This window comes from Lissotriton vulgaris, chromosome 5 (genome assembly GCF_964263255.1).
Source record: "Lissotriton vulgaris chromosome 5, aLisVul1.2, whole genome shotgun sequence".
NCBI classification, from domain to species: Eukaryota; Metazoa; Chordata; class Amphibia; order Caudata; family Salamandridae; genus Lissotriton; species Lissotriton vulgaris.
The window spans coordinates 1,042,860,967-1,042,933,055 of NC_141693.1; positions in this window are offsets into that span (position 1 = coordinate 1,042,860,967).

The window sequence follows — 72,089 nt, forward strand, 5'->3', positions numbered from 1 at the left end:
TATAGAGTGGAGTGGATTGCATAGAGTGGAATAAAGTGTTACAGAATGACCTAGTGTGGAGTATCATTGAGTGGAATGCTGTAGAGTGGAATGTCATAGATTGGAGTGTCATAGAGTGGTGTGTCGTGGAGTGGCGTTGAGTTGAGTGTCATAGAGTGGAGTGGGGTGCTGTAGAGCGTAGTGGCATAGAGTGTCGTGTTAATGAGTGGCAATAGACTAGAGTGGAGTAGTGTGTCATAGAGTGGAGTGCTGTAAAGTGGAGTAAAGTGGTGTGGAGTGGCATAGAAGAAGTTGCATAGAGTGCAATAGAGTGTCATAGAGTGGAGTGGCATAGAGAAAAGGGGCTTAAAGTGGAGGGGTGTAGACCGGAATGGCATAGAGTGGAGTAGCGTAGAGTGGAGGGGCATAGACTGGAGGGGCATAGAGTGGAATAGAGTGATGTAAAGTGGACTGGCAAAGACAGGAGTAGAGTATTTTAAAGTGGAGCAGAGTGGCGTACAGTGTAGAGTGGAGTAGAGTAGTGTAGAGTGCAGTGTCATAGAATAGAGAGTCGTAGAGTGGAGGGTCATAGAGTTGAGGGCCATAGAGTGGAGGGTTCTAGAGTGTCATGAGGTGGGGTGGATTAGAGTGGCGTGGATTAGAGTAGGTTGGCGTAGAGTAGAGTAGAATAGTATACAGTGGAGTAGAATGGTGTAAAGTGGAGTAGAGTGGAGTAGTGTGGAGTGTCGTAGAGTGGAGTGTCATAAAGCGGAGTCTTGTAGGGTAGAGTGTCATAGGGTCGATGTGTCGTAGAGTTTTGCAGAGTGCAGTGTCATAAAGTGGTGTGAAGTGGAGTGTTGAAAAGTGGAGCTGCATGGACTGGTATAGAATGGAATGGAAGTGAAGTGGAGTGACATACCAGAGAGTGAAGCACCGTGGCATAGAGGTGAGTAGAGTAGAGTGACATAGAGAGGAGAAGAGTAGATTGGCTTACAGTGGTGTGGAATGTCACATAGTGGTATAGAGTGGATTGGCGTAGAGTGTCATAAAGTGATGTGTCACAAGGGTGATTACGATGGTGGCCGGACTTCAGTCCATCTGCCATTGTCTCGGGGAGTGGGACCGCCCGCCTACAAGGCGGTGGTCCCACAGAGGGAATTACAATGTGACGGCCACCACGGCTGTTGCACCTGCCATATTTAACATTTCGGCGGGTGCTGCTAGCTGCAGCACTCACTGCAATGTTAAAAATGCACTTTTAACATTTCCCTGCACTATGTGGTAAGCACCATGCTGCAGGGAAATGCCAGTGCTCTTGCCCCAGGCCCAGGGATGAAGGGGTGCCCACTATGGGCCCTAAAATCTGTTTCCACCTGTCGTTTCATGGTGGAGTACAGTGTCATAGAGTGGAGTGTCATATAGTGGAGTAGTGTGTATTAGAGTGGTGTGTCATAGATTGGAGTGATATAGAGTGGAATAGAGTTGAGTGGATGAAGTGGCATAGAATGGAGTGGCATAGAGTGAAGTGACATAGAGTGGGGTGGCATAGAGTGAAGTGACTTGGAGTGGCATGGCATAGAGTAGAGTGTAGTGGAGTAGAGCGGCCTACAGTGAAGTTGAACGCCGTAGAGTAGAGTACAGTAGAGTGGCATAGAGTGAAGTGGCGTACAGTTGAGGGGCATACAATGCTATAGAATGGAATTAGATTGGAGTACTGTAGAGTGGAGTATGCATGGTATGGTAGTGCACTGCCATTGCAGACAACACATTTTCAATGGAAATGACCAACACATTTTCACAGACATTCAGTTTTACTGATAAAACTATACTGCCCACAAACGATAATGTATATGGAATATTGACTGTGTCTATAAACTAGGAGTGGGCGGAATGTTTCATTGAGCCCGCAGAATTGGCTGAATTTGGTTACTCTTGTAATACAGAGTTCTGGACAAATTCGGCCAATTGCCGTGTGGTGGACGATTTTGTTCCATGAGGCTCCAGAAATGCAAGCTGGCTAGTGCGAGCAAGATTTTGACATCCCCAAGCATGGTGGTCTCAGTCAGAGGGCTGCTTCTCAAGCAAATTTGCTGCAGCTCTTGCGCTGCTATGGTGCTGTTTGTGCTGATTTTTCAGCACTGCTTGAGCTACTTGCTCTAAATTACAGCGTGAGCAGCTTAGCCTGCATATTTTATGCCTATTGCCGGAACTCAGGAGAATCTCTCATAGTTTTTATGTAAATCTGCAGAAAGCCCCAGAGTCTGATTCTGAGAGTTCTGACCACCAATAATATAGATCTTTTATTGTTCAACGTCTTCCCAAAAACTGGTTTAGGTTGGAGTGGGAATAATAAACGTCATCCCTTTAGTGTTCAACAACTTCCCCACCATGGTTTAGATTGGAGTGGGAATAGTAAATGTTGCCTCTTTAGTGTCTAACACCTTCTACAAATTGGTATTGATTGGAGTGGAATGGGAATAGTAAATGTAACTCCTTTGGTTTACTACACCTAGCCCAAAATGGTTGAGATTGGAGTTGGAATAGTATATATTGTCCCTTTAGTATCCAACATTTCCCCCAAACTGGTTTATATTGGTGTGAGAATAATAAATGTCACCCCTTTTGTGTCTAACATCTTCCCCAAATTGGTTTTCATTGGAATGGGAATAGTAAATATTGCCTCTTTAGTATCTAAACCGTCCCCAAAATGGTTTAAATTGGAGTGGAAATAGTAAATGTCACCCCTTTAGTGTAAACCCGGGTGGGTATCTACACTCCTCCAGTGGAGTTTACGTAGTTTTGCATACTCTGCATTCCGTTGCGAATGCGGAGTTTAGGCAAAACTACGACTCTGTGGCGGAGCCTAGTTAGCCGGCCCCTTCGTCCTCCCAAAGTAATTATAAAGTAAGTAAAAATGCACTTACCTGCCTTGGCTGCCTCCTCCTTGCTGTCCTGCTTCTTTGAAACCCCCCTACGTTGTATGTCTTGTGAGTGCAAATGCAGGTAAGTACCTTTTTTCTAACTTTATAATTACTTTGGGAGGGTGGATGGAGTGGAGCGGAGCGAAGTTCCACTGAGTTTTTGTCCAACTCTGTGGAACTCCGCATAGAGGCACTACGACTGCTCCGTCCAGGGTTAATTTAGTGTCCAACACCTTCCCAAAGATGTTTTGAATTGGAGTGGGAATAGTAAATGTTATCCCTTTAGTGTCCAACACTTTCTCCAAAAGGGTTTAAGTTATCATATTTAATGTAACCACTTTAGTTTTAAATTGCTTTGTTAAAATGCATTTCTATGTAGAAGGAGAAGGTCATATTATTTCATTTGTTTTGTTAATGTTTAGTTAGATAATTGCCATAGTAGTTGGTGTAGTAGAAGTAGTAATGGGAATAGTAAATGTCACTCCTTTAGTGTACAATAGCTTCCTAAGATGTTTAGGTTGGAGTGGGACCAATAAATGTTACCCCTTTAGTGTCAAACACTTTTTCCAAAATTGTTTACATTAGAATAGTTATTTTAACCACTTTAGTTAGTTGCTTTGTTAAAATTTATTTCTATGTGGGAGGAGTGTATCGTTGATGTTTAGATAGATAATTAACATAGTAGTTGTTTTATATTTGCAATAAATAAAATTATTGTTTACATATTTTCAAAGAATAAAGATGTGTAACACATTTTGTCAATTTTAGTTTATTTTTTCAAAATGTAAATAATGGCTATATGTACATATTTGTACATATTTGTAATATATATTTATATATATAGTGATATATAGTTTCTTATATATAGTTATTAGAAACATGTATCTATTGATACATCATTTTTTTAAATATATATATATATACTAGCAGCCCGCCCCAGCGTTGCCTGGGGCAGAAGGTGGCTGAGGGCAGCAATTCCGGATTACGGCAGCGTTGCCCGGGGCAGAAGGGGGCAACATTTCAGGCTTGGGTGCACTCCCGCCCGGCCCCTGCCAGCCCCGACATTGCCCAGACCGCCTCCCGCCCGCCTCCCGCCTCCCGCCTCCCGCCTGCCTCCCGCCTCGCCTTTGCCTTTGCATTACCCCGCCCGCCCCGACATTGCCCAGACTGCCTCCCGCCTCCCGAGCCGCCTCCCGCCTCCCGCCTCCTGCCTCGCCTTTGCCTTTGCCTTACCTGAGCCGCCACTCTTCCCCGCGCTCTGGACTTCACCGCCACTCCTCGCTGCTCGTCACCGCTCCTCCCCGCCTGTCGTCTTCATGCACGTCGCAGACATCGCTTGGTCGCGGCCAGGACTACAGCGTGGCTGGCGCTACTTTTAGGGGACTACTTTGTTTTTAAAGTTTAATTTACGTTTTATTTTTATTTTATGCAGCCTATGTCCATCTACACACCCTAAGGATTACAACAATGTATTGGGTGTGTGGATTGGCGCTGTGGTTCCCGAGTTTACCTTGCCAAAAGGTTTCTGTTCTCTCTTTATAATAGTAATATAGATATAGATAGCGAGAGAGAGAGAGAGAGAGAGAGAGAAAGAGAGAGAGAGATTCTTAACATACTTTTTGCATAACCATTTATAGAATATATTATATAATTGTATATTTTTACACTATTTATACATTTTGTAACAACATTTTCTAACACGGTTTTACATGTTTAATACATTTTTACAAATTTGAAAACATTTCTTATACATTTTACACTAATTTTCCCATTCAATTCAATGGGGAAATAGTCTGTTTTTAGTTTTATTTCTTGGCCATTTTTTTTTTCGCTACATTCTATTTTGTAGTTTATTTGTGTCAATTTTAGTCTATTTTCCGGTATCCTGGTTGCAGAAAGTTGCTGCTTTTTGTTCTTTTCGAATCACAGTAAGGAAATCAGTATTCCTAATGTATGAAACTCATTGAGTTTCATTTAGGGACTCCTTGTGGGTCGCAAATTGACCTATGTCATAAATATTAATGAGGGAGGTTCAAGTGTGTGACCCAATAGGAATCGCAGCCATCACAGGAATGGTGGCCTGTGTAGGTCAGCAGACCACCATGTTTGTGATTGCTGTTTGAGAAAGCAATATTTTTTTAATAGAGCAATCCGTTCTATAAAAAATATATCCCGTTTTCCTTAAAGGAAAATGGGATACATTTAAAAAGAATAAAAAAATGAAACCTTGAAATCCATCGAGCCATTGCCTGCTCTTAAAAAATATTTTTATTTGCATTGGGAATGGGTTACCGCCAGTTTTAAACCAGACTGATTTGGTATTTGGGGGGGACATACTAAACACTTCTATTTCTGTTACATTTGGATGGTGATTATGTTCTATTACATTAATTCTAACAACATCTTATGTAGTGGCATGCAGTAGAGTAATATTTAGTACATTCGCAAGTCACAAGTTCCATCAATGTACTTTTGTGGTTGTAGGTGTAGCCCATGTGACTTCATAATTATTTTCTTTTCTGTGATGTCGTTTATCTTCATGTTTCTTTCATTATGTCTGAAAATAGTGTAATTGTATAAATAATTACAATTATGACATTTTTATACATTTGTTATTTACATATAAAATTATGCAACTACTTTTCTTCTTTACAACATCTAGGTTCTTCTTAGATGTTTCACACTTTATTGCAGCTTTTCCGTTGGAGGTTTTGTAATGTGGATCAGCTGCTTACTTTATTGTTGGTAGAAAAAGAGCATTAGCTTCATTTGTAATGTTTATTTGTTGGTGGTTTGTGGAGGTTGAGGTCAAGGTCATTAGGTTTTATTTTTTTCGCTTTTAGTGTGAGTTTCTGCTTTATAATAATTTACATATACTTACTTTATTAATATCTTTTTCTGGTTTGTGATCAATGTTGTTTTTTGGGAGATTAACACTTTCTTGATGTTGAAGTTTCTTTGAGTAAGTGCAAGAAGTTGTAGAGGCTGTTTCTAATTATTTGTTATTTTACAATTTTAGTTTTAATTAAAAGTAATTTTAAATTTAAAAATAAATTTGACTTAATTTGCAAGGTAGTTGTTCAGATATACATATTTCTGTTTTCAGATATGGTTCAGAGAATGCTGCACAGCTTGTTCTTCTTGCAGCTTTTGTCATTTCTGGAGCAATAACCGGAGTCAACCTTGTAACCCTAAATGCCAGGGGAGTATAAACAGATCAAACAATGAGATCACTCAGGAGAAGATAAATAAAAATTAAAGGAAGAGGTAAACTATAAATACAATAGTTAAATGAATTGATGCACATGGCAAATAAGTTAATCACAATAAAAATAAGTTACAATGGTGCAGGGCAACAAAAGGGGTACAATGCAATGATGAATTGGTAAAATTCAGGTGCAATAAAGGATAACATGAAATCAAGAATAATAGCCTGCACTTAAAGAACAATAAATGGAGAGAAATATCAAAGAACTGAAAAACACAAGTCACCAATAATGAGCATGAAAGAAGGCGGTGTGTGAGAACATGTATCACACCCACAAAAAGGCTTACCTAAATACTTTGGCTAAAGAACACGAAGCAAATGGAAAATAGATATGTCATGGTAAAGTAGACCTATAAAGATTTTGAAAAAAACAGAGTCGAAATTAAAAAATAGCAGGGCAAAAGATCACTAAAGACCAAACAACCAACCAGGCCTGGAGGAAAAATATTTAAGTACCTGGGAACAAAGACAAATACATTTCCATATAAGGGCAACTATATATGGGAGGAATAATGCATCTAAGTAAATACCATAGGAAAAATTAATTAGGACTCCATGAGAACAATGTAGCTAAACAAAACAGCTAAACCCAGAAGAAGGGAAGAAAAGAGAAAAGAAAAAGAAAAAAGAGATTTAGGGGAGAAGGGAGAGAAAAGGGCGAACAGGTAAAAGGGAAGGCAAGGCAAATTGAGAGATGAACAAGGAAAGGAAAGGTAAAAAATCATAAGAATACAGAGGGAGGGTGAAAAGGCAGAAAATAAAGGAAACTTACTAGGCACAGCTAGAGAGGCACACAGGCCGTCTGAAGTGAAGGTACTGACACAAGAAGTCCCAATACCAGCTTTGGAAGGGGGAATAAAAACCCTGCAAAACATGAGTATCAGCGGACACGGCATGTCCTAAGATTGACAAATGCTTACTTAATAAAGGTAGCTCTGGGAAACACTTCAAAAGTGGCAATTAGTAGAGATGCAACCAGTGCACTGACTGGGAAACCTGTGGTGAGACTGGTGCATCCACACAATCCAGGGCATGAGAGAGTCGTACAAAAATAGGTGCTCGTTTGATGTCACACAAAACCAAGGAAGATAGGAAATGAAGTCCAGTATACGCACGCCAATTGGGACCTAGGGCCCCATTAGGATGGCGGGCAGACTTTAGTCCGCCCACCACCCTAGCGTTGCTGGGACTGACAGCCAGCAGTGCGGCAGTCCCGGACCGCCAATTAAGATGAAATTGCCACCATCACGGTCGCATTTCGCATCTTTGACATTGCGGCGGGTGCGATGGGTGCTGCTGTAAGCATCACCCGCCGCAATGCTAAAGAGGCATGTTGTGCATTGCCATGCACAATGTGGCAGACACCGTGAGATACTACTACACAAAACGGAATCCTGAAGACTATTATCAATGTACTCTAAGAACAATGTACATCTAAACAGAGAGATAAATATTCTCTCTCCAACACCACAGGTGTGTAAGATGCCTGCTACCTTGTGGATGGCAATGAGGGGGGTACCATAGGTACCCCCCAAGTGCAGCCCCTCACCTCCATGGGGGCCCGCAACGGGTCCCCAAAGCAATTCCTGCCAGCCTTTCCGCCAGGCATCATACTATGGATGGTGGTGCCTTCTAGGCACCGCCACTATATTATGCCCGAGCTCTGCCCGGCCGGCAATCGGAATGATTGCCGACCAGCGGAAAAACAGAAGGCGCACTTTGCGTCTGCTGCGGTACCCCAGCCATAATAATATAGCAGGGGTAAATCTAGGTGGGATGGCTGGCCGATCACCACTAACGAGCCGGCGGTGGCAATCTTCCAGCCATTCTAAAGAGCCCCTCAGTGAGGGATGACAATTACCCCAAGAACAACCATTAGATCAACATCTAACCTCACAAATAGAAATCCATTTAAAAGTAGGAAGGAATTAAATGAGTAGCACCTCCCCCGTCATATCACGATGGTCAATGACGTCAATGATCATTACTCCACGACTATATCTAACATTCTTGATGATCTTGCTCCGCTAAAACTAAAAAGAAGCCAATTCAAAGACAGAAACCCGTGGTTCAACGGATCCCTAAACAATGAGAGGAGATCCCTACAGTAGGCAGAAAGAATTATTTGGGGCAGCACCCCTCAGCCGCACATTTAAAAATTCTCCGACAGTCTAGAAACACCTAGAACAGGAACATTCTCAACTGAAAAAAGAACAAGAACAGACCTCTCAAACTTTTCTAAATGGCCAAACACCAATCAAACAAACTGGCTAAAACCTCTGAATATACCCTTAAATCCCTAATATCAGGTGAGGAATTATCCTCCTTTTTCTCCAACAAAGTCACTGCCCTAGGAAATAAACTTAGATTTGCCACCAGCTCCCAACTCCTTCTGGATCTGCCTCAGCTCTTCGCGCTGCGCCCCCAGACGTCACCCAAAAACCAAACGCACTGGACCAATTTCAAAGTTTATGACGAACATTCTGTCTCGAAAATTGTTTCCTCCCTAAACCTGAACAACCACTTAATGACCCACTACCCACTAACTGCTTAGCCACCACTCAATCTATCATTCCTAGTTGGACTGCAATAAGCAACGCCTCCCTTCTACAGGGGTTGATACCTGACTCTCTGAAAGCCGGCCAAGTCCTCGCCATCTTAAAAAAACCTACGCTGAATCCTGCTTCTCCTGACAACTTTAGACCTATATCTAATATGCCACTTATAACTAAAGTTCTAAAGAAATGTGTGCAACATCAGTTGAGCCAACACGTCAACAACTTCCACCTGCTAGACGACTTCCAATCCGGATTCAGGCCTGGACATGGTACTTCTCTGCATCGTGGATGATGCCCTCCAAGCTCTTGATCAAGGCAAAACCTGCCTCTTAATCCTTCTAGATCTATGCTCTGCTTTCATTTAGGTCAACCAGGAAAAACTCCTTGAAAGCCTCAAGCTCAGGATGGGTCAGGATGGCACTGTCCTGGAATGGTTTAGGTACTTCCTCCAGAACCGATCACAGAGATTTCTAAACAATGGTAACCTGTCTGCTCCTTCTCCGATCACGGTTGGAGTCCTTCAATGAACAACCTTGTCCCCTACCCTCTTCATTCTTTACCTTGAACCGCTAGCTGAAGTACTACACAATGCAAATATCTCCTATCACATGTATGCCGACGACACCCAGATCAACATCATAATCTCTCTCTGAAAAGATTCTTTCCCTGAATGAGGCCTTGAAGTTGACTGTCCATTGGCTCATCGCCAACCAGCTCAAACTCAATGCAAAAAAATTAAATTTCTCCTAATCTCCCCACCCAAAACCAACCCTGACATTCAGGAATGGATTAGGGGATCACAGCTTTGAACTGCTCACTGACCATAGTGGACTCCACCAAATCCCTGGGAATAACCCTTGACTGCAGCTTGAATATGAGTGGCCACGTCAACTCAATGGCCAAATCAGCCAGATTTCACCTGAGCTACCTAAGAAAACTGAAACCCTTCCTTGACAGTCCAGACCTAAAAATGACAGTCCAGGCACTAGCCATCTCCAGACTGGAATATGCATGTTCTACCCTCTTCGGGTTTACCCAAGATTTCCCTGGCCCCATTTAAAGCTTGCTTCAACACGGCTGCCAGGCTACTAACACGTTCAAGGAAATTCGAACACATCTCAGCACATCTGAAAGCTCTGAACTGGCTTCATTTTGAGGCCAGAATCCAACTTAAACTGGCCTGTATCACTCACAAGGCGCAATACTCAAAATCCCCTGCATTTGTTGCCCAGAAACTCGTTGTATCTGGAGGAACCAGAAACTCCGAAACTCCAGGCCTGCCAGAGACCTCTTGCTCCAACCAGCATGCTTGCGAGAAAAAAAAACGTACAATCGGCCCTTCTCTGGGGCTTCACCAAGAATATGGAACTCACTCCCACCCACCATTAGAAGAAATCCATCTCAGGCATGCTTTAAAAAGGAGGCCTAAACCTTCGTACTGGGCAAATTCCTCTCCTAATCTCTTGCATTACAATCACCTCAGTATGGATCTTCTTCAGTTTACTGCCACAACTTGGACTATCCGGATGCTATCCACCAGCACCTCAGGACATCCCTCCCAAGGATTTGGGACCTCTATTTTCTTGTTAAATGTTTTGACATGTTTGTATCCCATATGTTGTCCACCCCCCCTTCTAAGTCTCTTGTTTTCAACCAGTTAATCCTGTAAAGCGTTCTGATACCCTAACAGGTCAAGTTTGCGCTCTATAAAACACAAATAAATAAACAGATTAAAAAAATTACATTTAGTCCAAAGGAATAATGGAGAATACCACTAAACAACACAAAAGAGAGAGTAGTGCCTCTATAGACAGTGAATAACTCAGAATCACTAAAGGAAGTGTAGGCACCAAATAGTATGTGCACATCCAACCACCAACATGGGGTACAGGCCAAGGAAAACAACATGCAATAGAAAGGAAATAATATTGGAAAACTTTAAATGGGCATGAAATGATGATGAAGAAAATCAACAAAGCAGTAATATAACCTCTTCACTGTAGCCCGAATTCCGCCGCTGTGCTGGACATTCCGATCGCTGGCGTGGTCGTGACGGCTCCCGGCCGTCATGAGCACACGCCCACCGTGACTCATGACGGCCGGGAGCCATTATGAGGATGGAAGAGGATAATCAACGTAAAGAAGCAGTCATAATTGCACAGGAAAATAACATTTACCTGTACTCAATACGAGACCTAGAAATATAGTGTTGACACCATGTGCCTTGAGCCTGTAAATTGGAACAGTCTGTATTGTTTCATCATTAATGTTAAGACATGTGGCAGCAGAGTCCAGTAGGTCTGTCCATTTGCACTCCAATGTCACAAGAGTCCGGAGAACATTGGTGACGTTGGTGGCCTTCAGTACTTGTTCGATTACTTGCCATTTGTTTTATGCAGAACAACCCATTTTTTGATAATGTTCAGCCAAATGAGTAGTGGTGATCCCACAATGTATTCTGCTCTTGTGTTGGAAAATCCTGCACTGAGTTCCTTGGGTAGTCATCCCAATGTAGATTTTGCCACATGGGCACCAGGTAGCATAGATGACATTTTGGGAATTACAGTTTTTGGGCAGATGGGAGAAAATTGTACATTCATATGTTGAAAAAACTTTGTGTTAATTGCGTCATCACAAACACTGCATGTACCCCATTTAAAATGCAAAAAACCTAGGCGCCAACACCCATAGTTGAGAAATATGGATATGTTCAACTGGGATGATATTGCCATGGCTGTTCTCCTTCACTAAATAGTCTCCGATAGTTTTCCCTCCTCTGAATTAAACAGTGGGGTTACTAGACCATCATCTAGAGACCATAGAATTCACCAATTTGAAAGAACAAGTTTCCTAATGTGATTATTGGACAAAGTGAACTAAAAAAGTCAGTCTTTGTTGGGAAGGATATCTTTCACTAGGAAAACCTTCAAAACTTTGAAAGAACAAGTTTCCTTATGTGGTTATTGGATGGAGTGAATTGAGTAAGAAAAGCCAGTCTTTGTTGGGAAGGAGATCTTTCATTAGGAAAACCTTCAAAAGTAGCATCAAGGAGAGGTGCAACCAGTGTACAGGATGTGAAACCCATGGTGCGACTGGTACGTCAACACAATTCAGGGCATGAGAGAGAAGTACAAAAATACATGCTCACCTGATGTCACACATAACCAAGGAAGATGGGAAATGAAATCCAATATACTCGAGCCAATTGGAACCTACTGAGGGATGACAATTACCCCAAATTCAACTATCAGAACAACATCTAAACTCACAAATAGTAATCCATTTAAAAGCGGAAAGGAATTAAATGACTAGAAAACTAAATCAAATGTACTCAAAAGGAAAGATAGAAAATACCACTAGCAAACACAAGGAGATGATGGACGGAGCGCTGAAACTTTTTAGACACTCACCCCCAGTCACAGATCTGGGTTGAATCCATCATCATTCTTTAGCTCACTTCGCCACCTCAGTTCAGACCCAACTATATGCAAGTCAGTCTTGACCCTGTGCCTCATGGGAACAGACCAGCCAGAACTGCCAAGCCAGGTCTTTTCTGAACAGGAAACAAGAATCCTGGGACCAGTTTCTGGGTAACACCCTTCATCAGCCAGGCTAGCTTGAATCCAGGGGCAAAGTGAGAAAGGGACCATCGTCTGGGCATACCCTGCCAACTTAGGGCGAACAAAGCAAACACAAGGAGATGATGGACGAAGCGCTGAAACTTTTAGGTCACAGATCTGGGTTAAATCCATCATCATTCTTTAGCTCACTTCACCACCTCAGTTCAGACCCATGTCTATGCAAATCAGTCGACCCTGTGCCTCATGGGAGCAGCCCAGCCCGAACTGCCAAGCCAGGTATTCCCTGAACTGGAAACAGGCATCCTGGGACTGGTTTCTGGGTAACACCCTTCATCAGCCAGGCTAGCTTGAATCCAGTGGCAAAGTGAGCAGGGGCCCCACGTCTGGGCACACCCTGCCATACCACTATCCCTTAAGAAAAGAGAGAGTAGTACACCTAAAGACAGTGCACAACCCAGAGTGACTAAAGGAGGTGTAGGCACCCAATAGTATGTGCAAAAGCAACCAGCAACATGGTGTACAGTCCAGAGGAAAGCAAAATGCAATTGAAAGGAAATAATATTGTAAAACATTTAATGGGCATGAAATGTTGATGAAAACAATCAATAAAGCAGAAATATAATAAAGGTAAAGAAGTAGTCATGATTGTACACAAAAGAACATAAATCTATAAACAATGAGAGACCTAGAAATATTGCGTTTGCAAATCCTTTAGGTGGGGCAACCTGGTAAGAGGTCGGAAGTCGATGTCCTTATATACAGACACCATGTGCTTAGAGCCTGTAAGTGGAAACAGTCTGATTTGAGAATCTGTTCTGATGATGGCCCTTGTCAATATAATATTAAAGTGTTGAAATGGCAATTTATGTATTCTTACATGGACTACCCCATTTGATTAAATACATTTTTTTCACACAAGAATATTTTCAGTTGCTCGATAGAGCTCTACTTTTATTGTTCTTTAAGTGTGGCCTATTATTCTTGATCTTATGCTATACCTTTTTGCACCTGAATTTCACCAATTCATCACTGTGTTCTTACACTTTTATTGTACTGCACCATTGTAACTTATTGTGATTTTCTTATTTGAACATTTTTCTTCAAACATTTGCCAATGCGCATCTATTAATTTAATTATTGTATTTACTACATTTTAGCTTACCTGTCCCTTTCCTTTCTCTTTTTGGTGTCCTGAGTAAACCCATTCTTTGATATTTGTTGCTTTTAGAGTATTAAGTTGATGACATTCGTGTGCCTTTTATATTGTTGATGTAATTGTTTGTGTGATTTTATTGATATGTATTTTCACAGTTTCACTTTCTTGGTTAGTTTTGTTTTAGTTTGAATACATTTTTTTATCAGTTATGCCCTTCTATGGTAAACACTAATTTATGTTTTATTTAAAGTGTTTAAGATGTAGTTAGATATGATTTTATTATTATATATATATTTATATATATATATATATATATATATATATATATATATATATATATATATATATATATATATAGAGAGAGAGAGAGAGAGAGAGAGATAGATAGATAGATAGATAGATAGATAGATAGATAGATAGATAGATAGATAGATAGATAGATAGATAGATAGATAGATAGATAGATAGATAGATAGATATAGGAAAAGCGTTTTTGTTTCCCCAATAACTTTGGCATTGTTTGACGAATCTTCGCGAAATTTTCAAAACTAGTGGGGCCCTCCAGTCAGCTCCTGCCTTGAAACTTTTGGGTGATTTGTCAAGCGGGCCTTGAAAAAATGGGGGGCCCAGAACGCGTTTTCCCCATGTAATATTTCATTGGAAACTTTAGACAAAGCTACAGCCTGAACTGCTGAACGAAATGAGACTACATTTGGCAAACAGGTAGGTCTTTATCCAGAAAGTGACCTTTTTTTAAGTTGTGTAAATTTGTTTAATAGTTCCTGAGAAATTAGAAAAAGAATGGGTTCGATATCTGTCCTCCATAGGAAATTTTAGGCAAACCTACAGCCCGAACTGCTGAACGGAATTACACCAAATTTGGCTAAAAGGTAGCCCTTGGTTCAGAAAGCGAACTTTTTTGAAATTGTGTAAATCATTTCAGTAGTTCCTGAAAAATTAGAAAAAGAAAGTTTTGATATCTATGGCCGCGGTGGGTTTGCGAACCCTCCCGAGCACAAGCTTCATTCTGATTGGCTGACAACACTCCAAACCAGATAGTATTGGCAGCCATCCTGTGTCTCGGTAGAACCGAGTGACAATAAAACACAAAAAAGAGGTTAAAAAACAATAAAAGGGGGCAGGGCAGAAACACCCTGACCCCCAAGGCCTGCTCAGGGGGGCCCACAAGTAACCCCATAGGCAAAAAAAGCATTCATTTTTTTTTATAATTTAGGTGAAACTCTCGATGGGGTCGCGAATCCCGCTGAAATATTTTTTTCAAAAACAAAGTGCGAGCTCCCGCGCTTCGTTTTAAAAAAGCCCACGGGTGGGCCTGGTCCCGGGGGCACTTGCAAATAATTAGCGAGGGCCTGCATGGGCCCCCGCAGCCCTGGGGACTGGCACCTCCCCAGGGCTGTGAATAAAGGCATGGGTGGGTCTAATCCCCCCATGCTGCCCCGGGACTGCCACACAACTGCAGAAACAACTGCGGGTGGGCATGCAGCCACCACCTACCCGGGGTTCTATTTTTTTTTAAACCTGTTTGGGGAGTAGCTCGAGGTCCACCACATGCCCCAAACAACCACCTCCCCGGGGCACTAAATATGGAAACGCAGGGGTCCGTTAACACCACCTCCCCACTGGTAGGGAGGGGGGCTGCGCAGCCCCCCTCCTGGAGCCCTTGATGGACCTGGGGACCGCCAACCCCAGGGCCAGCTCCTGCAGTGTCCCAGGGTGCCCACCCCTGGGACACTGCTGTTTGCTACGGCAGGGTGGGAGCCATGCGGCTCCCGCCGAGCCATAGCAAGCAATGGTTTGGATTTTGGAAACCTGCTCTTGCTTCCAAAATCCAAAATAGATTGCTTTTGAGCAAGGGGAGCTGCATGTTAGAAGCTCCCCTTGTGGAAAAGCAATGCCGGTTCCCGCAGAAAGATGTAAAAAGGGGCGTGGCCTTGGACCACCTCTCTGCAATGCAGTCCTGTGGCACTTACTGGAGGTACCTGGTTGGCTAGTTGGCCCCCAGGTACCCTCTGGATTCAATGGGACTTAATCCCCCAACTTAAAACACGCCACTGAGCGCGTTTGCACAATTGTCACATCAGGCCCCGCCCCCTGCATTCACCACTGTGCACCCCGTGGTGCGTTTTAAGTTGGGGGATTAAGTCCCCATGAATCTTGAGGGTCCCTGGGGTCCAACTAGCCCACCAGGTATCTCCAGTAAGTGCCACAGAGCTGCGTTGCAGAGATGTGTAAAAAGGGGCACGGTCTCAGACCTCCTCTCTGCAACGCATCTCTGTGGCTCTTACTGGAGGTACCTGGGAAGCTATTGGCCCCCAGGGACACTCAGGTTCAATGGGACTTAATCCCCCAACTTAAAATGCACCACATGGCGCGTTTGCACCCTTGTCACATCAGGCGCCACCCCCTCCCTTCACCACTGTGAAAACGGGCCCTCAGGCTCATTGTAAGTTGGGAGATTAAGTCCCCTTGAATCCTGAGGGTCCCTTGGGTCCAATTAACCCACCAGGTACCTCCAGTAAGTGCCTCAGGGCTGTGTTGCAGAGAGGTGTAAAAAGGGGCATGGCCTTGGACCACCTCTCTGCAAAGCAGGTCTGTGCCACTTAATGGAGGTACCTGATGGGCTTGTTGGCCCCCAGGGACCCTCAGGAGTCAAGGGGACTTAATCTCCCAACTTACAACATCCTGGGGGCACATTTGCACAGTAGTGCAGGGAGGGGGCGAGCCTGATATAAGAAGTAAGCAATCCTGCTTTGTGGAACTTACTGGTGGTAATAAAAGGGATAGTTGGCCCCCAAGGTTAACGTTGGGGGGTAACTACTCCCCTTGTTACCTCCAGTAAATTCCACACAGTGGGATTGCTAAGAGGTGTTTCGGAGGCCACGCTCACCTTTCTCCACCACTCCGGAAACGCGACTGGTATGTTATAGTTAGAAATTAGCATTTAAAAACCTTTGAAATTCACTGAAAAAACCATAGGTTTCAGGGACGTTATAGTTAGAAATTAGCATTTGAAAAAAACATTTAAATTCACTGAAAAGAAACATAGGTTTCAGGCACGTTATAGTTAGAAATCAGCATTTAAAAAACCTTAGAAATTCACTGAAAAACCCATAGGTTTCAGGGATGATATAGTTAGTTGGACATTTCGCTCATACAAAACCAGAGATATTCCGCCATTATAGTTAGTTCAGCTAACTATAACTCGCACCCCTGCAATGCACGGCTGATGACGTCACATTTTACATCATTCATGACATGGTCAGTGACATAACTGATGACATCTCAAATGACATCACTGATGACATCACTGCTGACATCATCCACGTGAAAATCTGATGCACCTCCTCACACTCTAATATAACCTTTGGTAAACTCACTGTAAAACACAGACTACCATTTTCGAAACCATACCAGTTACTACATGCACACTCACTGATTCCTGTATCTACACACACATCTACTCATTCACCCTTACATTTACTCATGCATGCAGTTGCACGCATTTCGTTGCATTTGGCGATGCAGCGCGCACAACGAAATTAATTTTATTTATTTATATGTTTACTTACCTGTAATCTGCCGTAATCCATAGTTTACTACCCCCCACCTGCCCCTCACCACGTCAGCACCCGGCAGCACTCCCACCCCGGGCCGCTAGTGTTAATATGAAACTTCTAGTGTACCAGATTAACAGGTAGTTTGTTACTTTCAAGGGTTTTTCCTCTGTGTTCCATGGTTCAGTTCAGTTTCCCATGTTCATGAATAGCTTTTGTTAAAGGCTTTAAGTTATGTTTAAAACATCTGCGGAAGACAGTATCACTGGAAAGCAGGGGGCTTACTTGCAAAATGGGATAGTGCTAACAAATAAGGCCATTGACGTGACTTACTCTGATTTGCCATAGCTGCCCAGCCTTTTTTTGATTTTGCTAATCATTTGAGACTTAGGGCCCGATTACGTGAGCACTCCCACGAAGGAACGCCAAACTCGTACTCACACAGCCCACCAGATCAGATTATAACTGTAATACTTGACGGTCAGATGTGCTGCGACAGTCCCACAGCAGTGCCTTTCTGAGGATCAAAAGAGAGCATTAAAAAGGCACCCCTGTGGGACCACCACAGTACATTCCTGCACGGGAAGGAATTCACGATCTTGTGCATTCCTTCCTGTGCAGGATCTGGGGATGCAAAAATACAGAAGTGCACAACACATCCCCACTGCATGCAGCCCAATGCACAGAGGCACAATGGCCCTTTGTTGCCTTACTGCCACCCTTTTCATGGTGATCACACCGCCATGAAAAGGATGGCGGTGAGGCAACTTGTAATATGCTCCGCAGTGTCTGGCGGTCAACAGACCACCACCGTGACTACGGCAGGTCGTAATCAGGGCCTTGGACTAGTTTCTGATTTTGACTATTGGGTATTAACTTTCCATTTGACCCTATGTGGCATTATTCTTCATCACATGATGTTTTAGATTTTTGTAATAAAACCCTTTACCACTTCCCTGTTCTAGAACTCAATTATTGAGTGGTTCCATTTGCTTATTTTTGTTACTCTGCTAACCTGATGGTGGGTGGGGTCTTTATGTAAGCAAGATCAACTGGACTGGAACCTCATAAGGTAAATTGTGGTTTACAAAAATCCTTGGAGTGTCATGATTATTGTGGTGCCTTTCTAAATATTGGGGTGTAAGGTTCCACTTCGACAAATTGGTAGCAGATGATGGTTGTGTAAGCCATCTCCTCTTTATAAGGAGTCCCCAAAAGATTTCCTGCTCCTTAACATCCATTTTGAGAGAACAGAGGATTTTTACTGAGCTGTCACGAGGGGTCTGGCGTCTGGAGATTTTCCCAGAGAAGCTGATTTACAGTGTTTTCCTGAGCGATTCTAGTGTAAGTATGAATAAGACAAACTGATTGATGTATGATGTGTATTTGGGAAGTATGTTGACGTGTGAGCTTGCTACATGGATTGTTGTGCACTTTGTGAGATGTTTGGATATGTAATGTTAATGTGTCATTCATATTTGTAAATTTATTTGTTGAATATTGGTTGGTTTGGTTATCGGATTTATTGAAATCCAAGATCTCAAGATATTGTGATTTTACTTATCTGCCTAAGGTAGTGTGTAGTGCGAGGATCCGCATGCACTCAGTTGGGGTTTCTGAACGAATGAGGTTTTCTTTTTTCCCAGGGGTTGTTTGTTTAATTTAGGTTGGTGTGTCTTTGATCCTAAGTGCTTCAGAGTAAGAGCAATAACCAGGGTGGATTGCCATTGTACGGAGTCTATCTAATATGAATTGTGGTTTTAGATCAGAATTGCAAAGTGTGGTCTTTGTCCTATTTCCTTTGGCTATTGGTTGTGAGGTTTGACTTGTTTTACTGTAGCCCATTGACTTTCTTCCTATTTAGGGTATGCAGACAGGAGTTTAATAAGTTTTAAGTTGTTTTAAAAGGTTCTGCAAGTTTTCCATGTCCACAGAGAAGTCGCACTGTAATTGGTTAATCAGCCAGGGAGCCATGCTTGTATTGGTGAGACATCACCGCAAAGCTGCGCTGTCATTGGCTGGTTGTTGATAGAGCTGTGATGTGTTGGTTGACCTTTGACAAAGCTGCACTGGGATTGTTGTAGTTTGTTAATTGTGATTTTGAGTTTGTTTTAAGTGGAAATAATGGAGAATGCTTTGGAGAAGCCTAACGTCTCTATTGTACCTGCCTTGGAGGGTAACAGAATACCAGACGAGGGAAAGCCTGAATGTGAAATGATGACATACATCGGGTACTATACGTTTACCTGGATCTATAAGTGGCCTGATAATACTGACTCTAGTAAAGATTTACAATTTCCTTTAGAAGGTAACCTTGATATTAAAAAGCTGGATTCCTTTAGACAGACTATGGCTTCCAGGAGCAGATGCCCAGACAGTTTGAGGCACTAAATACATGTGATTGAATGGTGACAGAAAAGGATATAATGAAAATGGCGAAACAGGTGAATGGATCTTTTAAACAGTGGCTGATAAATAAGTGGGATCGATGATAAAAATTCTGGAGAGAGGAGGTGATTAATGGTGTGAGATTTTATCCCACTATAGTTGAATAGACATGACCAAAGCAAGATATAAAAGAAAAAGAATGATTATTCTGATGAGGAGGATTAATTATTTACTGAACTCTTGAATTCCAGACCGCCTCCGTATATTGCTAGAGCAGCAGGGACAGATTGTTCTGGTTTGGGATCAGGGACTGATATGGAAGCAGGAGAAGATGATATTATTGTGCAAGCTCCTACAGCTGTGGTACCAAGTGCACCAACTGAAGCATCAATGGTAGAGATGCCTATTAATGACAGTAATGCCTTATAATGATATATAGTGTAGGGTACCAACAGAATACATTGAGTCTGAACAATGAATCAGTGGGGAACCATTATTAATGAGGGTGCCTGATGGAGGAGGAGTATTGCCCACTTGGAGGAGTCCTAGATGTAGACCAAAGTGGTCCATATGTTGACAGTGAAGTCAGTGGCCTTTCCATTTCATTTTCAATTGATACTCGGGCTATTCATTGTACAGTTTATTCTGTTGAAGTCCCAAACCTATCCCTCTCAGGAAAAGAAGTCCAAATTGTAGGAATCAGCAATAAACAAATTCTTAATCAGGTTACAGCAGATGTCTTAGTTAAAATTGGTCAATTGGAGAATATATACCAATTAATTTTGTTTTGTCAAGTCCTGTGAATATACTAGTAGCACCTTGTAGTCCACACCGGAGGGCATTGCAATTGAGACACAGGATGAGTCATCAGTGTTTAAAATAAAATCACAGGAGACTAGAGTTAATTTATTCCTGACTTTCAGAAAAGACAACCTACCTCTAGATTTAAGACATATTGTCAAAGAGAAGGTATTGGATTATTCTGGAAAAGAGATTGCTCTTTAAAAAGTGCTGAGTTTGATCAAATAAAAGAAAAATCAGATGCAATTTTCTCTAGAACTAAACAGTATAAAGCTACAAAAGAAGCAGGACAGGGAATGACATTGCCATGAAGATGTAGTCACAATATTATCCTGTCCTGTATAAATCCCACTGAGGGCGGCAATATCCTGACATGCTTCACCGCACACTGTACGCACAAAGGATTCCTCACCTCCTCCTAGACTTTCCTGTGGCAGAACAGAAGGACCCATGCCACCATTATATGCACCAGGAGACTTTGCGGGAGAAGGGTGCCGTTTCTAGCGCCTACATACCATGGTGGCCATCTTGGACTTCTGGGCTACTTAAGTGTATCTCCAGCAAGCATCAGTGCTTGCTATTATGTTTCCATCCTGCCAGTCGTAGCATTCCAGCTCTTGGAAGGTGTGTCGTTTCGGTGGTGTAGCCTGTATCCCTGATACTGTTCGTTCCTCATGGCTCAAGCAAGGGGATTGCAACACGCATAGTCCCTGATTCCTGTGTCTCTGTGAACTGTAGAGACTTCACGTGTGTGCTACATGTGGTTCCAAAGGCCACAATGGATCAAATTGCCATCGTTCAGTGTGGACGGCGCATGTCACTTGGACTACATGGAAGAGGCACGGACCATCTACAACCCCTAGCTAAGTGTACTGGCTGTTTGAATGCCGTGTGATTTTCCTGTTTGTATTAAGGGACATTGTTTGTGCTAACACACCATCATCTCCATGGTTTCTGCATTCTTGGTATTTCCTGTTGCCTCATGAATTGCTGAGGCTGGAGAAACTAAGGCAACATGTCAGAGACTGCAATGTGAGAAATATCATTGCTGTTTAATGCTATAACAAGCGAGAGATGATTATTAACTCATGTGTTATTGCACTTTGTATAACAAGTCTCTACTGTGCATGTGAGTGATTCCTTACACATGAGTGACTGTATGCTTACATAGAGTGAATGACCAGTGGAACACTTAGATAATATGTCCTTTCTCTCTCTGTTCACTGCAGGTCTTACATGTGTGGTGATGGCTCATAGCAGATGCTGTCCCTCTGGCAGAACCGTGATGAAAAAGCAAGGGACTTTCCACCATTTGCAGAGGGCTACCAGTCTGTTGTTCATTATTTTATCCACTCCCCCATTACTGTATGTGCGTGATTGGGGAGCTGTGCTATCTGTTCTCTAATCGTACACCAAGGGGAGCGGTTGGATTAACTTCACGCCATCATCCCCGACAGGAGGTCAAACCAGGTTAGTATTTAGTTCAAGCATTACTTACTGGTGTGACAGTTATGACAGACACCAGTAATTGAGAAAATGATTGAGTAGGAAATTCTCTGAGAGGTACTTGGTAGTCTATGTAACTTTCCTGTAATGGGAACAAAGAAGACTAGTTCTAAATGGAGATTCATATCGCCGAAGATACGTAAAATTGGCATTTCATGTTGTCTTTCGGTGCCAATTCCAGCAGTGATTTTTCTCCAAATTTCATTAGAAGCAGAATGGTATATAGTAATTGACTTATGCCAATCGTTCTTCTCAGTTCCCTTACTGTTCCTCTTTGTGTTAGAATTTTTGAATGCAAAGCCTTACAGAAGGCTGACACACAGTGATATACAAGTTCCAGTATCATTTGACGAAGAATGCATTGATGCATTTACATTTTTTAAAGCGAGTCTCTGCCATGCACCAGCAATGGAAATGCCAGACTATAATGAAACATTTTATCTGTATTGTTATCATGAGAGAAGTGGATGTTCTTTGCTGATTCTGACCCAAAGCCCTGGTGGGCTGATGCATTCAATTGGATATCACTAGGCTGTTATGTTATGTTATGTTATGTTATGTTATGTTATGTTAAAAAATATTTATTGAGCGCACTGCCACTGATTGGTTTCCTGGCGCTAAGAGAAACAGAGAACGGATCCTGGGGACGTGAGTAGGATGGAATTAGTGATATGCTTGTCTGAAGAGCGATGTTTTTAAAGCTTTCCTGTATGACATGAGATCCGAGCAGGACCTAATCTCGAAGGGGAAGGTGTTCCACAGACGAGATGCAAGAACAGCAAATCTGCAGCCACCAGAACGTTTGCGTTTGAAAGCGGGTGTCTGGAGGAGGGCTAGGTGGGCAGAGCGCAGATTGCGGGAGGGGGTATGCCTGATGATGAGATTATCTATGAATTTGGGACTTTTGCAGTGGAGAGATTTAAAAATCATGCAGCCAGTTTTAAAGGAACAGCGTTGGGCCAGAGGGAGCCAGTGAAGGTTCCTGAGCAGAGGAGATGCTGAATGCCATCTGGGTTGAGCAGTGATAAGTCTGGCCGCGTAGTTCTGAACCATCTGGAGGCGCTTCAGTAGATATAAGGGTAGGCCTAGGTATATGGAGTTTGCATAGTCCAGGTGGGACAGTACCGTGGTGATCACCACCTGGATAATGGTCTCTGGAGTAAAAAAGCGTTGCACCGTCCGGATTTTTCTGAGCTGGAAAAAGCACTTGGAGACCACTTGACCCACTTGTGTTTTTAGAGAGAGGTCACTGTTCAGGGTGACTCCAAGTGTCTTTGCAGAGGGAGTAGGAGTAGGGGCTTGACCCATATCTGATGGCCAATAGTGAGTGCCCCAATATTTAGCACTGTCACCTGTGAGCACCAGCTCTGTTTTTTCCAGGGTTTAGTTTTAGGTGGTTTTGGTTCATCCAAGTTTGGATGAACCTCATGGTAGACTGGAAATGAGAAATGGAGAGGGTGGAGTTATCAACAATGAAGAGCAGTTGCAGGTCGTCCGCGTAGTTGAACACCGTCACCTGCTTGTCTCTTAAGGCCTGGATTAGAGGAAGAATGTAGATGTTAAACAGGTGGGGTGACAACGATGAGCCCTGAGGGACGCCACATGTGATGGACCGTTTAGGGCCGACCAGGGTGCCAAGGCGGACCGACTGAGATCGATTCTCCAAGAAAGACCTCAGCCAACAGGCAGCTAAGCCCCTGATGCCGGACTGGTTGACACGGTCGATCAATATGCCATGGTCGACCGTGTCAAATGCGGCCGACAGGTCCAGCAGCACTGTTAGATCCAGTAGCTATGAGTCTTCCAGGATGTTTGAAATCAGTTGCAGCTGTTAGTGTTGCCATTGAACAAAGTGAAGGAACAGTGATGTGACATGAATTAATTGTGTCTTGTTGACAAGAACAAGAACACTGTATTTAAGCAGAAAGTTATTCTCGCAGCTGAGACTATTTCAATCAGAAGGTGCAATTCACTTCACCCAGCACCACTGCTTCCTATTTCATATAAATCCTGGTAAGGCAAAGAGGGTAATGAATTTCATGATGAGCCTGAGCATGATTGTAAAGCACTTATTGAGCTATGCACTAAACCAATACTTGATATTAAAGAAACACTCTTGAAAGTGGCTGAAATGACATTATGCGTTGATGGTTCCTGTTTAAGAGACCATTATGGAGCTCTGAGAGCTGCCTATGCTATATGTTCCATTTCTGAACCCCCTGAAGTATCTTTTTTGTCATATGCAGCTTCAGCACAAGTGGTAGAGTAAGTAGTGTTAACAAAAACTTGCTGGTTATCAAAAGATTTGAGAGTGACAATCTATTCAGTCAATATCGTTTTTGGGGCTGTGCATGGCTATGGTCAACTGTGGTCACGGGGGGGGGGCTTTATGTCATCTTCCGGAGCTCCTATTAAAAATAGTATTTTATACTGGATTTCTTGGTAGCAATACAGCAGGCAGATGAAATTGCTGTTGTCAAGTGTGTTGCCTATAAGGCTAGAAACAATCTAATAACACTTGGCAACCAATATGCTGATTAGGTAACCAAATACTATGCAATACAAGAGGAGACAGTGGGACAAGAAAATGTAGATGATGAATCCGGAATAAATACTGCACAAAATGCAGAAAATGTCAATTGCTTATTAAATTCCATTCAGCCTTTTTTGATTGAACTGAGAGAGTTACAGGAAACCGTTTCAGAAGAAGAGATAAAGAAATGGGAAAAATTAGGTTACAAGAAAATTTGCCAAGATTTGTATTTTAATTCTGAAAATAAGTACATCCACACTGACGAAATGCTGTATCCAATAGGGAAAATCATTGATAGTCAGTCATGTCGGTAGAGTCACTGGATTTGAAGGTGTAGCCGAGGGTTTATCTTCAAGATGTTTAGTGTGCCAAAAAAACAACCAAATTCACAATTAAAAGAGCACAACACTAATGTCCATGTGACCATGAGTATAAAGTGTATAATTTAAGACAAGTGTTCACATGGAACTCATTCTCAAAAAAAATATGGTAATGCAGGAAATCCTGGACAGACTTAATCTCACAAAGAACATTAATATTTTTAAAGAAAATAGATTCTGCTCTGATTTAATCTTAGAAGAAACACCAACAAGTATTTCAAATAAATTCGAATTAGCCGAATCAAAATGTATTGTTTCTTTTTTTATTTTTTAAAGTTTTTTATTAACAGCATGAGAGATACATTCCAATCATACATATAATAGGATTTATGCAAAAAGAAAGCAAAAGAAAGACAGGGGGAAGCTAGTTAAACATCAGAACAAATAATTTGTTTTTCTAAACAAAATCAATCAATTACAAAACAGAAGTAGCAGATACATGCAATACAGAAATAAAATCTTAGATAAAAGTACCCCAAATTTTATCCAATTACATTAATGAACGTACTCCTCTTACTTTAGCTAATGAGGACTCCATAGCATATATTTTTTTAACCAAAGATCACCATTCCATAATGTGGGGTGGATTCCGTGATATCCACGCCCGAGCAATAATCAATCTAGCACATGCGAGTAGAATAGTTATAAGATCTTTCTGTGAGCTCTGCAGAGTCTGTACACCTAGAAATACCATTGATGCATTGAGAGAGAGAGGTCTAGCAAGCTTTAGATTCAGGACCTGTTCAACTCCTAGCCAGAGCTCAGCCAATTCCGGACATGATTATAGCATATGTTCTAGATCAGCCGCTATTAAATCGCATTTGGGGCATTTAGACCGATCACTGGTTGGGCTATTTAGGGACCATTTTGATATTCTTTCTGGTGTATAATACAGAAAGCATATTGTTTTATACTGTTGTAGCCTTAGACTAGAAGACTGTACTGACCTATTGATACAGCCAAAAGCGGCAGAGATCTGATTAACAGTTCCCACAGTCATCAGCTTCATAGGAATTGAGACATCTATAGCCCTCGCTAATTAATGATTTAATCTTGGCCTTATAGAAACAATTTCAAATATCTGAGTTTGCGATCTTTCTCAGATTCATACTACATATAAAATAATCTCGAATTTGTAAATATTTAAACCGCATAGCTTCAGTCAAATTATAAAGGATCTTTAATATCTCAAAATCCATAAAGCCATTATTACCATAAAGGTCCCCCAAGTTTTTTATTCCAGCAATAGCCCAGATATTGCAAGCCCCATCATGAAAGATTTCAGGAAGTCCTAGATTGCCCCACAAAGGGAGTTTAGGATGAAAAAGCGTAGTCTTGCATATAGTGAGAATCGAAAACCAAATTTTAACACTCTCTCTTGCGGTCTTAAATTTGACCCTTTTAAAGTAATTAGGGTCATTCACTTTAGCTAAAAACATATTGGAGTCCTCTCCTAACATAAATTTGTAAAAATTATATTGGTTATTTGGGTTAAGTAGGCTACGTGATGGCCAAGAAAAGCTGCGAAAAAATATAACCTAAAATCAGGAAAGTTAAGACCCCCTTGCTTTGACGAAAGCTTGAGCAAAGCAATTGATCGACGGGCTTTTTTATACCCCCAAATGTAGCCGCTAAAGATCCCATCTAACCTTTAAAAAAAATAATTATTAACACGTAATGGGATGGACCTAAATAAATAAAGAAATTTAGGCAGTACCTTCATTTTAATTAGATTGATCCGACCAATAATGCTAAGCGGCACCTTATGCAATTTTTTTAGTATAACGACTGTTTCTTTAAGTAAAGTCTCATAATTGAGTACCACTAATTTGCTTATTTTAGGAGAGATATTAACACCTAAATATGTAGCTGTTCTACATACCCCTTGTACCTGGCCCTGGGATTTATAATTTAATAATATCTGTGTTTTATTGGTGTTTTCTTGGTGTGTAATTTGTATCCGGACACTGCCCGAACCTGTTGGTCTCCTTAATTATTCCATGTAAAGCATATCACATAGATACCAATCGACGGGAAGCTTATCAGCAGATGCGCAGGTCGCAATTATAGAATTGGGACGCATACACAACATAAAGGATGCATGTTGCACAATACACTCTAATGTAGCAGGGTATACTTACTATTCTGCACCACATAAGCTATGTAAACGCATCGATATGCCTTGGGCTTCTGAGAAGATTTTAGAAACCAGCATTATGGAGATATGCCCAAGGGTCACCTCTGACCGTAATCCAATCCTTCTCTCCTTCAATATTTGACAAAAAAGGCAGGGCCCAAGGCTATTTTCGTTCCCTAGATATTTATTATCAAACAAAGAGTTTATCTTACAACTTAAGAAACATTTGATAGAGTTCATCGAAATAAATATTAATTCTGTTCTACCTACTGTAGTATGGGATGCTTGTAAGGCCAGTATAAGGTGGTTTATGCAACAGTTTGTTTGGAGGCAGAACCTAGAATGTAAGAGAGCAACCGAAACAATGCTCATTAATATATTGTCACTGGAAAACCAACTAGCGGAGGCTTTATGTCAGGGCTCAAAAAATTTTGCTGAACTGGGTTATAAGCTGGTGAATTTTAAATCTGCTCTGAAAGCCACGTTTAGAGAAAAAAGCAGTGTAAAATTACATAAATATCATCTGTCTCAATACGAGAGAGGGGATAAAATTGGTAAAATTTTAGCATATAAAGTCGCGGATGATAATGCTAAAACATTGATAAAGAAAATAAAGGGACCTAATAATTTGGTATATAGCCAACCTGTACAGATATTGGAGCAATTCGTCAATTACTATAGAGCCCTGTATACTCCAGAAAGGTATCCTACTATGAATAACATACAAAGATACTTGGATGCTAATATAATAAAGAATAGGGAAATAGAAGGATTCGATTTATTGACAGAGAATATAACTATGGCAGAGATTAGACTTGCAATTGCTGCCTTGCCATCAGGTAAAGCTGCTGGGGAAGACACGCTACCACTATAACTATACAAATTTTGTATTGATGAATTACTCTCACTCTTTAGTCAGGTAATCAGCTCAATTGGCATAGGCGGAAAAGCCCCTAACTCGTGGAATACTACAAAGATTGTATTTTCTTTTTAAATAAGCCAGCTGATGAGTGTGGGTCATATAGACCTATCTCACTCATAAATACTGACGCAAAAGTGTTTGCTAAAGTTTAAGCTACACGACTGGCGCCACTTATCCCGCATTTGGTAACCCCTCAACAGCACGGATTCGTCATGGGCAGAGATACAACAGCTCCTGTAAACATGGCTATAACAGCATTCCACATGGCGGAGATAAATTCCACCCCACTCGGTATGATACTGCTGGATGCTGAAAAAGCTTTCGACCGAGTGGGGTGGGATTATCTTTGGGCAACAATGACAGCCCTTTGTTATAAAGGTCAATATTTAAGCTGGATACAAGCTCTATATGATCATCCAACTGCTAAAATTAGCTATGCAGGGATGACACCCTCTAGTTTTATAATATCTCGGGGTTCTCGGCAAGGGTGCCCAATGTCACGTGCTGTCTATGGAGCCGTTTTTTTCTGCTTTACAGACTCAAACTCGAATAGCTCCCTTTGATCTTGGCCTGAACTCTTTAAAAATCCCAGCTTATGCTGATGATATTGCGATATATTCTACAGATGTGGTAGAAGCTTTACAAAATGTATTGTTTCATCAATATCAAATCCTGAATCACAAAATGCAGCAGTCAAGTGAGTAATGAAGAGATGATCTACAAGAATTCCAAGTGACAAGAACCAAAACCATGAAAGGATGAAGTAACAATGTACGTGGGCATAAATGGTATCATATATTGTTACTTCTATGCAAGACAGCCAAATTATAGCGCAACTTTTTCAAACACAGCGGGTGGTGTCCCGGTGTTCATTCATTCAAAAGTAAGGTATTCAGCTTCCGATCTCTCCTGTAATGTGTATGTTGCTATTTTTAATAATGATTAATTTCTTGCACCCTAATTAACTGATTTTAATGTGTCTTTAGAGGTACAACAAAAGAGAATAACAAATTAGCTACATCAGATTTTTAAAGATGATCGCATAAAACAGGCATGATACTAAAATTACTAATCACACGTTTTGAATGTACCTTTGATATTAAAAAGCTATATGTCCTTAGACAGACTATGACCTTCATGAAGCTGATGCCCACTACTACACAGTTAGAGGCACTAAATAAAGGGAATCAATTGGTGACAGAAAAGATTGAAAACAAGTGTCAAAACAGGTGAAAGGATTATTTAAACAGTGGCAGAGGTTGAAGAAGAAATAGGATCAACAATAAATACAGTGGAGAGAGCATGTGAATGGTTGGGTGACATTTTATCCTGCTACAGTTAAAGAGGCAAATGACCAAAGCAAGACGAATGGGGAAAAGAAACAGAATGATGATTCTGATGAGGAGGATCATTTCTTTACTGGTCTCATGAATTCTAAACCCCCTCTACATACTGCTAGAGCAGCAGAGACACATGGTTCTGGTCTGACTCTGGGTTAGGGTCTGATATGTGAGAAGGAGGAGATGGTACTACTGTGCAAGCTCATACATCTGTTGTACCGAGTGCACAATCCGAAGCAGCAAAGATAGCAATCCCTAGTACTAGCAGGTATGTTCAACCTGTAGCCCAGGCTCAAGTTGATACACCTGAAAGAATGGCAATGGTTAACTATCCTCCTAAAGCTATTAATGTTGGCATTTTGAATATTTAATTTTGTGAACTATTGCTGGGAAACATTGATTGAAACAGGTTTTTGACAAACAATGCTGATGAAATGAGATATTTAATTAAAGAAGCAGCCAGATGTGCAAATTAAGTACCTGAAAAATTAGAAAAGTTAACTAATGAAGGTGAAGTTGAAATCAGTAAAATACAAAACGTAAAATGAAAATGCAAAATGAATTTGACTCATGATGAGATCAGAGCAATTATTTTGATTACCTTGAGAGCTCACATTAAAGATTTCATTGAGAAAACAAGAGACTGAAATTATCTAATGAAATTCAAAGAAAGATATAAGAAAGAGCAAGCGAGTACAAAGAATGTAAATGGAGTAGAGGGTAATGCAAGAGGAGGGCCTTTGATTCAAAGATTGAGACAGGAATGATTTTGGAATTTCCTTTAAGAGAGACACAAGGAGGAAATGTGGTGCATGTGCCAAGCACAAGGGCTGATCTTCATGCTTTCATTTCAAATTTTCTTAAACTTCGCAAGAAACCAGGAAAATGGAATGAAGAGGTACACAGATTAATGAATATGTCATAGGTGCTGTGGGCTGCTTTAAACTCATTATTTGAAATTATGGTTTCTAGTGATCTACAGACAGAGTATAAAGCAGCAGTTTCTTGGGTCATTCAAGATAAATTTAGCCATTTACGAAAAAATAGGATCAAACTACAATGTTAAAGGTGCTGCAAAACAATGTGGATACATGTGGTGTCTCTTTTAATGCCATCTTTTTTACTTTTCCCCCTTGGATTACCTATTAGCCATGTTATTTCTGTTCTTTCCCACCACCACTATAAATTTCAATTGGCACACCAACAGCATTTCGGCATACCTGTGCCTTGGCTATGGTTGTTACCTTTGCATATCCTACTTCAAATGTATGTTAGTGTATTCATAAAAGAACCACCTACAAAAGAAACAAGCATTTACAATGCAATAGGTCTCGCAGCATTAAAGTTTGAGGTATTGGCATTGTGTATGACAATGCCAATAGTTATAACTTTTGCAAATGTGACACCTATAGCATTTGTAATGCAATATGTGTTGTATTTACATGACTTAGATGTATTGATATTACAAATAACAATGGCTTTTAATTTTTTTAAATAATTAATACTTAAATAAAAGTTATTGTAATTGAGTCGGTCGAATGGTAAAGTGGGTGGGGCAGCAAGTTGAAGTGGAGAGAAAGGAGGGTGAAGTTGGGAGAGAGGTAGCTGAGACAAAGAAAAAAGGGTGAGGTGTGGAGAGTAGAAAAGATAAAGCCCATAGGAACCAGGCCTGGGTACAGGGAGGTGCATCCTACATGAGGGACTTCGAGAGAGTGACTGGCTTTTGCACAGAAACATCTCTGCATCTCCCTGGAATTCAATGTTCATATGCGCGATATAAGTCTCTTCCACTCAGGCCAATATTTGCTCAAGTGGGCGGAAATGAGGCGCCTGAAGCTTCTCACAAACGTCACACCACATTTGCCTTCTTTCATAAGAGGCGTGCCGCTGGTGCAAATACATTGATTTGAGCAGGATCACACAATTTGGGCATGTACCGAATCTAGGATTTAAATAAAGGCGGTACTTTCATTCTCATACTCAGCTTAGGTACTGGACCTCACATCTCCTCTACCTTGGGCACATGTGCCCAGAGCAGCTCAGAAGCACTGTGGATGTCGTAAATGGAGCAGATGATTATAGTCATTTTATACACAGTATGCTCTTTTTGTCCCCTGTCCTCGCGGCCACCACGTCAGTAGTTCCGTATATCTTAGTTACAGCTGTGTGTGCTTCCAAGGGCCACAGGGCCAATACCGCTTTTAGGGGCTCCGCTCAGTATATTTCCGAATTTTGTAACTGCCCAGTTGAGTGATAACAGCCAGTATGACTCTTCATGACACAGATTACAAATAAGACAACGCAACTAAAAGTTTTAAAAGGTAACGAGGCGCGAGACGCCAGTGGTCCTGTAACAAATGAATGAAAGTAAATAGTGTGGGCCATGGTAAGCGAACCTTTGTAGGAACAGACAGTCCACTTTTCACAAGGAGCAGTTGTGAGTGCTGAGAAGATGACCCATACTCACACTGCAAGCACATGTAGGCACACAGTGCCATGGAAATGTACATATAGACAAATCGCACGTATCACCAATAGGACACACAGAAGCACACTCCGTCACACTCTGTCTCTCAGTTTTGCTGTCACACAGACAGGCTCACTCATCACACACAGGGGAGCATGCAAAAACAACAGAAAGCAGGCATGTAGGCACAGAGAAACGAACACAAACAGACTAACAAAAAATGTGTCTTCTAAACAGCCACATACAGACACGCACACACTCTGGGGCGTATACAGACATAAAACTAAAGTACACATACATATAGTGTCACGAACACCAGGACATGTACCCATGTTCAGTAGCAGAGATACAAAAGTGCACTCACAAATACAAGCACATGGAAAGATGTAGTTATATGTATGCTTATATGTTAGCACATATAACAGAAGCACCAATATCGCAATCACAGACATGGACACCTGTTAACACGCATTCACATACATGCATACAGGTAAACATTCACGCTATTGCATCTGCTTGCACATGCACACACAAACTCCTGTAGGCACGTGCAGTCAAGACAGACACCTGCACGCACACGTATGGAATAATATACGACACACACAGGCTCCTGGTAAGCGCTGGGCTCTCTCTGTGCCCGCAGTCCATCTTGGCACCGGGAGAGGGGGAGGGCAGCCCCTCCCAGCCCGGCTCTGCCTGCTGCATGGACTGCCATGGAGCGGGGCTGGCTGCTGCTTCGGCAGCCTCACTCTGGGGTCTCCCCGCTCTGAATTTAGACTCCACACACCTCCAGCAGCGGCCCCAGCACCGCCGCAGTCCCCCGGGCCCGAGAGAGGGGACGCAGCGCTCACCGGCTGAGGGGAGCAGTGCAGCACCAGCGGGCTGCAAGCTCTGTCTGGCAGAGGTGAGTACTGCCAGCGCCTGGCACCAGCCGGAGCCAGCCTGTGCCGCCCGTGTGTCTGTGGGCTGAAAGAAGCAGCGGCCTCTCTCTGCGCATATGGAGAAGAGGTGTGCGTGCCCCGTATACCTGATAGATATCCCCCCCAAACCAGGTATTCGTGGCTCGATGAGCCCTACCAGGGTCGGTCACAGACCGGCACAGTCCACCCTCTCTCCAAACCCAGAGTACGATAAAGCAACGCACAATAAAGCGTGCCTGAAATGTTTTGTGTGTGACCGGAGACACAAACTAACCCTTACCCCAAAGCCATCTCTGCAAGAGGTCACTTCTGCACACATGTGACACAGGCAGGCGCCGAGCCCCCGCACACAAATATGAGTGCAAAGGGGTAAGCACGTGCACAGGAAAAAGAAGCCGGGGGAGAGAAGAAGCGATCAGGGCAGAAAAAAACGGCGCATTAGGGATCCGCTCGAAACACAGGCCGTCGATGGTACTTCAAGGCAATGCTTTCGATTTTTTCCGCTGCAGAGAGTTGAACATGTGCTTATTAGAATGACTCTCACGACGGAGGGATTAAAAAGAGATTAAACACAAGTGTCCTACTTCAGCCGATGCCAGAAGCAGAAAAAAAAAAGTTGGGTATTTAGAAACTCACCACCTCAGCCCGGCTTGGACAGGAAGCCAGGCAGCCTGTGTTGGGATGGGGGCGGGGCTGCAAAAATACAGGAAGCACACGGGAGCCTACCACGCACCTCTGTGCCTGTGAAGCCAGCTGGAAGATTTGTGTGTGAGCTAGCAGGGCTCTCGTGCTCGTGGAGAGCCCCGCCTGTTGCCGAGACTGACCCGCTGGCTGCCGAGGGAGAGAGGGACACGCGGAAAGAGCCCGGTGAGTGGGGGTTGGGGGGAATGTGTGCGTTTGTGCATGTGTGCGCGCGTGTGTCTGTGTGTGCGAGTGTGTGCGTGTGTCTGTCTGTGTGTGTGTGCGCACGCATGTGTGTGTCTGTGTGCATGTGCGCGTCCTGATCCATTGTGCCTGGGAACAGCATGCCGGAAACGGAGCGCGTGTTCACGCACGTGACCTGATCCAATTTCGGCATGCTGCACGTGCCCATCTCTTGTCTCCTTGTAAGCGCAGCCGCCGACAATAGGTCTTGCTGCAACAGGGCTTCACCCTGCATCGCAGGTGCAAGACCTAAAAATGAAAATTTCTGCTCCCCACTATCGACATTCACAATGCATCATTGTTTTCAAAAAGACTGCCCAACTTTCAATGTCAAACTAAAAATGGCTGTTTGTAGGAAGCTGGCTTGTCCTCGTATTGTAATGATATCTATATTTTGATGGTCCACTACATTGTGGCAATGGAGCTAAATGGATCAGTCAAAAATTGTGAAGTATTCAATTTTAGCCAGGGGTGAAGTTGCGTTGTATTTGTTTTTTTTAACTAAGCATAATTCTCGCAAAAACTACAGAAATACACATAATATACAAGGAGCCAGTTTCACTGAAGTAAACGTAGACATTTGGTCTTAATTTAGACCACACATCTAAGTTTACGACTTCAGGGATTAACAAAGGGCATTTAGGAATATATCTTTATGACCACACTCAGGCCGTAACTCCGCCCCGATGGCAGACATAAAGATAGCACTGGTAAATGCCCTTTGTGAATTCCCAAAGTAGTAAACTTAGACTTTGTTCTCCCTATTTAGACAAAACCTCTAAGTTTATCTCTGTGAATCGGGCCAAACGTCTCCACTGCCCAGTCAGTTGTGAGGAAGAAGGTACAAGGCATATGGACTGCCGGATAAAACTCTCACAAGTTAGCTATATAGACTGCGCAAGACAAAGGGAGGGATGTGGCTTATACATAGTTTCAGATTTTTTTTATAAAACATTACTGCTCCAAATCGCCCTACGCATATATAAAAAAAAGAGAAACCACAATCACTATGGGAAGCCCAAGAATCGTGATGCCTGTGAGGCCACGCAAGCCTAATGAAAAACACACACCACTACTTATACTTAGCAAAATCCGAACTCAGGTTTAGAGGTTATCATTCGCATCACTTTTCTCCTTTTCTCCTTTTTTCCAGTGACTTTAGTATACTTTCTTTGTAAAAAATCAAAGTGAAGCTCTTTGATTGAATTGGAATTAAATTGTATATACTTCTATAAGTTTGGGGTTTTTTGTCTGGAAGGGGTCCTCACCTGCCTCTTTTAATGAATCTGTCTTTTTGTACTCCTGATGAGGAAATGGGAACCAGACTTATTCCACATCATTCTGCAGAATTTGCTGAATTCTACTTTTCAGGATATGCACACCTGCCTGCTGTACACTTTGGATTTCGGATTTCAGGCGCTTCATGAATACTACACTGTTTGTACTGGCTCTAACTTACCCCCGCGAAATCGGACTCCAAATGACTTGCTACTGGATGTCAAAAACGGCGGTTTTAATGCTGCCAAAGTTCTGTCAATTAGAATTACGCCTGCATGCCATGTCTCAGCAAAAAGAGAATTAAACTGCTGAAAAGAACTCCAGAGACATGGAGAAACAACGTCGATTGGGCTTTTAATTGTCTACTTTGTAAATCCTGCTGCAGTAATTTCCATTGCACGGCAGTTATCCTAAACCGTCTGCAATTTAATATTTACGGATTGCATTTTGGGGCTTAGAATATGAGACAAGAATTTTTTGAATCCCCCTTTTTGATTAAAGGATAGACTGATGTGTAGTTCAAAAGGAACATAATTTGGCACATATCAGTATTATGCACCTCTGTGACGACAAAAACTAAAGTACGTGAATATTCTATATCTTTTTAACCAAATGTATTGTACCTTAGATGTATCTGTATGATGTCATGGAGCTCCATATTTCGGGTATTTGTAAATTAACAAACCAAGCTTGATTTTTTTAAACAAATGAATGGTGGGATACTATTTTATCATCAAACTGACATGTTATTCACTACCACCTGGTTACAACATATATATATATGTCCCACAGTGGAGTGGCTTATAGTGGAATAGCATAGAGCAAAGTGGGGTATGGAATGGAGTTACATGCAGAGTAGAGTACAGTGGTGTAGAGTGGAGTAGCTTACACTGGAATAGTGTAAAGTGGAGGAGCGTACAGGGGAGTGGCGAAGAGTGGAGGGGCTCAGATTGGAGTGGCGTAGAGTGGAGTGGGGAAGAGTGGAGTTGTGTACAGTTGAACAGCATACAGTGGAGGGGTGTATAAGGGTGAGGCATAGAGGGGATTAGCATAGAGTGGAATAGTGTACAGTATAGTAGCATATACTAACACAGCGTAGAGTAGCATAGCATAGAGTGGAGTGTCATACACTTGACCATAGAGTGGGATAGCGTATAGTACAGTAGCATACACTGAAGTAGCGTACATTGGAATAGCGTACAGTGGAGTGACGTACACTGGAGTGCCATAAAGTGAAGTGCTGTAGATTGGAATAGCATAGAGTGGAGTTGAATACAGTGGAAAGTGGTGGGGTGGAGTGGCATAGATTCGAATAGTGTAGAGTTGAGTGGTGCAGAGTGGACTTGCGTACGGGAGAATAGTGGATAGGGGAGTGGCATAGAGTGGAGTGGGTACAGTGGAGTGGCACAGAGTGGAATAGTGTAAAGTGGAGTGTTGTAGAGTGCATTGACGTAGGTGACATACAGCACAATAGTTTACAGTGGAATGGCGTACAGTGGAGTGGTGTACACAGGAGTGGTACAGAGTGGATTAGCATACTGGAGTGGTGTAATCAGTGGAGTGGCATAGAGGGGAGTGGGGTAGAGTGGAATAGAGTAGAGTGGACAGGCAAGAGTGGAGCTGCATACAGTTAAATAGCATAGAGTGGAGTAGCTTCGAGTGGAGTAGCATAGAGTGCAGTGGCATAGAGTGGCATATAGTGGAGCGATGTAGAGTAGGATGGAGTGTGGTAGAGTAGAGTGGCGTAGAGTTGTTGAGTGGTGTACAGCGGTGTGGCGTACAATGGGCTGGCATTGAGTGGAATAGCATGGAGTATCATACAGTGGAGATGCATATAGTGGAATAATGTAAAGTGGATTACCGTACAGTGTTGTGGCGAAAAGTGAAGTGGCATAGACTGCAGTGTTGTACAGTTGGGCAGCATACAGTGGAATGGAGTACTGTGGAGTGGTGTAGAGTGTGGTGGCATACAGTGGAGTGTTTTGTTTTTGTGAACCCCCACCAGTGAATGCGATTTTAAGGATTTTGCTGTCTCTGCGTGCATAAATAGCCAGTTTATATCTGAAATAGTATAATCAGTTATAGACTGCGACTTTACCCATGGTACCAAATTTAGACATATATTCACCTGGTGTGGGGTCCTTAATAAGAGCTGCAGTTGTGCTGGGCGGAGAGTATTGTGCCAGGGGAGCAGCATCAGGCATTGTAATTTTTTTTAAGTCCACAGAATTGTGTTTATAAACATGTTGAGAGGGCTTTGGATTCTCTGTTGGTGTGCCACCTTTTTTTTCCATTTTAGCAAAAATGGCTGGGGATCAGTCCAGACCTTTTATAAACCTAACACGGGTTAAACCTTGTTTTCATGCAGGTCCTGTAAGCAATTGTTTTTCCTGAGCACAATTTGATTGCTGTCATCTTTCTTTTCACCTTTATTATCTATAAAAAGTGAGTTTATGAGTAGTTGAGGAGAACACTATATGCTTTTGCAAAGGTCTTCACAGTTATGCATCAGCACACTCACTCTCTGGGGTAGACCTGCAGCCGCACCCTAGCCTAGAATAGTTGCATCAGGATCCTGGGTTCAACCCAATGCAGTGATTGCTAAATGAATGTCACCTTACCCCCTCCTTCACTGTCCCACAGCTGTCCTCAGGGCTCCCAGGACTTCTACACTATGAGGAGCTCCACTCCAGGGCTCCAGACTATTAAAGATAATGGGGTAACCCTGTGTCCCTCAGAACCTGGGTAAATACAATATGAGAAACAAGTGGTTCTATCGGGTACGTCAAATAATTTGTACAAGGTAATAAATACACTAAGAAATGTACGTCATAATCATATTTGCAAGTAACACAACAAAATAAACAACTTGATTATGCAAAAAATGAAGTTCTTACTTCGTATTTATACACCTGTAAATAAAGGAGGTGGCTGTCTGTGACACAATACACATACGGAGAATATACAAGTGACTACGGTGTACAATTAGTGACTTGTGGTGATGCGTGACCAAGTGCTGTACAGAGGTTACATAAATGACATATACATAAACAAGGGAGATACTAATTTGTCAAGTCCAGTTATAGGTGCATAAGTCCCCAACAGTAATATTTGTTTCCTGATCAAGTCAGGGAGATTGCGTGGACTTATGGTGACAATAACGTCAACGTTTCGACCCTTGGCAATTGAACAGCTTATTTGGCATCAGGAGCGGTCTTCATCAGGACAGGGGGGGAGGTGATTGACAGCCGCTGACGGTGGAACCCAGTGATTGGGCATCCAACTCGAAAGAAATTACGTGGAGGCATCAGCCGACACCAAGAGTCACACCTGAGGGTTGTGGTCTGAAATAGAACTGGAAATCTATCTTTACCAGTCGGTTGAAGTTAATTATAAGGAAGCCGCCGAAGTGATCATAGGCATTGAGACAAGAGACGTCCTCATCCGTCAAAGTCGGATCTGATCCACGCAGTCCCGCAATCTCCCTGACTTGAACAGGAAACTAATATTACTGATGGGGACTAATGCATCTATTACTGGACTTGACAAATTAGTATCTCCCTTTTTTATGTATATGTCATTGATGTCACCTCTGTACAGACTTGGTCACGCACCACCACAAGTCACTAATTGTACACCGTAGTCACTTGTATATTCGCTGTATGTGTATTGTGTCAGACAGCCATCTCCTTTATTTACAGGTGTATAAATACGAAGTAAAGAACTTCACTTTTTGTATAATCAGCTTGTTTCCTTAGGTGTGTTACTTGCAAATATGATTTTGAAGTGCTCAAGAACTTCAGAGCTCCACCAGGATCGGTGCTTCCCAGGTGAGGCTGCACTGTGCTCCCACAATCTACATCAGACCCTCATTACTAGTGGCATACCTGCTAGTCTGGTGGGGGACGCAGGTCAGGCTGTTAGGGGCTGCGAGGCGGGAAGGCAAAATGCAGGTCAGAGTCTGAGTCAAACTACATGGCACGAAATGCAAATGCCGCTCTAGCTGCAACTGCCCTGTTCCCGACTACTTGGCTCTACTGTTTTGTTATCAGAGGGTATATCGACGTTCAACAGCCAATCTAATGATTAGTGGAGTGTGTTAGAGTGGAACGGCATACAGTGGAATAGCATAGAGTGGAGTAGAGTACAATGAAGTGACATAGAGTGGAGTTTGTATACTGAAGTGGTGTAGAGTGGACTGTCTTAGAGTGGAGTGAGGTACAGTGTGGCAGCATACAGTGGATAGCGTAGATTGGTGTGGTGTACAATTGAGTGGTTTACAATGGGGAGTCATATAGTAGAAAAACATACACTGGAGTGGGGTAGATTGGAGTGGCATATAGTGGAATAGCAAAGAGTGGAGTGGCATATAGTGGAGTAATGTGCATTACAGTGGCTTAGAGTGGAGTGAGGTACAGTGTAGTGACATAAAGTGGAATAGCATAGACTGGACTGATGCAGAGTGGAGTGGCATACAGTGTAATAGCGTAGAGTGAAGTGTTGCAGAGTGGAATACAATAGAGTGTAGTGTTGTACAGTGGAGTGGGTTAAAGTGTAGTGAGGTGGAAGATAGTGGCGTACAGTGATATAGCATACTGTGGAATGGCGCACAACAGAGTGTTGTAGAGTGAAGTGGCATACAGTGGAATACAGTGGAATAGCATATTGTATAGTGGGGTAGAATGGAGTGGTATAGATTTGAGTGGAATATACTGGGATAGTATACAGTGGAGTGGTTTAGATTGGAATAACATTGAGTGTTACTGGCATAAAGTGGAGTGACATAGAGTAGAGTGTCATATAGTGGAAACACGTAGAGTACGGTAGAGTGGAGTGTAGTATAATGGAATAGATTAGAGTGTAGTAGGGTAGAGTGGATTGTCATTAAGTGATGTGGCGTACAGTGGAGTGATGTACAATGTAATAGTGTACAGTGATTGTCGTACAGAGGAGTGGTGTATAGCGGAGTGGCATACACTGGAGTGGTGTAGAGTGCAGTGGCATATATTGAAATAGAATACAGTCCAGTGTTGTACTGTGAAGTGGCGTAGCATAGAGTGGAATAGTGTAGAGTGTAGTGTCGTAGAATGAAGTTGCATACAGTGGAATAGCGTGCAGTGAAGTAGTGTAGAGTGGAAGGGCATATAGTAGAGTGGCGTATACTGGAGTGTCATAAAATGGTATGGTAATGCATAGAATTTAATAGCATACACTGTAGTGGCGTACAGTGGATTGGTGTAGAATGGAGTGACATATCGTGGATTGACATAGAGTAGAGTGGTGTACAGTGTAAAAGCGTAGAATAGAGTGATGAAGAGTGCAGTGGCATAGAGTGGAATGTGGTAATTGAAATAGACATGTTGGGAAAGTAGGCGAACAGATGTAGATGCAATGGGTCATTAAATGTTTTTTATTTGCTGTTAATGGTTATTGTTGGGGGTACATGTGAATAGGTCAAGTAGTGTAAAAGTTATACATTTTAAAATACTTAGTTATATAGTGTGCCAAGGTCTACCGTGGTAATTTTGTGGTATATCACCGTACATGTGCATGAGAAGGCAGTATGTGATTGACTAATGGCTATGTTTACCAAACATAAAACACAGCCATGTAGTTATCAGCACAGTTTGACTGCGTTCTGCGTTTCACTGCTTTCTGGATTAGGGTTTTACATATAAGCAAGTATGAGGTTTTATTATTGCTCCCTACCTATTGCCACTTTATTAAAGTGTTAGTAGGTAGTGAAATTAATGTATAAATATTTATATATTTTTACAACAGTTTACGGAGAATAGCTCACCTAAAAGAAAATCTAATAACACTGTCATTTTGTAGGTATTAATGGGTACTGTGTAGAATTTTTTTGTGAAGATTTAAATATGTTAAAACTAGAAAATACACTGTAATACCATATATTTGTAAAATGTATGGTAGTACAGTGTATTTGTGATGTTTTAACATATGTATTGTTTTAATTTATTTTTGGTACCGGAGTACTCCCTTGGCAAAATATATAGAAACTTGTAAATATTTTTCCCTACCTATTACCACTTTAAAAAAGTGGTAATAGGTAGGGGGAAAATATCAAACCAAATACTTACCGATATCTAAGTGTGAAATGCAGAACACAGCCAAATGTACCTAAAAACAACATGACTTTGATGGATCATGAGACTATACTGGACTATACTTTAACCAGCCAAAAGAAAGAATCAATTCAGAGAAGTTTTTGTAGTGAAATTTTCCACTAAATCTGAAGACTTCAAAAGTAGCATCTGCAAAGATGGGAAATACTCCAAACTGAATCAGATTTTCAAGGCCTGTTTTCAGAGAGACCGCTATTTTCATACTCATGCTCAAGGAATTTGAAAGAAATTTTAAGGACCCCATCTCAAAGGCCTATTATTAATCACAAAGGTATGTATAAATGTTAGAACTATACCCACTGTAGTAATGTAATCACTGTGCACTCCAATTCTCATCCGCAGACAGGCAAACCTATTAAACTGCAACATACATCTGACTGCAACTCTGATACACTAATCTACAAAATCAAATGCCCATATAGTCAATTATATGTGGGTAAAACAGAACGGAAAATCAAAGTCAGAATTAAAGAACATAAAAGCATGATTAGGACTAAAATCCACAACTTCAACTTCATAGTTCACTGGTTAGATCACTATTGCAACATAGCACAATTATGTTTCACAGTTATTGAAAGAATCATCAGTCATCCTAACACTAACACACCGAATATTTTGGCCCAAAGAGAAACCTTCTGGATTAGGTTCTTAGATAGCTTGACTCCCAAAGTGTTAAATGACAAAATAGAGCTGCTTTGTTTCCTATGAAGGATTCTTTCGGTAAATAATGTGCTATCATGTGTAGAACAAATATGCACATATGTCACCTTTGTATGTTTATGGAGTAACCTTTTGATCTCTTTTATATAGACCTTGTTGAACTCACATCGGATTCACTCTCTTCATTTTAGTCTTCTTGCCATCTTTGTACAGAGTATGTGGGCTAATTTTTGCACAGAGAATGTGGGCTGGTAGCACAAAAAGCTGCTCCTGAACACTAGATTGAGGGATCATACTTTACTTGTTTACTGATTTTCACATAATTTTCTTCATGTAAATGTTTTGTCTGGACACACCAAGTCTTTTTTCACTTTGTGGGGTATTACAGCACATATATGAATTCACAGACAGCCTGGCTACCAGCGTACCAGTTGGATTTGAGATGTTGTTTAGTTTAATATCGACACCGTTAGGTGAACACGTCACAGGGTGGGGCACTTCCACTTTTTTAGAACATGTAAGCAAGTTAGGACTAAGTGGCTCCAGACGATATGGGATAATTTTGGATTACGCTTACCAGTAAGCAGTTTCCTTTCAAGGTATGATGAGGAGTTTGGGTGCGGGTATCTAACAACATGGCATGCCAAGTAGAATAATTAACTGAGTTTTGTTTCTTTAGAATCTACATTCACTGTTTATACCGACACTGACTTTTGAAATGTGAGAGACATGCCTCCTACAGTTCTGTCTATGAGTATTTTGGAATCACACTTGGGAATCAGGTTTAGATTTATCATACATTGTGGCTGACAAGGCTATCATTCCTTTTCAGCCTATTTTGTGCCTTTGATCTTTGTATTGAGTTTCCAGACCCACTATCCCCAGCTCTTTTTACAAGTAAGGCTGCTGGTGCTTGTTGGAATTTGTAGTTTGCTGGGTTAATGATAACACTGTCCTTTTTCCTTATTTTTCTTGTACCTTGATTTTTTACCTTTGGAGCACTGTTTAGATGTCAGTGGTGAAAACCTTTCTTCACGGGTGAGTTTAGCTATAGGAATTTTGTTACCTTTCTGTAGCTTTCGTGATAACTTGTCTGATTCACTGTACAAAACTTACATGGTTCCCTGCTCATACAAGAGAGAGTTTGTATTCTCTATTTTTCTTTCTTATTGTGTTTGACTGGACCCAATTGTTTCCGCAATTAAACCTCTGTTCCATTCGAACTGGGAACGATTGGTATTATATTTTCAGCCTCCCTTGAGGAAGGTGGGATCTTCATTCAAGATAGGGTTGATAACATTGTTATTTGATTAAATATTATGGAAATCCAACTTAATGTGATGAAACAATGGTTGGATAAGAATGTATATAGTGTTTCCTACATTTTTGCTTGAAAAACTTCATTGAATATTTTCTAAACAATTAGAATAATTTGTATTTCTTGTTTGTACTTGAGCAAAATTACTAATATAGTAGCCTACTGAATCACTGTATAGTGCTTCATTTCTAAAGTACCTTTGGGTGCTATAAGGTGTCAGATATTTAGTCTCGGGGACGAGCAGGCTCTGACACGAAGCTGCCACTTACTTTCATTACTAGGATTCGATAAGCACACTAGTGAGTGCAGGATAGGTCTTCATTGATTGTATTTTTTAATGCCATCTATTTAGCCGCCCAACAGGGTTTGCTAAATAAGCTTCAGAAGCTGCAATTTGTGCCAGTCAAGCTATTGAAAACTCTAAAAAAAAGCATGAGTCTGCCAGTACTGGACTTAAAGAGCTCCATTGGCTGACGATTAAGAGTAGAATTGCCTTCAAATTGCTTCATGTGGCACATAAAAACCTTCTTGGAACTGGGCCTGAATACTTACAGAATAAAATGAGACGGTACTCTCCTAATAGATGTTTACGTTCAGATTCATCTATGATTATGGTAGTGCCTAGGATCCATAAAGCCTCTTGGAGCGGTAGAAGCTTTATGCATACCACGGCTATACTGTGGAATCAATGCCAATGAAATTCAGGTCTCCGATTAGTTTTAGAAAACAGCTAAAAACATGGCTCTTCTCATCTCCTTGCTAATATTTACCTTCCTGTTTTGTATTTTGCTTTGGTGAGTCTTGCAGTTCTGCCACTAGCCCAAGACACTCTTTGGGCAATTATTGTGCTTTATAAATTTAATCTAATCTATTCTGATCTTTGAATATGAGTTTTTATGCTGTATCATGTTTTGTGTAGCTTTATAGCACACAGCTCACCTGGGAAGGTATTCTTTGGGGTATAGGTTAGGCACACTATCTTTGTGTTTGTATGGCATGGTGATGTATATTTTTTTGTATATTAATTGGTGATAGAGTGATTAATGGTATATCTGTTAATGCTTGTCACAGACAGACGGTATATTTTAATCTGTGTGTATTATTATGGGATATATAGTTGTATGATACTGGTGGAGTATTTTTAATAAACAGGAGAGTTTCTAAATCTTAAAAGGGATGCTGCATTACGATATTGAATGTTTTACTTTTTGCTGTACTTCCATTGTTTATTATGTTGGTTGTTTTTATGTTGTGATATGTTATCACTTTTATTGTGGTTTGTGAAAGTTGCTAACTGTCTCTATGTTGCTGTATGTATTTTAAAACAAACTTTTGTACCATTATTTTAGTGAGTTACTGTTTAAAGAAGAGATATGTTTCTGTAGTAGTGTTTACAGGATCAAGGCATGGTGTATTCATGGGCAGATAAGGTAGATTAACAGTTCTGCATTGAATGTATCAGTAGTTATAACTGTGTTTTTGGCGAGACACTTCGTGAATAATAATTCACTTAAAAATACAATTCTTAAAGGAAAATGACCCAAGTATTTATACCATTGGATGCTATCATCGGAGATCTTATCAGTGATGTCATCAATAGTATCATTAGAGATGTCATCTGTAGTATCAATTATGTAATTTAACATGTCAACACTGATGTCATATGTGAGGTCATATGCAGTGCCTGAAGGGAACGTAGGTTATTATGAATTTACCTAACTATAACTGGCAAATGTTTGTGTTTTTCTGTTTTTTCTCACTTTAAGGCCCCTTTAACTGTGCCCACTGTGTTTGCACTACTTTCCTATTTATAGCCAATCATACTGCGCACAACATTAGGCCATGTGCCACATGGATTAGCTGTTGGCTACCATGGGATGGCCAAGGGGCTTGCCACATGAGGGGCCGCCCGGTCCTGCATCAAACCTCTGCTAATGGTCTAGCCTACTTAAAAAAAAGATACTTTGGTGGGGTCTTATAGTACTCTCCCCCTGAGAAAAGTGGTCAAAGGATGCTAACTCTGCTCCGTTTTGACACATTTCAATCAATTTGTCAGGACTCAGGGACCAATCTAACTAGTCCTGTAAACGAGACAGTAACAGGTTTTTATCTGTGCAGCCAACTAATCAGGGAGACTCGGGTCCTTGAACCTGGCTTTGAATTTAACTGACCTGAAATGGCCAATGGGAGAAACCATTCCTCGTCCTATCAGATTTAATATTTTCTTAATTTGGGCTTGCAGGACATACGTGAACCCAAGTTCGCTAACTTTCCTAGAATACCGGTTTACATATCTTTATAGTTTAACCTTTTCATGTCCAGACTGAAACACTTGTTAAATGCTAAATTCTCAGAAACAACTGATTTACGAGATTTACACTAAACCAAACATAGGCTTTTTTTGGCAATGTCCTACAATGAAGTTAAGTTTGGTGAATTCCATTTAGATGTTTTGTTGTGTGTCAATGAACCAAGAGCCCTATTTAAATTAAAATGGCACATCTTACTTCTGTGGCCCCTCCATTTATTTCGGCCCAGGTTTGATGAATCAACACAACATGAATGCATGTACATTTTATTTAGAAGGCTTTGTGTAGATTCACTGAACAGTGCCAAAGTTATTAAGAAGATTGAAATTACCTCTTAAATGGAAACTCTGAAGGAACCATACCTACAAAGGCACTAGATATCTCTTTATTGATTTTGTTCAGTTTGACAAAATTGCACAAAAGTTGGCAGACATTTAGCATGTTCTGTTCACTCTTAGAATTTTCAAAATTTCTGCTGATTCATGGGGCTCAGACATGGTAAACAAATTGTTCCTTTACTAATGGTTGGGATACTATTTCACAAACCTAAAATCAAACCTTTAGTATGTCTAGTTTTCTGCTAGTATGTCAGGTTATATGCAGATAAGTCAAGGTGGAGCACATTTAATGGAGGGTCATCAAAATATCTTTGATATGCCAATAGCTTTGGTGTCTTATCAGAGATCATCAGATAATTTTTCAGGCCATTATTATATTTGTAGTGTAGTTCCTAGTTTCCCACTAGGCCCTGCGCATTGGAATAACATAAACAGTAGTATTGACGTGGAACTGCTTATATTCCAGGCCTCCACTGACTATGCTAAACTTAATTGGGTTGTGTTACCAACTAGCTCAGAGGTCACTGGAAACTTTCTTCTCTGCATAGGAAGTGATCAGCTTCCTTGGCACAGACAAGAAGGGATTCAGTTTTCCAACAACCGTGCAACATGACAACTTTGCTCCTCAGATCAAGAGTCGATCTCTAGGGTCGTGTGAAACAATAGACATAGATTTCACTCAGTCAGTCTAGTGCAGTTTACTTTCACGAGATGTAGAGAATAGAGAGACGGGCGTTTGTCAATAAAGGGTTAACATTTATTGAACAGTCTTTCTTCTCGTACAAGAGAAATGTATTGCCACAATTGCAATAACTGTTATTATAAAAAGTACGTACAGTAAGATAAGTATTGCGAAATAGAACTGTAAAAGCATTGATATGGTTTCTTAGCCATACAATGGTTTAAAAGTAATAAAACATATATACAGTCATATATACATTAGGCTAACATACTCAACTGGTGCTTCTAACTAAGCCTACCCCAGTGTGCCTGACCTAAGCCTAACACGTGAGAAGGGGAGCAAGTAAGTAGCTTTAAGTTAAGTTGGTTTTGCCAAGGTTTGTTTCAAGAATTCTCGTCTAAGGGTTTAGTCAACACCATACCTCTGAATAGAATGATGGAGGATTGGTATCTCCTTCAGGGGTCTCTCTCGATATCCCAGTCACCCGCGAGGGTAAACCGGAAGCGCCGGGACTGGATTTCTCTGCACGAGAAAGGCAGCGGCTCTCTTCAGCGCGTCGAGGAAGGAGGGGGGACAGCGTCCACGGGCAGCTGATCTGCTGGATGTCTTCGCAGAGGACGGCTGTTCAGCTCCTTAAGCGTACTGCACCATAGTTCGCGCTGTAGCGGCGATAATGGTAATCAGCAGCTTCACCACCACAGGATAGCAGGCTGCAGCGACAGAGTGCTAGTTTTTACCAACACAGGGTCATGCAGGCAGCTGGCATCAGCAACAGGCAACGAACTCACATTGCTTAAGGCAACGTTGGTAATATTTATACCTGACAGGTGCCGGGTTTGACGCAAGTTTGCTGGACATAAGACGTCAATTAAAGATGTCACTAGGAAGTGACAGTTATCAGTTGCTCATTAGAGTTCCATTACTAATCAAAACATAGCAAGCGGGGATTTCCAGGTTTGCTAAGTTTTTATCTTGTTGAAGAACTCGGAGTGTTATCTAGGAATATCAGATAGTGACTGCTGCACTGTCATTGCACTAATTGGTCGCAAAGGAAGTAGCAGAGAGTCATGCTGGAATGTGGCTCTGTTCGTGTGAGGCCAGAGATGACTTTTCAGAAAATCGCACTTGAACGGTTATGCCAATATAGGGAATAAATGGATTTATAGCCGAATAGGGGCATAAGGTCACAGTATCGATCAGGAACCTAGATAAGCACGCAACACCCACTCCACGTTTTCATGTCCATCAAAATTACTAAAACTAAGCAATAAGATGCATGTGTAACATTGCCCACCCCAAAATACATAAATGCATTCGAAATAGGCGTACTTGTAATACATGGAATTTAGGTACTGTACGTTTTTTAAAGCATATTAATCATTCAAAAAATTATTGCATATGAAGTCAATGAACGATTATGCAAAAGGAATTACACATGAAGTATCTCTGACAGAAGAAAGGCGAGATAAATCATCACATAAAAATGCATTGTAATAACATGTGTGCTAGAGGCTGGTGTTATGTTGTTATGTCTCTAGATGTGTTTAGAAATAGAAGTGTGAAGCTTCTGTTCTCTAAGAATAGTTTTTACGTTAAGCAAAGAATTGTTCGTGCCAAAAAGGGTCAATATTAAAAAAATTGTCCAATTCAAAGAAAATAGATTTCCAAAGCTCCTGGCAGTTTTTGTTGATCAAAACTGAAGGCCGAATTCAGAGTTCATGGGAACGCTGTGTGTCGGAAAGCTTCTCAAAAAGTTATTGTTTCTCTGTCGGTGAGAACATCGTATCAGACAGGCTCTCAAAGAATTGGTCTACAAATTCAGGTGATAGTTCAACCAAATTAGATAGCGCTGTAACTTGGCAGGTGTGAGAATGATTGCTGTCATCGAAGGCAGGACCAGCAATGCTCACAGAACGTTGTACCTGGATGATGTTGCTTTTGTCACTCGCTCCACTGATACCACTTGGCTGTAGTACAGGAGTCTCCACAAATGTCGTCATCAGGATTGGTAGCCGCTGGGGACAACACAATGCGTGAGCCGTTATTGGACTGAGCAAAGTATCGACGTCCATTGGTACTGCTGATGGAAGTGAAAGACAGATGTCCAACACGCATTCATCGCCGCAAAGCATACACCGTAGCACAGGTAAAATGCAATTTTGCCATATCGGTCTGAATGAAAGGAACCAGGTCATGTTTAGATCTCTCAGCCTGGCCAATCCGAGGACGTTAGTTATCCTGTCCCTGTAGCGCATTGCTAGGATTGTCTCTTCCATTCCCATGGGAGCTATGTCTGAGCCGAGGTTTGCCATAACGTAGCAGGAGGGTCAAAAATAGAATCCCTGCAACGAGTCCCAAAAATAGTGGTACGCCGCCAAAAATGGAGTGCACAAAATTAGGAAAGATTCCCAAAATTGCCTGGAAGGGTGTTAGCAGTCCCGTAAAGACTGTCTTAAATATGCCTGGGATGCTTGTTGCACTAGACATGTTAAGGAGTTGGCTGAACATTTCTACGAAATGCACGGGGCAATTTGTTGATAAAAGGTCATGGACTTCAGTAGCCGTCCTTGCGACTAGAAGATCATACGTCTCTTTAGATGACGTTATAGGCACTGTTGTCTGTAAAAGTACAGATTTCATTTTGCTTAATGTATCAATTCGTATAGAATAGAGATTCAGACGAGGCCAGAGGGGAGTCACTATGTCTGGAGGCCCGCTCGGAAACAATGCTTGCATACAACATTTGACCATGGACGTTACTTGTATTAGATAACTTTTCCCTGGCGTCAGGCCACAACATCTGTGATCCGTTCTAAGAATGTAACTCCCGTTCGCGAGTTGCATAAAGAAGGGCTCTATCTGAGTTGCAGGTGTGACTAGCTGGTGGCATGAAAGGTTGTTTGAATTTCCATCACATGCTCCGTGTAAATTAATACCCTGACACAAAAGTATACCGCTTAGTGAATGTTTACAGTTGTCACCACTAAGAAATACATTTTTGCCACTGTCACTATAGCAAGAATGAGTGTATGGTAATTTCCATTCGGATTTTACATATCCCTTACCCAATTGTTCATATTGGCCAGCAGGTATGTACTCAAGGCACTTTTTAAATCGGAAAGTTGTAATCGGAATTGTGATAATTCCGTGTATTATCCATTCAATGACAGGACTCTCTGACATTGTCAATGATAATCTCTCGAGTTTTTCGATGCTCAGGATTGTATAGTCTGCTCCTTTCTGTGCCAAACTGATCTGTTTATCATTAAGGTTAAAACTGGAAAATAATGACGTTGTGTTGATTAAACGCCAAGGCACATAGCCTGAACGAAGATTTTGCAGCGTCCAGCCTAATTCTATAATAGAGCGTAATTGAGACTGGCCATGTTGTAACATTAGCAAATCTCTGTCTATCACATCAAAGGCAGAGGATACAATATTGTACAAAGAATATATTCTGGAAGACAGAGTCATTAACCCATTGTCTACCACAGAAAGTGATTTCTCCAAATTAATACGATCAATTTCTCGTATTTTTTCAGCAGTTTCAATTTGCTTTACTTTCCAAGCCTCGTTGTAAGCAGCATAGATACTGGTCGCTATGAAACCCTTTTGACGCTGTTTGCGTGGTCCAAGAATGAAATCGCGCAAATCAGCACCATCTTTTAGCAAAGACAAGTGTTGCTTAATTTCAGCTAGTGTGGATGTAGTTAGCCATTCTAGGCAGAGTTTCCCTACACTGTATGTTGTTATAATCCCTGGATGTTGTCTCTGGGAGTATCTAGGGTCTAATCTGGTCATTTTTAACCCGTGTGTTTTATTCAGGAACCTATCTTGACAGCTATTTGTGTCTGTAGGCGAGATTAACCACATTTTCCAATCAGGATGTGTTCTGTTGAAATGTAAAATTTGTGACACGTCTAATTCAATATCTGCGGTTGCATTTTCAGGTATTGGCTTTGGTATAGACGGTGTTTTAAGGTCTTTGATCTTAGCTAGGCCAAGACAAGATGTTTGGTGTATTGTGTCATTTAAAAATAACATTTGTTCTGGTATCATGCAGGTTCTAAATAGTGCTTCTATGCCTTGCACCTGCCAATCTTTTGTACCCCAAATTGTTTTCGTTTCAATATTATTTTTCCAATAATCAAAACCAAATGTCATCATTTTGTCATAAAATGCTTCTGAATATATCAATTTAGAATTTGTCAGCATTGTTTTCATTCCTGTTTTATCTAACAGTTTATAATAAAACGTTTCTGCATTACTTGTGTTAAACCCTGAGAAGTATTTGAATTTCTCAAAAAATGCTTTAGAACTGCTTTTAGGTGGTGTAGCACAATGTTCCCATTGATTATACATAAAAACATTTCTAGGCTGTGCAGATTTATGCAAGTAATGATCCCCATAGTGGGTGTAACAGAATAACTGCTCATAACTAGATGAACCTTGTAAATAATCATGATCTGTGAATCTAGCTGACATTACTAAATCAGACATCATGTCATTAATACTGTTAAAGTCCCAATCATCAGAGAATGTACTAGGTGTCACAAAGTCACTTAAGGAAACCTTTAGTTGATGAGGATACTTCAGGATTTCGACAGGACCATAGATCTCATAGTCTGTTTTCTCCCATACTACCCCACCAGGTATTGGAATTGCTGTGACATTTACTGTTGACAGTTCTCTTTTCTTCACGTGGGATGATCTGTGTGGTTTCAGGACTAGGTTGATGTTCTGACTTGCTGTGTCCATTCAATTGTAATGAACTTCCCTAAAATTAAAACTAAAATTAGGCATAGTAGGAGTATGAATACCCCTGAGATAATCCAATGCTCAATCAACGGTGAATCCAGATATAGTTCTTTGATTTGTTGAAGGAGTCCTGTTGTATTTTCTTTAGAATACTTTTTTGTTTCTGGCATCACTTCGGGATCGTTTTGATCTTCAGAGAAGTTGTCGAAGTTGATGAAATAACCAGAGGCAGTTCTGTCAATTGATGGGATTGTTCTTTCAATCTGTCTTTCGGTAGCACTTTCTGATGCCACATCATTGTAGACTGGTGTTGTTTCTTGACGAACTGTTTCAATCTGTGTTTCAAGAGGCACGAGTTCCATGGCATTATTGCATAGTCCTTCATTGTGCACTGCAGGCTGATCGAATGTGATGAGTCTTTCAGTTTGAACCTCTTGGATTGTTGCAAGTTTGGGTATTCTGTTGTTTCTTGGGAGTCCACTGGGCCTACTGTTGATTATAGGCCACATGCTTGTGGTTTTACCAGATCGATAGACACGACTCTGTTCTCCTTTTTACCAGCAAGGGGCGGTAGCACAACTGATCTTGTTCCGGTGACTGCTAAGACAGGTACTGCTTTTCTGTAAGAAGGCCCAAATTCCTTCTTAACCGCGATCTTTTCTCTGACTAGATCCCCAATCTTTGGAATCCAGACAGGCCTTGCTGGGGCTGTTGCGGGTGGTGCCTCGTCAGTGGTACTTGGCTGTTGCTTTAACTTTATGTTGCTTAATGATTTTCTTGTTTCATTCAGTTCCTGTAAAACAGCCAAACGGTCTTTTACATCAAACTGCGTTTTTTCTTCTTGTACCACTGACATCTGACTATCGAGGTCCTGAACGTTCATTCTAATTCCGAACAATAGTTCGTATGTGCTGAAACCTTTTAGAGAATTTCTTGGCATGTTGTTAAGACTAGTCTGGACACTTATTAAATGTTTGACCCACCCAGCGCCTGAACCTAATACCTTCGCTGTTATAGATTGCTTTATGTCCCGGTTTTTTCTTTCTACCACACTATTCCCTTCGGGGTGCGACGGACAAGAATACCGCAACCCAATTCCCATGCTGGCCATGGCCTCCTTATAGGCTCGAGAGCTGAAAGCAGGACCCTGGTCAGAATGGAACGTGGTAATTGCGTATGTGCCGATAAAGACTCGCAAATCTTTTATAACCGTTCTAGCGTCAGCCGAGCGCTGGGGACCTCATTTTTTAAGTGCTTTTCGCCTTAACTGTTAATAGGACGCAGGGTGGGGTGTAGGCAGCGTTACGCTCTTTCTGACTGGTAGCCGGTAGCAAGGTTCGCTACTGCGATCCCTATTACAGTTTTCACAGTTGTTTGCATATATTTGGTGTTCTACACTCATTCCCGGCCACCAGAATACTGATTGTAATTCAGTCAGTGATTCCTTGATCTCTCTGTGCCGTAGACCCAAACCCATGTGTGCGTCTGCTATTAAAAATATTCTCCTGTTCATGTTTGGAATTACTCTGTCCCCCACTCCAGGGATTCGAGCAAAAGGAACGGAGTTTGCATCGATTATGTATGCATAATTGAGTGGATAGTTTACGGGTAGTGCTGCACAGTCGCCTTTTACGGTCGTTTTTACTGCCAGCATGGTTTCCCCGTCTATGTACTTATCTGTACGCTTTTTTGTGGCTACGGAAGCTGGTTTAGTTGCTTCCGCTTTGGCTGTATTAGCCAATGAATTCCCTGCAACGTGAACGCCATCATGTTGAAGACTCTGTGCGTGAATCACGTGAGTCTTTTGTAGTTCTTTGAGTAAAAGAGCTACCTGTTTCCAGAGCATTTTATGCTTTATTGTGGCACCTGTGTCATCTTTGTAGTCGTTTTCGATCCAACTCTGCAGTTTATTGTTGTGAGAGTTGACGCAAAAATGAGAATCGCACACTATAAGTGTCGGGAATTCACGTTCTGCATTTTCGAGCGCCATCTCTAAAGATCTGATTTCAGTTCTTTGAACCGAACAGTTTCTTACAGATTCAGTTTTTGTTACTTTCGGTCTGAATTTACCGCACAGCCAACGACCTTTAATGATCGCACATGCTGCATCGTAGGATTTTCTCTCTACATTGAAATGCTGTACAAAGCTATCTGTATAGATTATACAGGCATATTGTGGGAGAGGCAGAATTTCGATTGGCAGAGGATATTCTTCTTCATATTCTAAATCATTCAGTTCTTCAAATTGCGGGGCGAAATAGTATTTCACATCTTCCGCTCCTAGAGAATCTATACACTGTATCCATATCGGGTCCAGTGACACTGTAGGCAGGTTTACTGGGCTGAATAGTGCCTCGAAGGCGGATTCCGCTGTAAGGATATTAATCCGTTTGCCGTGTGCTAGTTCTCTTTCATTTGCTAATGCGATTTGCACTGCGTTCACAGTTCTTTCTGTGTGACTGAATGTTTTTTCTGCTTGTGTGTACAAGTGAGATTTAATTGAAATTGGTACCTTTTCTCCCTCATTAGAGGTTAGGTATGTGAATCCGCATCTTCCTGGGATGACTCGGATTACAAGATCACGTGTGTTGTCACGTGTATCTAATTTTGTTTTTGCTAACATGTCTGTTTGCAGTGATCTCAAAATTTCTGTGTGTTTTTGAGTCCAATTGATTTGTTTTAAATCAGGTTTTATTAGTTCGTAGAGAGGTTTAACCCTCTCTGCGTAATTTAGTATGTAAGTTCTTCCGAAATTCAGAAAACCTAGTATTGATTGTAAATTCTTCAGCGTTTTTGGAGCTTGGAGTACATCGCACTTCTCTAAGAAGTTGTCCGCTAGGCTTTTCCCTTCACTTGATAATTCGTACCCTAAGAACAGTACTGTCAGATGGGCAATTCGGGACTTTTTAAAGTTGAATTTGTAACCCTCTGCTGCGAACCCAAGTATAATGGTGTTCACTCTTTTCAAGTGAGTATCCAAGTCGTCGTCTGTGAGATAAATATCATCTACGTAAGACAATGCTTCATCATCATAGATTTGTAGTAACTCTGTTACCCTAGCTGAGAATAGTCCTGGGCTGTTCTTGAACCCCTGTGGGAGTCGACAGAATTTTTTCTGTGACCCAAATGCAGAGAAAGCGGTCAAATATCTGCTTTCCGGTGCAATGTTTTGACAAAAGAAACCATTAGAAATGTCTAATGTCGTTTTGTATTTTTTCCTAACTATGTTATTCATTAGGGCTGCACTATGCGAGTTTTGTACTGCAAAAGTTTTGCAACATGTATTAAGGTGTCTGTAGTCCAAAACTAGACGATATGAATTGTCTGGCTTGGAGACAGGAAACAAAGGATTGTTCATTTGAGAGGTGCATGTTTCAATCACCCCCTGGTACTCAAGTTGATCTAAGATCTCCCTGACCTGTTTTTTAGCTTCTTGCTTTATGGGATACTGCCGTTGGGCAGTTGGTTCACTTTTTAGTTGGATTTTGTGAGGCGGTGAATCCTCATCCCATCCTACATGATTTTTATATAATGCAGGTGCCTGGGCCACTGCCCATTTCCTTGCATATGTATATTTTTTATGAATCGGTATGTGATTCGAGAAGGCAGGCATAATCACTTCTTCGCCACGAGGGCACTCCCTGACAAACTCTGGGGGCCAATCTTTTTCAGCTAACAGAATATCATAGCCTTTTGAGAGCTTATCCCAAAATAGACCCTAAATTTTCCTAGTCTTATCACCCTCTATACGCAATGTTATTTCGTATATTTTATGGGGCTCGCTAAGCCTGGCGTCGGCAGTTTCAACTTGAATGTATTCATTCGTGTCCACTGTCTCCAGATGACTCATCAAGATCTTGCGCGCTATACTGATCTCTGCTGCACTGTCCAACATTGTCAATGCCCACTCCCCGTTTTTCAACTGTGTCCTCAGTATTCTCGGCATGGTTGATTACTCTAATACTGGCTACCTTCTTTTTCTGAAATTGAGATTTCTTATTTTGAGCAGGTTCCTTGTCTTTGGACTTGGTGTGCTCTCCTGGGTCTGACCGTCCTCTTCTTTCCGAATTCTGTGGAAAAGATCGAGAGGGACGTGTATCAATACTTTGATATCTATCAGGTTTTTTTATATTATCCCTATTTCTAAGGTTATATCTTTTCTCAGAGGGCTCCCGTTGGGGAGACTGGCGTTCTCGAGTCGGAGTTCTCTCCCTCCGTCGAGGAGACCTTCCTCTGGACTGGAAAACTTTTTCCTTGCAAGTGGATTGTTTATTTCCATCCCAGCTCTTTTTAGGAGTGTTTAAATTATTTTTAATAAATAATTTTTCAGGATTTTCGAGCAGTTGGGGCTTAACTGGTTTCCCACCCAAGCTGTCTCTACCTAATTCTTCATAGCACTTTTCTATGATTTTTGCAAGCTCAACAGGATCTTTTATATCTGTTTCCCTCAACTTCTGGCGGATCGCCACAGATGCTGCTTCTCCCTTTATGTTGGCTAATAATATAGCCGTGACCTGCTTGAAGTCTTTCAGTAATTTCATACCTAGATTTAAAGCGGGCTCTGGACCGAATTCATTTTGAATCTGTTTTAGCACTTCTGGTATTACCGCCATAGACGGAACACCGTGTGTTTTTGTGTAAATGGAAGCAAAGACTGTACCCCAAGTGTCACAGTCCTCCACGTGTGGTGCGATTCCCATAGGAAGGCAGATGGTCAAGATTCTGTGTTTCTCAATAGGGGTAGTATCAGGAAATACTGCCTCTATTTGAGTGATTTTCTGGGCTAACCAGAAAGGAATTTGTTCCCGTTTTACGGGTGTTTTACCAAGACATGACTGTATGTTCTGTGGTGTAATTTTATTTGTGTTCCCCTGGTGAGGGGTCCGCTGGTGTGAATTAACAGCTGGCTGGACTGTTGCAGTCCGCATTACATATTGGACTAATTGCCTATGTATTTTTATTAATGTGTTTAGCTGTGCTAACAGCTCTTCCTTAGACATTTTTGCAATGTCAGGATGTGGTGTGTAGCTGGCTAGAACCGGCCACGTGGCTCCTGGTCTACCTAGTGGACCGAGCCTAGTTATGTGATCATTGTGTTTTAGGGCGCCATTAAACCAGAGCAGGTGCTCTTGAAATTTAAGTGGGATTTCAATCTCCTCGAAAGGAGCGTACTCTCCCGGAGGTTCCTCTATTTTGTAATAGTGAAACTCTTTTGTTATAGCGTTTACCGCTGGAAAGTTTATCCATGAATAGAATACCTCTGTCTGCCGATACTCGTGAGCCTCTATCACGAAAATTACTGTACCACCTTGAGGTGTCAGTCCATTTTCTATAAGTTTTAAAGTTATAGATCTTCTTAACTGGACCGGGATGATAATAGCATCCGGGTCTGTGTCTAGGAGACTCGTGTCTTCCTCTATTAGTTGGGCTGCCAGTCTAACTGCTTCCCTTTCTTCTTCACTGTCTGTCATTTTAAAAATGCAGGCTTTGCAGAGTAGGTCTCCAAGGAGACAAAGATTAGATGCACAATATTTTGGAACACTGTATCCTTCAACGTTGAATAAACCAGAGCTTTACATAGGAATCTCTTCCTACTAAGGTCGGGCGGATTTTAACCTTTCACCCACTCTAGACGTCTATTGGAGTATTTACGGGAGAAAGGGGTCTGTGAAATATGCACGACTGAGTTACTCTATAAGTCTTGCGTTAGTTTATCGCCTTACCAAACGGTTGGGCGCCATGTAGTGTAGTTCCTAGTTTCCCACTAGGCCCTGCGCATTGGAATAACATAAACAGTAGTATTGACGTGGAACTGCTTATATTCCAGGCCTCCACTGACTATGCTAAACTTAATTGGGTTGTGTTACCAACTAGCTCAGAGGTCACTGGAAACTTTCTTCTCTGCATAGGAAGTGATCAGCTTCCTTGGCACAGACAAGAAGGGATTCAGTTTTCCAACAACCGTGCAACATGACAACTTTGCTCCTCAGATCAAGAGTCGATCTCTAGGGTCGTGTGAAACAATAGACATAGATTTCACTCAGTCAGTCTAGTGCAGTTTACTTTCACGAGATGTAGAGAATAGAGAGACGGGCGTTTGTCAATAAAGGGTTAACATTTATTGAACAGTCTTTCTTCTCGTACAAGAGAAATGTATTGCCACAATTGCAATAACTGTTATTATAAAAAGTACGTACAGTAAGATAAGTATTGCGAAATAGAACTGTAAAAGCATTGATATGGTTTCTTAGCCATACAATGGTTTAAAAGTAATAAAACATATATACAGTCATATATACATTAGGCTAACATACTCAACTGGTGCTTCTAACTAAGCCTACCCCAGTGTGCCTGACCTAAGCCTAACACGTGAGAAGGGGAGCAAGTAAGTAGCTTTAAGTTAAGTTGGTTTTGCCAAGGTTTGTTTCAAGAATTCTCGTCTAAGGGTTTAGTCAACACCATACCTCTGAATAGAATGATGGAGGATTGGTATCTCCTTCAGGGGTCTCTCTCGATATCCCAGTCACCCGCGAGGGTAAACCGGAAGCGCCGGGACTGGATTTCTCTGCACGAGAAAGGCAGCGGCTCTCTTCAGCGCGTCGAGGAAGGAGGGGGGACAGCGTCCACGGGCAGCTGATCTGCTGGATGTCTTCGCAGAGGATGGCTGTTCAGCTCCTTAAGCGTACTGCACCATAGTTCGCGCTGTAGCGGCGATAATGGTAATCAGCAGCTTCACCACCACAGGATAGCAGGCTGCAGCGACAGAGTGCTAGTTTTTACCAACACAGGGTCATGCAGGCAGCTGGCATCAGCAACAGGCAACGAACTCACATTGCTTAAGGCAACGTTGGTAATATTTATACCTGACAGGTGCCGGGTTTGACGCAAGTTTGCTGGACATAAGACGTCAATTAAAGATGTCACTAGGAAGTGACAGTTATCAGTTGCTCATTAGAGTTCCATTACTAATCAAAACATAGCAAGCGGGGATTTCCAGGTTTGCTAAGTTTTTATCTTGTTGAAGAACTCGGAGTGTTATCTAAGAATATCAGATAGTGACTGCTGCACTGTCATTGCACTAATTGGTCACAAAGGAAGTAGCAGAGAGTCATGCTGGAATGTGGCTCTGTTCGTGTGAGGCCAGAGATGACTTTTCAGAAAATCGCACTTGAACGGTTATGCCAATATAGGGAATAAATGGATTTATAGCCGAATAGGGGCATAAGGTCACAGTATCGATCAGGAACCTAGATAAGCACGCAACATATTGAGCTTACTCTTGACTTGATATAATAAGATTCATGCAACATCCATCAAAGAGGACCAGAGTTCAATTGAGTGGGTCAAAAAAGTATTAATTGTTTAATACCATAAGAGCTCCAGCAGAGACCCCACAGAACACACTGCGTTAAAGTTTGCCCCTCAGAAAATATCACCACTCCCTCAAAGAAGCCAAACAATGTGCCCTGGTGCCTCGCATCAAAACCAGCAGCAACCACTGAAAGGAACTATTCAACATCATCAGAGAATACTCTTCCACAATAAGATAGCAGACATCTACTGCAATTTCAACCCTCAACCTATGGAGCTCATTCCACCCCTGATGCCTGCTGACATCCGCACACTGACTGGACCCCCCTCAACACCGACACCACCACTACCATCATGACTTCCATACACTCAGGGGCTTGGACAGACCCATGCCCACACAGCGCCTTCAACCTAGGATGGAAGGAAATCTGCCCTCCGCTCACTTATATCCTCGATGCAGCCAACAATTCCGCCTCCTTTCCGTAAACATGAAAATGCACGGACGTGAGACCCCACATAAAGAAACCACCCGCAGACCCCAATGACCTCAAGAACTACCGCCCCACCTTACTCCTCTCATTCCCTGCGAACGTCCTTGAGAAAGCCTTCAACCACCAGCTCATAGACCTCCTGGAGAGAAACAACCTACTAGACACCTCCCAATCCGGGTTCCAATACAACCACAGCACTGAAACGGCCCTCATAGCTGCCAAGATCAACATCCGAACCATCGTCGACTGCAGAGAATCTGCTGACCTTATTTTCCTCGACCTCTCTGTAACCTTCGACACCGTGTCCCACCACAACCTAGTCAACAGACTTTACCACATTGGCATCAGCGGGAACGCCCTCAAGTTGATCACCTCGTTTCGCACACGATGCACAGAAAGAATCTGCACTACCACTCTACGCCTCTGAACCCAAGGGCACGATCTGCATTGCCCCCCCCCCCCTCCCCCAGGCTCCTCACTCAACTCCACACTCTTCAACATCTACATGACACTGATGGCCAGCATCATTCGCAGACAAGGACTCAACATTATTTCATACGCAGATGATACCCAACTTATCCTCTCCCTCAACTAAGACACCTCCACCACCAGAGGCAACTTCCAGAATGCTATGACCAACGTCATCGACTGGATGACGACTAACTGCCTGAAACTGAAAATGAACAAAACAGAAGAGCTCATCTTCGGAAGAAGCCCCTCTCCTTGTGACGGCTCCTGGTGGACACCCGCTTTCGGACCTGCACCAACACCCACCACCCAACACAGGAACCTGGGCATCATCTTGGATAGTGAGTTCTCCATGAAGGTTAACACAGTAACCTCCACAAGCTTCCACATTTTCCGAATGCCCTGCACGATCTTCAGGTGGGTCCCACCTAGCACCAGGAGAACAGCAACACAGGCCCTCATCACCAGCCAACTGGACTACGGAAATGCACTCTACGTCAGAATCACCACACAGCCCCTGAAACGACTCCAGAACATCCAAAACACTGTAACCAGACTCATCCATGATCTCCTAAGATGATCAAGCATCACCCCCATCTCAGAGACCTCCACTGGCTCTCACACAAGAGGAGATGCCACTTCAAACTGCTCACTCACGCTTACAAGGCCCTCAAGTACACTGGACCGGCCTACATCAACCACCGCATGACCTACCACCAGACAACTCCGCTCAGCCCACCTCGTCCTCACACACATACCACACATCCATTGGATCCATGAAGGAGGCTGATGCTTCTCCTACCTCACTGCCAAGTCCTGGAATGACCTGCCCCTCAACCTCCGAATCTCCACCACCCTTGCCAACTTCAGGACAGCACTCAAAACCTGGCTGTTCAACTAATCGGCTCATCCTCAGCACCTGGATACTCCCCAGGGGTGATAAGCTGTGCTCTACAAATCTTGCTGATATGATATTATAATGAATCAGCATGATGTTTAACTGAATTTTAGCAAGTTAAGTCAAGCACATGAATGTCTTCCTTTGCTAAGAACATTTGGAGCTGGTCAATGAATCTGCATGGTATTGGAAAACCTTTAAGCAACTTAAGCCCAGTGCAGCGAACTCAGAATTCAACAAGATTTAATAAGGGGGCAATTGTAAAGGAACTTGTACATGAAAAAAGCCCCTTGGGGCCCCTCTAGGGCAGTAGAAAGCTAGGGCCTGTAGGGTCAAAGGTCGAACGCAGCAGGTGTTGTCCCCAGTCCCCACCCAGTGGGACTGAAAGGGGTGTGCAGTGGGGTTTGATGCAGAGCGTATCCGTATGCCATGCCCTGACTTCAACCTACAACATGCTACCAAAACTCATTGCACATGGCCCTCAGTGTGCCAAGTACAGGTTAGTCATAGGGCCTATTTAATGAATTGGCATGCTCTTTGACAGTCTGTTAGCAAGTTGAGCCTAGTGCAGCAAGCTCTGGTCTCAGTCAGATCCATCCAGGGTTTCTCGTAGCACAGAGTACAGATTTCTATGACAGTTAAACTGGGAAATGCTGCTTTTTTGACTGCTCCATTCACTGTTCGTCCTGGAATATGGTCAAATTGGGAAGTGTCTGTCAAGTGTTGTGCAGATCTGTAAAACTGTACTATTTATTTATGTTATTAATTAATAACTATTGTTTTACCCCCGCCCTTATAAAATATTGTTGAATCTGCATGAAACTTGAGATTCCTGCATTGGCTTTACCTTTCTAATAGCCTGCAAAATGGCCTTCGTATTCATTAGAGAGAGGTAAAGCTATTAGCATATGAAATCATTTAACCCCCTTTTAAACTTCGCCACCCTCTGATGAATCTGCACGTAACTTGCCATACTAAATCTGCACAAACGTAAAATAAGCAAGAGCAGACTAAGAATTATAAACATCAGCCAAATTTCATGCAACTTTGTCAAATAGCACTTCATACTCAGACCAAACTACTGTTGAAATACTAATTTCTCAAAAACAAATGAATAGATTTACACTGAATCCGGCTCTACTTACATGATATTTTTTTATGTAATTCTGTTCAGCCATGTTATCTGTATCAAGTCCAATGAGATACCTCTATTTTTAAAATTAAGACATGAATCTTCCGTGGTTTCTCAAATCCGTGGATGATCCACAAACGAATGGTCCACATAGCTTTCAAATGTAACTTCTTTATACCCAACCTGATCCCCTTTTTATTTTTATTTTATAATCTTTTTATTTGCCTTTAAGTTGTTAGTCTAGGTACATTTGCCTCCATGTAGTTACATATATTTGTTCACTTTCGCAACGCCACCGCATTCACAGGACCTCACAGCATGAGGTGCTATAGAATCAAATGTAAAAAGAAAACTATAACAATGACATTTGCAGAGCAGTTCATTTACAACACTATTTCAACAATAAATAGAAATAGTGCCCAATGTTCCACTTCCCTCCTCCATCTACAATGAGGGGTTCATCCCGTGACCTCAACTGCATTGCAATTGCCCTCTTAGCGAGAGTGAGACCAAGCCCAGAGATTTTACAGCCCCCCTTGCCCTTCCTGGAATAATAAATAGACCCACTAGACAACTCTCCCTCCACAGGGGCCTAGGGCCCTGCATCGTATGCTCAAGATCTTCCTCCACTGTCTGCCAGAATTGTGAAAGCAGGAAGCAGACTCAAGTCATATGTAAAAAGTTAGTGTCTGCCATCCTGCATGTGGGACATGTCTTATTACCAATCCAATGTATTCTGTTGAGTTTGTGGGGTGTAGGAGAGGACATATGTAAATAATTCAACAGTGTAACAGAATTGGGTGTTTCGTGACACCTTGGGTGCGCCCTCCAGCGCATTTCACGACTGATGTCCTCCTCCCACCTACCTCTAAGGTGTGTGAGGTCTATCTTGGTCATGTGGAGTGCCGATTTGGAAAACCAGGAAGCCAGTTTACAGCAATGCCTGAAGGTGAAGAGGATCTGTAACACCTTATGTGATGGTGGTTACCTGTTTCCTGTGTTCCAAAGTGCCTGCAGTGTATGTGCCACTGCCGCATAAACCAGGAACTGTGATTTGGGTACACCTCCTTCTGAGATGAGTATTTAGAGAGTTGTCAGCTTCCCACTCCTCGTAGCAGTCTGTTACTGTGAGTATGCCCAACTCTGTCCATGCCGACAACGTACGCGCTGTTATGTAACTGCCTCTCCCGGTAGGGATTGACCAGAGGGAGTGCCAGAGCACATACAGGGAACTGGTAGGCATGTTTGAGGAATTTACTCAGGAGCGCTGCACTATGAAGAACAGCTTAGGTGGACAATATGGGAAGGGTCATAACTGCAGCAATTGAGTCATTAGGGCATCCTTGCATCACTGGAGTCCATAGTTCCGCAGTTTCTCAAAATGGTGTCCCACCAGCCAGCAGGCTAGCCACTGGAGTTGGGCCACTTGGTACAATCCAAAGTCAGGAACTCCAAGACCACACTCTCTAGATGGATGCTGTATGACCCGTAGGGAGACCCGACAACTATATTAAGATTAAGCCCCTCATCAGCGTTTCTAGTGACTGGAACCAGGTTCGGGGTCAGGGCCGAACTGGAAACTCAAACCAGCTCTTGCAATTCAGTTGGACCAGTCTTTGGGGGGGTGGTGCTAGTGAGAAGCACTGCTGGTGCTTTTGTTTCAGGGGGTCGATATTGCAGCACTGCTGCGAAACCGGCTCCCTGTAACAAAAACAGCCCACACCTCTGTAAAACAGGCCCTCACCCTTCCAGCCCACTGGGAAAACATCTGGTGCCACTACGGCCAGTTCGGCCCTGTTCGTGGTAACCAGATGGGAAGGTTTGCGAACAACTACAGCACTCTGAGAAACACTATCCTTTTTGTAAGGCTATACATGCCATGATAGGAAGTTGTAATATACCCCAAAAAGCAGTATTCCTCTTTAAGGAGCATAGCCCCCAATCGCAATTGCTTTCTCATGTGTCTTACCCGATAACCTTTCTAAATTATAATTTATCAACAAATACTGCACACAGTTATGCCAAACTAACAGAAGTACAATCCTTGAGATAGGAATTCCTCCGATTTTTGCTTGCTAATGACTCCATACCTATAGCTTTGTTTAGATTTGCTGGTAATGGGAAGTTTTGGGGTTTTGTTAAGCGGAGCAAAGAAGAGAGGGGGGCCAAAATGTGTTTTTCACCCAATGCATTTTCCATTGACTTTTGCATTTAACGTTGCCACATAATGACTGAACGGATTTTCATGAACTTTGGAAGGGTTGTAGATTATTTATTTTATTTATTTTATTTTGAAAGTTTTATATAGCGCGAACAAGATCTTCGCAGATATCAGAGTGCTTTACAGAGAAGGGGAGCATATATACACAGATACATCAATAGTGTTAAAAGTACAGTGTAGTGATATCATAAACAATCAAGTAATTCAGTTTCAAAGTCATACAAAAATGCAAAGGGTTCGAACAAGTAGTACAGATCAGTATCGAGTCTTTGCAGTTGATCCCCAGTAGTGGTTCAGGTGTATTTAGCCATGAGGATCGCTTTTACTTCTTTCTTGAAAAGTGTGATAGAGGGGATGAGCCTGGTTTCAGGGGGGAGTGAGTTCCAAATCCTGGGAGCCATTCCTGAGAAAGAGCGTTTATAGGTTTTTTCCTTGCGGAATCTTTTAGGCTTTAGCAAAAGATTGTTTGTGCCTCTAGTGATTCTGGAGCCTCCAGAAATCGTCAGCTTCTGAGTGAGGTATCTAGGTGAGCTCAGGTGGACAGCCTTGTGCGTCAAACAAGCGATTTTCAGGTGTATTCTGGCTTCAAAAGGCAGCCAGTTCAGGGATTTGAAGTCAGGGGAAATGTGTGAGTGTTTTTTGGATCCAGTGATGAGTCTCGCTGCGGCGTTTAAGGAGGCTCTTATCGATGCCGTAGTAGCTAGGGGTAGACCGCAGAGGGCGGTGCTGCCGTATTCTATTCGAGGTATGACTAGTGATTGTACCGCAGTTTGGAAGTCTTTGGCTGGAAGGAAGGGTTTAAGTTTCCTAAGGTTGTTGATTTGGTAGTTCGCTCCCTTAGTTGCTTTGTTGATGTGTTCCTGCATGCTGAGATTGGTGTCAAGTGTTATGCCCAAAGATTTTGCTGAGTCCACGATGGTGGGTTGAACATTGAGTGCCGTTAGGTGTTTAAGCCACATTTGTACGGTAGTGATCTTTGCGGGAGGTGAGATCAGCAGGAACTCTGTTTTAAGGGCATTGAGTTTGAGATGATTAGCGGCCAGCCAGGATTGGGTGCTTCTGATCGTTGAGTTCAATAGCGTGATGTCTTTGGGTGATTGTAGCTTGAGATAAAGTTGGGTGTCATCAGCATACATGTGGAAGTGTACATTGGATTCTTGTAGCAAGGTGGTGAGAGGTTCCATAACTAGGTTGAACAACGTTGGGGATAGGCAGGATCCTTGTGGTACGCCTAGTGATACAGGTCTTGGCGCGGACATCAAGTTGTTGCTCTTGAATTTCTGCGACCTGTTATGCAGAAAGGACGTGAACCATTTGAGCACCGTTCCAGATAGGCCAATTCTTGTGTTTAATAGTTCGAGTAAATTCTCATGTTTGACGGTGTCAAATGCGGAGGAGAGATCAAGGAGGATGAGGAGGCAGGTATCGTTATATTCTAGGATTTGCAGGGCGTCGTCAATTATGTGAGTCATAGCAGTTTCAGTACTGTGATTTGCTCGGAAGCCTGATTGATGAGAGCTGAGGAGATCAAACTGAGTAATGTGTTTAGTCAATTGTATTTGTGCGCATTTTTCCAACAGTTTGGCAAGAGTCGGAATGTTGGTAATGGGACGGTAGTTGTTTAGGTCAGAGGGGTCGGCTGTAGGTTTCTTTAGCAAAGGTGTGACTTGACCAACTTTGAGGGAGTCGGGAATGGTCCCTTGCTGAAGTGAGCCGTTAATGATTTTAGTCCAGAGTGGACTGCACACTTATGGTGTGCAGATGATACCTTTTGGTAGTACAGGTAAAGTAGGGTAAGTATTTTTAATAGTTAGAAGAGATTTAAATTTGGTGATATCTGAGACCATGAAATTCCATGGCATTTTGTGAAATACTGAAAAAGTACTGCAGTATTTCGGGATACATGCCAATAAGACGGCAGTATATGATTGGGTAATGGCTGCCTTAACAAAAGTAAAAAGGTATCCATGTTTTTTTCCCCACACTTTGGATGTGTTCTGGTTTAGGGCCTTAGATGTAGGTATGTAGAAGGTTTTATATTTTTTATCTACCCAGGCAGGAAAAATTATTTAAAAGTTTCTATATGTTTTATTTTTATTCCGGAGTACCTTGTTACCACTTAGGAAGTACTGCAGTATTTAAAAACAATTTTAACGAATCTAATATGTAAACAAACTAAAAATACACTCTACTACACTATATTTCACCAGGAAAGTGGGCTCCATGGAATTTTCAATTGTTTACATATTTAATTCTTTACCAAAAAGTCTACATAGTACTGCGGTAATGCCTTAAAATTACTGGTGTTCTGAAAAAAAATGTTTTAATTACATTTGTCAAAAAAAACTAAAATAAACTGTACAACAATATATTTTACAAATATAGTGTATTACAGTACATTTTTTATTTCTTGCATATTTATTTTTTAATGTTTTCTTGTAACTACTGTGGTACTTTTTAGGTACTAGTGCAGTACACCCTAAAGTTTTATACAAATATATAGAAACATATAAATAAATGTTCTTGCCTATTACCACTTTATTAAAGTGGTAATAGGTGGGGAACAACAATAAAACCTACAACTTACCTATAGCTAAGGCCGTAACCCAGAACACAGCCAAACTGTGGTGAAAACTATTTGGCTGCCTTTTACTTTTTAAAGGTAATCATCAGCCAATCATATACTAACTTGTGATCGGCATGTACCAAGCTATACCACAAAGTTACCCCGGTATAACGTAGCACAATATGTAAATAGGTGTTTTATGACTTAGAACTTTAATACTACTTTACCAATTTACAGCTACTATCTAAAATTACCCTTTCAACCCCATAATATATATTCCTGCCAAATTTAATTCAGTCACTTTCATGCTGTGTCTGGTCCAACTACACTCTACTACACCACATGCCACTCCACTCTATGCCACTCCTCTCTACACCATTCCACTTTACGCTATTTGACCCTACACCACTGAACTCGCACCCCTCTATTGCACACCACTCTATTCTATTCCATTACACTCTACTCCACTCAACCCAATGCTATTACACACCATGCTACTCGACTCAACACCATTCTCAACCCCACTCCACTGTACGCTATTTCACTCTACGGCACTCCACTTTACGGCACTTCGCTCTATGCCAATCTACTCTACTCAAATCTGTTCAACTTTACCCCACTCCACTTCACTCCAATCGATGTTATGCTACTCCGTGATATGCTATTCCACTCTACACCATTCCCTGCTATGCCATTTCACAGTTTGCTACAACACTGTATGCTTTTCCACTCTATGCTACTTGACTCTACACCACTCCACTCTACAGTATTTCATTGTATGCCATATCACTTTACCGCAGTCCACTCAATGCCACTGCACTCTATGCCACTCCACGTGACGCTATTGCACTCTAAGATGCTCCACTCTATGCCACTTCACTCTACACCACTCCACTCTATGACACTCAACTGTACGTCACTCCTCCCTACATCACTCCACACTATGCTGTTCCATGCTTTGAAACTCCACTCTACGCCACTCCACCATACGCCACTCAAGCAGCTCCACTGAATGCCCCTCCATTGTATGCCATTCCCCTCTATAATACTCCCCTCTATGCCACTCCCCTCAACTCCCCTCAATGCCACTCCACTCAACTCCCCTTGGTGCTACTCGACTCTATACCACTCCTCTTCACACCACTCCACTATACAACATTCCAATATTTGCTATTGCACTGTAAGACAAACCACTCTACGCCACTCTAGTATACGCCTCTCCACTCTAAGCCACTCCATTCTACACTATTTCACTCTACGTCACTCCACTCTACTTGACTCTCTCTATGCTATTCCACTCTACGCCACTCAACTCTATTACTCTCTACGCCACTTTACCGTACACCACTCCACTCTATGCTTTTTCACTGTATGCCATTCAAGTCTATACAGGAAAGGAAACAGACGCTGTACTGGACGAACTTGAATGTTATTAACGACTATTATTCTCTTTATATACTTACTTGTACAAACTTTTCTCTTGTGCTTCTGCCTCCTTTTCTTTCTTTCGTCTCTTTTTTGCATTTCATTTAGGGGTTTTGTTTTAAAGTGGGGAGCACTGATGACTTTGGACTGTATGATCTAATGTATAGCATACACTCTTTAGGACTGTTGATATTCACTGCATGTTGCCATATTTTGAGTTTGCACTATGTGTTTGCTTGTGGAGTGAACTACTCTACATTTGGTGTACTTTATTCACACACCTTCTCATAATTCTGGACACCTTTCTGGTGGGGAGTGGTGTTCCTTATGTAACAACCAGCTGTTCGGAGTACTCTCTGACGGATGGCCCACATACTCGGGGAGCAGTATGACTGGATGTTTTTTGATACATGAAACCATTATTTTGACTTTCTATACACTGCTTGCAATTGGTATAGACACTACTGGACATTGTAGATAAGGACTTGTGTTTTTACTTATGTGGCACTACTGACTCATCGAAACAGATGCTGTAATATATGAACTTGTAGCCCTTAGGAAGTTGGAGGCTAAGTAGCCACACAACAAAACACATGTTGGCTGTTCTAGTTCATGTTGCATTTATCCCATCCCGGGTTTATATTTTGAGGTTGTTTGGTAGCCAGCCTTGTTCTAGAGCACCATTATATTGTTTAAGAAACAGATATTGGTTCCCGACATCTTGTGAGCGCCTCTTATAGCCTGGCCACCTCCACTCTAGTCTCTTACCCCTCCATTGCATGCAGCTCCCCTCTACAACACTCCACTCTATGATACTCCACTCAACTCCTCTGAGTGTCACTCACTCTAAGCCAATCCACTTTACAACACTCCTCTCTATGCCACTCCAATCTTCGCTATTATATAGTAAGACAAACCACTCTACGCCACTCTAGCGTACACCTCTCCTCTCTACGTCACTGCCCTCTACGCTATTCCGTTCTACGTTACTCCACTCTACACCACTCACTATAACTAAGCTATTCCACTCTACACCAGTCCTCTCTACGCTGTTCCACTCTATGCCAAATTTCTCTACACCACTCTTCACCATTCCAATCTATTTCATTCAAGTCTACGCCACTCCACTCTATGTCAATCCAATCTACGCTTTTCCATGCTATGCCACTTCACTTCAATCTACGCCACCCACTCTACACCACTCCACCCTATGCTATTCCACTCTATGCCACTCTACTCTATGCCACTCCACTCTATGTCATCCCACTCAAATACACTCCACTCCATGCTATTCCTCTCTATGCCACTCCACTCAACGCCACTCTTGGAAGCCTACACTAACAATGTGCGCTGTATAAACCCTATAGTTGAACTTGAAAAAAGAGGTCACAAAGGAGATTAACAATAGAGATCTCACTAATAATGAAACCAATTGGCTGGTAAAAAATGTGATATGGATATGTGAATCTATGTTCTTGTTGGATATATATTTTAAATTGTTGAATGTTTTAAACCCATAATTTTGGGCATTAATTACTTTTTTTTTAAAGTTGTTTTGGAAACGTAATGTGTAGTCAGAGAGTGCTGCTGAAAATGTGCCGCACACAAACATGTGGTCCGATTAATATGAAGATGTGTTTTTTTTTAAATATATTTGAAAAATATAAAGTGAAAAGAAAAATCATAAAAAGATTAAGAAAATTAAGTTACTTGATCTTAAGAAACAGTGTTGATTGAATAGTTTCAGTTAGGGAACATTGCAAGTTTTTTTGATTTTATAGTAGCCCACCCTAGCTGATTCCAAAGGCCCAACCCCTTTCTATGATATTTTTTAGAAAGTGGGCATTTTCTTACTTTAACCATTCTGCCTGTCTCTTAATATACATCTGGGAAAGGATGACAGTTGGGCTGTGTGTGCATTCCCTCTAAACAGTCACACAAAGGGAGCTGACTTTTGCACTGCATATTCTTATGGCCCATCACCAGGCTGATGGGTCTTCCTGAGCTACAGTGGTGGGAGGACTTGACATTGACATCTGAATAGGGATGTGCCTGTCCCAACACAAAGATGTCTCCACCTCTGTAGTGTGTCTGGAGCCAGGTTATGGAAAGGCAGGGTCTTATGCAATACAAATACTTTCCTTTGAAGTTTGCCTACTTCAAAGGCTGAAATTGGTATAAATACTGGACCTCCAGATGCCACATACTTAGAACAATTCTGAACTGAGAACATTCTGCCAGGAAGAAGAGCTGCATTGCTGTCAGGAGGGACTGCCACTTTGCAATTTAGTTTGCTGTGTAATCCTGCTGCTTGCTGCTTCTGTCCTGCGGCAGAAAGGGCTGGACTTTGCTTTCTACTTCCTGCTTCCAAGGTTCTCCAAGGGCTTGATTTGAGCTTGCCGCCTGTTAAGAAGTCTCAGGACCATCAAAGTCTTCACCTGAATTCACCTGGACTCTGCTGATGTGAGTCGTACTCTACCAAGTGATGCCAAATCCAGTTCTGGGCCTTTGGAAGAGAGTTATGGTAATACAAGGAAGAAAATCCACTCATTGACTCAAAGTTTCATTCAGAACCTATACCTCATCGCCAAAACTTGATGCAATGACCACAGCTCACAACGCAGGTCCCAGCTTTTTGTCGCAGTGCATCTAAAGTACCGTAAGCGTGAATCTCAAGCATTGCATAACTGAAGTCCATGATGGATCGCCCCCGACTCCGACATTGCGCCTGCTTCAACACTGTGAAATCAACACAGCGTGACTTGACTTCCGACTCATTGTCCCTGGGTGTCAATTTTTTCATTGACACCGCTCCACAGTAAGGAACCAAAGTATTGTGCATGCAAACAGCACAGCACCTCCCCTGCATAGCAGTAAGAAACCAACGCATTACCTGCTTTTTGACACCTACCGTGCGTCTCACATCATTTTTTATTTTTGACGCATCTAAGGTACTTTGTCCTGATCAAGCGCAACCATTGGTTTTTAAGAATTACAAATTTATTTAATCTTTGAGAATTCATATGTTGACTTGTGGATGTTAGATTTTTGCCATTTTGGTCATGTTTTATTCAGATTCATTTTTCTAAACTGGTGTGGAGTATTTTTGTAGTGTTTTTACTGTGTTACTGTGTGTGTGTACAAATACTTTGCACATTGCCTCTGTGATAAGTCTGACTGCTCTGTTCCAAGCTACCAAGGAGGTGAGCAGGGGTTATCTTAGGCGTGTAACTTACTTACCATGACTAGTGTGAGTGTCCCTACTTGGACAGGGTATAAACCACTGCCAACTAGAGGCCCCATTTCTAACAACTGAGCAGAGATAAATGGAGATGCTTCAGCTCTCCGGGGAGGCCTCTTAACCAAAAGTTAACTTGGGGAAGTCCACCAATATTCTAGTCCATGAGAGCATGAGGCAATGAGCTGTCAATCCAAGCTGCACGTCCAAACAAATGTTTTTAAATATAGTGGTCAAGATATTACCCTTGATCCTAGTTGTTGCTGAGACCGCAGTATGCCTCACTTACTATAGTCATTCATAAAGATCTGGGTGGGTGGAATAAGCTACTACTTAAGATTTGGGGTAGAGTGGCAATACTTCAAAAGATCACACTCCCAATGCTTCACTACGCCTTAAAAGCTTTCCATTTGAGATCCTGCAGTGCTGACTTGTAAAACTGCATGCGGCTGCAAGCACATTTCTCTGTGCTGATAAATTCCCTTTAGTAACATCTGATAAATGTACCCATCCATATACAAGGTTGGGAAGGGGATGGTGGATAGAAACCTATATGTTTGGGCTGTGTAAATGTAATATAAATTACCGGCTTTTCTGGGTCAGGAAAGTCCCAGCATTTTATTTTGAGTTAAACACGGTGGATGTAGTCTGGCTTATGGGCCTCATGTATAACTCCCTCATCCTCAAGACTCTCCCAGTCTTAAACAGAGCGGTGTTTGACTACTGGCAACAAACTCACTAAACAATTAAATGGTGGGGTAGCGAAGCTAGATGGGCTGAGGGGGGTGGACCAATGTTCAAAGATGGAGGAACCAATTCACCAATCCTGAGCTGTGCACTTAAACATGGGGAAATATGGGGGGATAGTGGGATTACTATTTATGTTAACATTTTTCATGGCCAAACGTGACCTTTAAGTGTAATCAATTAAGAAATTTCAAGTTGCTGCACTATGTTGCTCTATTGTTAAATGAAATGGAAATGCTTGTCATGTATGATTTGCCAGCTGTTAAGAAGCAATATATATATATATTTTTTTTTAATACACCCTTTCTTGGGCCATATTCTTTGCCCGCCTCCTAGGAACTGGCTTCTACAGGTCCATGTGACCTCCAGCCTTCAAAGGATCCATTTATGGCCATCAGCAGGGCCGGCTGTAGGGCAGTGCGATCAATCGGTGCCACCGCACCGGGCGCTGATTTGAGGTGGGGGCGTCATTTTTTATAAGTATATAATCATTTTGAAAACACCTGCTGCAGCGTTCCTGGTATCCAGCAATTTTCAAGCATCAATTAAAATGTCAATAAATTCCGGTGATTAATCGTCTTCCTGGAAAGAGAAGGAGGTTAGTCCAGTGGAAGATTTGACTCATCCAAAAGTAGCACAGAGGGTTAAAATGCCTTCTGCTAAGAAAGTGTACCATGCAGATAATAAAAGTTCATGTAATGTAAATAGGTCAGTTGGTGACTGCTTCTGTAAGAGAGCTCCATTTGT